A 72,089-nucleotide genomic window follows, 5' to 3' on the forward strand; every position below is an offset into this window, starting at 1 on the left:
ATATACCTAAACCTTTCTTTGCTTTTAAATCTATATCCCGCAACACTCACCTCTTGTTTCTAACAAATAAAATTACATAGCTGCCAATGGTTTTTGAATCCTAGGCCTGAACCATTGCCCGTGGTTAGAAAAATGTGCACTGTGTCTCCACCAAAGTTCCAATCTACCTGAAAGTGCCTTGAGACATGTTCAGCACCGTGCAATTTGGTGTCTGGGAGCTGTGTCACCTGCTAGATCTAGAAATGTTTAATGTCACGTGACTATAATATTGATATTAATTTTAGGCAATATTTCTGCTTCACATAGGTGAGCTATGTCTAAAACAAATATATTCTGATGAGTAGGTCACCATGATCAGCATTATGTGATTATATAATTGTTCAGGCTACTAGTTGGGAAGTAGAGTTAAAGTTACTGAAGGAGGTTTTTTTAATTGAGTAGATTTAAAAACAAAGTTTATATTTCCTTTAGTTAGATTTTTAAAATAATAAAGTACTTAAATTTTAACAAAGGTACACAATTATAAAATAATTAGAAAAAAAAGATGATAATGTGGAAAACAGAAATTTCTGTGGTTATAACGGGAAGGAGAAATAACAGTAATAAACAAAATCAAATACATATATATTTTAACCAGTAGTTTCATCTATCTTTCTTCTCAAGCCCTTTTGCTTAACTAGGTCTCAAAATTATTGTCTCTGTCATGTCTTGGTTCAGGATGAATCATTTTGTGCCTGGATTATTATAATTTCAACAGCTAACTTCTATTGAGCTCTTACTGCATGATAAGCAATGTTAGCCTAAAGCATGTATCATCTTCTTTTAATCCTTATATCAGTATTCTGAAGTTAATTGTATCACTTGGGGCAATTGAATACCTAATATTCATTCTCCCCTCTTCTTGTTTGCTAACAGAAGTAAATTTTGCTTGGGGTGTCAATGTGTCCAACTAAGTATTCACTTTCCTAGTCTCTTATCACTGCTAAGGAGGTTCTGTGATCCAGTTCTAGCCAATGAAATGTAAGTAAAAGTCTTCTGGGGCCTTCTAGAAAGCTTTTTTCTTTCCTGATAAAATGAGACACACATAGCTAGGTTTAAACTCCCAATCTGTCTCCTTTTTTTCTGTCTTAGATGTATGACCTTAAACAGAAATGTGATGGCTGGAGCTATAGCAGCTATCTTGGAAACACAAGGCAATAAGCCAACACGCTAAGAACAGCAGAACTGGAAGGTAGAAAGAACCTGAGATCCTGATGGCATTGCTGAACAGTGGAACCACCCCCAGCAACTATCTACCTCTGTACTTGCAGATATGTGAGAAAAATATACTATTTGTTTAAGCTACTGTTAGGTGGGCATTCAGTAATTTGCAGCTGAAAGCATTCCTGATCTTATTTTTCAAATAAGGGAACTGAAAGTCTAAATGATTTGCCAAATTTATATAATCTTTCAATTGTGATATGGGGATTTCAACTCATATGGTCTGATCTAGAACCTAGAGCCTGCTCTCTTAGGCATGATTCTGTATCACATCCCCATGTGGTTAGGTTGCAAGGTCTACTTATGAGCTTCTCAGGAAACTTAAGCTCGACCTTGAACATCCTTCTTACTTCTTCTCCTCACAAACGCCAGTGTGATATATCTAAAACCAGACCTGACTTTCTCACTTTTTTGCTTAAAACTCTAGATATTTCTTCCTCTAAAGCAGGAATGTAATCTCAGCTGTCTTGAGAGCCAAGTAGGTAAAATAATTGGTGGAGGCAAGTAGATTGTAAGAAAATCAATTGTGTTATATATTAGTTATCTACTATTGTGTAACAAATTGCCCCAAAATTTAGTAGCTTAAAATAACAGATACTTATTTCTTATATGGTTTCTGAGGGTCAGGAATCTGGGAGCAGATTATCTGAGTGGTTCTGGCTTAGGTCTTTCATGAGGTTGCCATCAAGATGTTGACAGGGCTTTCGTCATCTGAATACTTGGCTGAAGCTGGAAATTCCACATCAAAAAGGTTTACTCACATGGCTATTGGCTGAAAGCTTCAGTTTCTTACCATGTGGTTCTCTCGTCACACATGTCAGCTGGTTTCCTCCAGAGCAAGTGATCTAAGAGAGGCAGAGTCACAGTGTCTTTTAGGACCTTGTATTGAAGTGACATAACATCATCCTGTCATATTCTGTTGGCTATACACACCAAACCTGAAACAGTGTGGGAGGGGACCACACAGGGGTGTGGATACCAGGAAATGAGGCTCACTGGCAGCATCTTGGAGGCTGATCAGTACAGGTAGGCATGGAACAAAATGGTGGTGTCACTACTTAGCTTCAGGCAATTGTCACCATGGTAGAACCATAGGTCCTATGTTGCTGAATTTTTCCATTTCTCAAATAAATCCAGAAATAGAGATTTTTAAGTTATATCTTATGATAGTAAATGTTGGCTCAGAACTGCAAAAACTTCTGTGTGGGTCAAACAAAATAGAAGCGCAGTCCGCATTTAGCCTGTGAGCTGCCATTTTGCAACCTCTCTGGCATCTAGCGTGGAAGGTATATGTAGGTCCAATTCCAATCTGTGTTGCTGCTGGGTGTCATATTTCCAGCAGGATTCTGAAGACAAGTCGAAACTTAACAAGGAATGTATACCATGATAATTTAGTTATGTCTGCGATGGATAAAAGGGGAGAGTGATGACATATGTACCTCAGATTAATATGCACAGCTATATAACTTATTGCCCGAATGCAGGTATTTTTGAGAGTATAAGGGGATGCTGTAATAAGTACACTGATATAGTGACCATAAATTGGGACTGACTTGGGTAAACCAGGATGTATGGTCATTACCCACATAGCCCTTCACGGATATCTCCCCAGTGTCATCTCTTACCATCCCTCTCTATTCCTTAGGGTCACATCAGAGCACAAGCCATTCTCAGAGCGCATGCTCACTAGTAAACCCCCCTGCCTGCACTCCTGCTGTCACCCTATTCATCCCATCTCCTCTTCCCACTCCCGTTTCCTCCTGGTCTTCAACTTCTTCAGGTCCTGGTAGAAGTATCATTTTTCTTTTTGTTGCTTCTACTTCCTTCTCTCCTTTTCAGGCTAATTGCTCTTTCACCAGGGTTTTGTAGCACTTTATTTGTGTACTTATCTTTAATGCAGTATTTCTCACAGCAACCCCCATGCAGGGGCCATCTATTACTTATTTAGGACTCTTAGTACCTCGCTCAGTGTCTGGCACAAAATGCTTGACGATCATTTATTGAAATTTTATTTTGAATAACATCTCCCCTCGTTTTTTCTAATACCCACTGCAGGAGATAACAATGAATAGTGAAAATGCCAAGCAGGCAGTAAGAGGGAAGTAATGTAGGAACACAAAGTAGGAACAGAGAAAATCCACAAGTGGGATAATTGGTTCTTGAATAGCCAACCGCTCACCTAAACAACAGTTGCAGTAATTTCAAATTCTTCTTATCCTTCTGGCTTTGAGTGAACAGAAGCTGTTTTTCATTGAGAATAAGCTTCTATCTTGATAGTAAGAATGACTGCTATCACCCGCACAGTAGAGACTGAGCACTTGGTGTATGTATGTGTTTTATAAAAGCTGTCTTACTCAGAAGTTCAGAACTAAGCAGTGAAAATCAATGCCAAGCATACACAGGACATGTAGGAAGATTTATTCTCTTGTGTACACATCCAACACTTGCTAGTACTCAAGTGCATTGTCTGTAAACCTCAGGAGGAAAATAGGAACTGATGATAGCAATGCTCTCTCTAAACACTCGTGGGCGAAATTAAACTACAGGATGTTAAGGGAATAGTCCTGTGGGACTGAGGTGTGTTTTGTTGGAGGTGGGTAGCGTTAATGGTGGGACACCATTTGAATTTAACAAATTATTATTAATTTTAGTCCTAATGTCAGAGAGATGGAGTGAAGTCAAGAATAACTGTGGTACTTTTTTTTTGGTGGGCTTTCATTCAGTCTCCTTCCTAACTGCAAGACCCAGAAAACTTGAATTCAATTCTGGCTCCCATCTTTCTTGGCAGTGAGATTTGGAGTAAGTCATAACCTTTCTCTGAGCCATCTTCCTGTTTTAGAAGGGGCTACTAATAACACTTTTTCACAAGTTAAATGAAATAAGGTATGTGAAAGGACTTTGTAGACTGGGATGAAGTCTGCGAATGGAAGTTAGGACTATTCTTAGACTGATTTTTCAGGCAGGCTGATGGGTGGGGGGGGGAGTAACAGAGTGGAGAACCATAGTTAAGCTGTCCCAGGCCTCTCCTGACTGAAACCCTGGTTTATCCTATGAAAGCAAGGTTAATCATACTACCCAATAAAGCATGAGCACTTAGAAATTAGACCAGGACAAGGTTGGGTTTGCCAGAGAGGGTTGGTTCTGACATCACATGCTTTAAGCCTGTGGTTGACAGTCAGTTTGTTGCTCTGTTATTACCTGCTTTGGAAAGGATGAGTCAAAATTGGAATGCTCTTTCCTCTGTTTAAGCCATTTCTGCTGAGTCCCATAGTACTGATTATAGTTCTTACACTCTGCAAGTGGCTGTTTCATTCTTGACACACCTCCAGACTCATAAATATCTCAAAGAAAACATAGAGGTTTTAAAAGTTGCCCGTCTTTTAACCTCGTGCCTTAATGTGTCCTGTGAAACAGCTGGGACATACAGTAACTTTCCTACCTTATTGTCTCTAAACCGATCCAGGAGCAAAAATCTTAATAAACTCCCTTCAGATCTTTCATAAGAGAGGCAGGCAATTGTAGGGAGTTTCTCTGTGTGAACTTGGGTGGTTTCTTCAGCTACAGAAAGAGGGATAGTAACTAATCTGGAGGCAGTGAGCATGAGCAAAAATGTAAGGAAGAGCACCTGGTTCATGGCAAATGTCCAATACACATAATTGCTGTTATTGCTGTTAATAATAACATGAAAAACACTCAGAACAAAATGACTTTTGAAATGAGTTCTGGGAAGATTAATTTAAACTTAATAGTTGAAAGGCTATCCACCAATACTTTCCACATGCTGATTTAGCTTCCAGGATCAGACCAGATCAGGCACATTCAGGGTGGTATAGACATAGACTTCACTTGCTGATTTAGCAATCCCTGCCCTAGATGGAGAGACAAATGTCAGCACACACAAATGTAAATAACAATGTAATAGATGGAGGACATTTCAATAAATAGAAAAACTATTAAAGAAGATGATCCAAGATGGACTGAGTGTACCTACAGTTATTTTTTTAGCTGAGCAGATGCTCTAGGAATCACTCTGTAGCATATTGGAAACAGCATTACTTTACATCGTATCTGGCTATGGTGTAGGACAATGAGATCGCATCTGAAGCAACCAGCACCCTATGTGCCAGCTGGGTTTTAGACCAGGAGACTGCAAACCTACAGTCAGGATCTCTTTAGGACTGCCCAAATATATACTACTGCTGGTCACCCAGCAGGGTACTGGAGATGCAATTCTTGGAGTTTCATTTCCTAAGGACCTTTATCCTTATTAAAATGCTAATATCCTTGCGTCATCAATCATTGACATATTTGTGTGAGTGGGTTTGGGTCCTGCTTAAAGATTAAGTTTTACTGGAGGAGAAGTCATGTAGGGAAGCTGGGAGGAAAGCCACAGCTAGTCTGCAGGGAAGGAAAGAAGGAAGTATGGAGGCCCGGGGAGGGGAGACAGCCATTCTAAGACTCTCCTTTCTAGAGATGTCATTTGCGTCATCTTGCATTCTTAATGCAGCTTCTCCTGCATGTTGGCACTGGCTATACTTATAGAGCTGGAGTGGGGATTTTCTCTCTTATTCTTCCATTTGTTCTAGGAACCAGAGAGAACAGATGTTAATCTTATTAGCAAGGAAAGGAAGCCTCATGAGTGGTGAGAAACTGAACTTCTGGCTTATTTGTAAAGCCTTGCATTTCCGTGTTGTAAATTGTCTCCAGGGCTTTAAAAGTATTAAATATAACAAATAAAAAAGTCGTAAAAATTTTAATATCCTAAGGTGGATCATATAGTTCTTCTGGTGAGAAAATGATCATGTAGTGTTAAATCATTCTTCTTCATGAAGATATGTGAATTTTTCAAATGAAGTAGGAACTAACAAAGACTGAATTGAGGGAAAAAAAGCTATCGTTTGAATAACATGTAAAATTGAGGTTTTATAGGTGGTTGTGAATGATTCAAAGAGCTATTGAGTGATATGAAAACTGAAAGTAGATTTACTATTAATTTTTATTAATCACAATCTGAAATTATTTGGTATGCTTGTTTACTTGTTATTGTCAGTTTTTCTCACTAGAATGGAAACTCAATGAGAGCAAGGACCATTTCTCTGCTCTTCAGTACGTCTCATACCACCTAGCACAGCAACCGGCATACATTTGTGGAATGATAAATTTATAATCCAGTCTCATCCACTGGCTCAAAATTCCTTTTTTCCTGAATTCAGTCTATTATAAGTGCTAAAATGAGGTATCTGAAGATGGTATAACTAAGACTCAATCCTGACATGAAATCATGTATGATAATCTATATTCTCTGTAAGACACAGATTAGTATGGCTCTATATTTTCAACATCTGTCATTTTAAAATAAATTATTCAACATTATTAGATTACTTATAAATGACGCCAATCAATTAGCCCTGCAGAGCTGAGTCTTGAAGGTTTTTTTTCTTTTTTTTTTAAGAGGCTAGATTGGTAAAGTTCTTAACTCTTTATATTCCCCAGAAAAGATGAAAGCAATCTGGGCTCTCACCAGGCTCCCTTCCTTCCACCCCTATTGAATATTTAATTAATGTGTACATTATTTTGGACTGCCCATTCTGACACTGCTGGATACAGGCAGAGGTAAGAGTTTGAACAAACAGAAGGGGACTGAAGCACTCCTACTCTCCGCACTAGAAGAGTTAAATCTGGCACCTCCAGTCCTGTTGTTTAATGGCAGTGAATCAAAGATTCCTGTGCTGCCGGCTCAACACTTGCTTTTATACAGAAGTCCCTGCTGGGCCTTTACATATTGAAATGATTCATTGTCCCTGTGTCAGCTTTGCTCTGCATTTGCTTGATGCATTTCATCCGCATTTGAAGGTATTAAGAATCACTGTTCGATCTACTGTATTTATTGTCACACACCTATACTTTGGGTTTTCTGCAAACCTATAAAAATATGCTGTTTGAAGACATTAAATGGCAATTAGCATCCTGCATTGACAAGGCATTTGGTTCTATGACACCTCTTGAAATTTAACAAGACAAAAGATTTGCTTTTTCCTAAATCTCTAGATTCAGGTGGTCAGCTTCTCCTGGTTTGCCAGGGACTTTCTTGGTTTTAAAGCTGGAAGTCCTACAAATCTGGGACCTTTTCAGTCCTGGGTCAATGAAGAAGGTTGGTCACTCTACATGTGTTGTTGAGAGACATTATTAGGATTTCTTGAAACCAGAGCATGCAATTGATTTTGAGTCCAGCATTACAGTTTAAAGGTAATAAATCTCACCATGGCGAATAAACAAAAGTCAATAGGCAGTAAAATATAGACGTTTTAAGGAATTGACTGCAGAGTTCTTTGAAGTACTACTTTTCGGGGCCAGTCTGGGATTTAGACATTTTTACCTTGCTCCTTTTTGGTCCAAGGAAGGCAGAGTTGAGTTATTCAGAAGCATTTGAACTCATTTAGAGCACTGTGAAGAATTTCACCAGGTTAAACAAACTATACATTTCAAGATTGATTACAAAGGGCTGATGATGATAGTGTGTGTATCAAAGGTAGTGGGGATGTCTGATAGAATGAATCACTGCTACAAAACAATCTTAAATGAGAACTAGCTTTCCCCTCCAAACAAATCCAACTGATCTGTGCTTTGAAAATGCCCCTGTCATTCCTTTGGCTGGGCTGGAGACATTGAATACCGAGGGAGGAAAGTGCTAGAAGCCATGCTTGCCAGGGATTGAGGATATTGTGTCCACAGTTTGAGCTCCCATTCCTCTATTGCACATGGTAATTCCTTGAACATTACTAAAGGACCCTCTGAACTTGTCAGTTTGCTTTTCCAATCCCTTTTTGTGATTCTGTTCTGTATTCTTTTATGTGATGGTCAGTCAGGTGCGGTGACAACAGGCAACACAGTGGAGGTTCAGGAAAACAAAGTTCATTATCCTTAGAGGTCCTAGAAACAGGAGGTGTGTCCCGCCACGCAGGGCCACATGGGGGGGGGGGCACCAGCGTCGGTCAGGAGGCAGAAAGGGCGGGAGGGAAGGGAAAGCATAGGCCAGAGCCTTTGTTGGGGTTTCTACGGAGAAGGCAAGGCAGGCAGAGTAAACCATTTGGGAACGGCTAGTTTGAATATTTCTGGCCAGCACTGGGCAATAGCAGCGGTCCTTAGCTGCCCCGTAACTGGCCCTGGGATGATTAAAGCAGAGGAATATTGCCTCCTGGGGTGTACGGGCCACCTAGAAGTGGTCTGGCTCTGGACTGGTTAGTTTGTATATCAAAGACATGCTCCCTGAGCCCTTCGCTATCTCTAAGAATTTGCTACCCCCAGGAAGGCAGTCTCTCCCCAGCCAGAAAGGTTTTTTAAATGTCAAAACATTATAATGTATAGAAAAAGAAAAGATATAAACAATACAGATGGACGCAACTGATTCCTGGAGAGTGGAGGAGGCATAGCACAGCAGAAAGAGCAAGGGTTTGGAATCGGAGAGAATGGGTTTCAATCCTGGCCCTGCCCAGTACTAACTATAAAACGCAGGCAAGTCTCTTGACTTGCCAAGTCTCTTTGGGTCTCAGCTTACCATCTGCAAGTAGGTTTAACAAATCTCATGATTGCTGTGAGGATGAGAGAGGATGATATATGTGAAAGTTCTTAGGTATAGAAATTATACTAAAAAAGACAAACAAACCCACATACTGTGATGATGGATGGACTATCTTTGGGTACGCACATGTCAAAGGTGGTCTTAAAAATGCTGCTGGTTTGGTAAATGTTGGAGTAAATTAGAAGTCAGAGTATGGGATCTACCATGGGCTCTACCTTTACCTGCTCTTAAGCTTTGGTTTATACTGAGCTGATATACGGGAATTGTGTCAAATGACCCCTAGAATCTTTTACGCTTTAAAAATTCTATGTATCTGTGAAGTCTGCAATATGCAAATCTGAGGTGTGTCTGTGTTGTAGAGCAACTATTGGACCATTTATCACATTATATTCTACAGAAGCCACCATCCCACACCTTTGAGTTCTGACCCAGCAGGAATGGTCTCTTGCAGCCTTGCCTACCATTCAGTGTAACCTGGAGCATCCTTTCCCCACTCCCCAGCCGTAGCTGTTTGGACTAGGATGGAAACCTATCACACAGTAGGCCCATTAGACTGTCTTGCTGGACATTTGGGATTAGAATGTGGAAAGTCTAGTTACTAGACAGTAATGCTGAACCTGGAAGGACATCATGTAGGTGTTTAGAGGCTGAGGGTACTATTTTGTGGAAGCCATGATGGGTCATGTGAAAGCAGAGTAAAGGAAGGCAATCTGGGAATGGATTTGAGGGAAGGAGGGAGGAGGAAAGGGAGAGGGAGAGAGAAATGTAAATGAGAGAAGCAGAGGGAGAGACAATGTAGTGATGGAGAAATTTACTTCTTCGGCCATTCTCTGTTCCAATCCCTTACAGGCTTGGCTGTTCTTTCTACAGTTGAGTTCTGTGAAATTTCCCTGTATTGTCTTTTATCTAAGCAGACTGAGTGGCTTTTCTATTCTTTATCCCCCCAGCCACACCCTAAAACACATGATAATGTAGATTGGGAGTTCTCCCATGGCAGGGATTTTGTCTCATTCCTTTTTGGAACAAGCATCTGTCTCAGCATTCTGCACCAAGTAGGTGCTCGATGAAATCATAATGAAATGACACGAAAATCATATATTTGCATATGAATAGTGACATTGCCGGCATTTATATAAAAAGGTTAATTATAATAGATAATTATGTTTCAACAAGCATTCTCCTGTATATTCTCAGTTGGTCCACAAGTATTTTTGAGCGCTGTCTTCACTTTGTCTCCAAGACCACATGGAAGCTAGCTACCATAGGCTTTATTTTAAAATGTCTGTTGAACTGAGTGGCCCAGGATTACTTTACATACTGTGGGGATATAAAAAGAAATATAATTTATGGTTGCCCTACTTAAGCAGCTTGCAGTATAGTTGGGAAGATACATGAAAAAAAAAATCAAATATGGTGATTTGCAATGGATTTTGAATAGCTGGAAGTATGGAAGGTCAACAAGATCTCATTATTTAGAGAACTTTTGTGGAAGAACAGGAAGTTGAATTACACCTTGAGACCTGGGTAGGATTTAGCAAGACAGAAATAGGTGGGGAGGAAGAGGAAAAAAGCCTAAGCAAAGGTTTGGGGGCAGTAGTGAGAGTTTAGTAGTAAATACAACTTATGATTTAATGATTCACATTAAGAAACTTGAGACAGAATGTCCAAGTACGGGAGGCAATGGAGTGTTACAGCTAAGAGTGCTAACTGTAGAATTAGACTTTCTAGATTCAAATCCCAGCTCCACCCAGCCCCCTCACTGGCTTTGTGATATTGGGCAATTTATGTAACCTATCTGTGCCTCAGTTTCTTCATCTGTAAAGTGGGGGATTGTCTTGAATTGAATGACCCCTCAAAACTTAATCCCCACTGTAACTGTTGAGGGTGGGAAATCCTATTATGGTAATTGAAAGGTGAGGCCTTGAAGAGATGATTAGATTGTAAGGACCAAGTTCATGGTTCTGAGGACTTTAAAAAGCATGTCAGTCTCTCTCTCTCTGCTCTGCCATTTCTGCCATGTAAGACCCCTGGGTCACTGTCGCCATCACCAAGGCCTTCACTAGATGTGTTCCCTGGACTTTGGACTTCCCAGTCTCCAAAACTGTAAGCAATAAATTTTATTTTCTTTATAAGTCACCCAGTTTCAGGTATTTATGTTATAAGCAACAGAACTGGACTAATGCAGGGATAATAATAGAACCTGCCTCATAGGGGTGTTATAAGAATTAAAGAGGATACCATTTGTAAAGTTCTTAGTGTCCAGCATTTAGTAAGCATTTAATCAACGTTAACTGTTATTATCTGTTGTCGTAATGGAAATCTGGTGGTAAGACCAATGAAAAGAACTAGCCTAGTAATTTTGAATTGGCACATCGAATAGGAAATCTCTCATCGTTAAGGAAGCCAGTTACTGTTTGAATTGCTGCTGAGTTTGTGGAGCACTAGTAGGGACTGGTTTATGGCAGGAAGAACACTGAATTTGTAGAACTTGGTGGAAGGCCTTGAGAGCTAGGGAGGGGAGTTTGGACTTGGGGATGACTGCTGAGGCACAGTCATATTTTCCTGAGCCAATGAGTGAGGTCATGAAAGTGAGAGGAGGAGGGATGGGGCAGGCAGTCCAGTGAGGACCACGAAGGGCTGCTGTAATAATCCAGGGGCTAAGTGACGAAGGCCAGGACTGTGGCTGAGAGAGAGAAATGCGGTGGGAAATCTGAGAGACACTTCCAAGGAAAGGAGTCCACGTCTCACCACCTCGGCTGCTGCCACCCCGGTCCCAGGCACCACTGTCTCTTGCTCAGAAGAATGCAACCTCCTCCTCAGTGCTCTCTGCTTCTGGCTATGCCCCTGCTGTCTTATCTCAACACACGCTCCTTTGCTTGCATGGCCTGAAAGCTCCCATTTCACTCTGAGGACAAGCTGGGCTCCTCCCTGGGACCCACGAGGCCTGCACCACTGGTGGACCCCGTTACCTCTGCTTCCCCCCCGCCACACACACGCCCACTTGTTCCCTCCACAAAGCTGCCATCCTTGCTGTTCCTCAGACACATCAGACCTGCTGTGAGGAACTTGCCCACACCTGTTCTTCCTCTAAACATCTGCCTAGCCAATGCCTTCACTTCTTTTAGGTCTCTGCTCAAATGTTGCCTTAATAGTGACATCTTTCTCAACTACTGTAGTGGATTGGCCCCCCAAAATTCACTGAAGCTTGAATTGTGTACCCCAAGTTTCATGTATTAGAAACTTAGCTCCTACTGTGATTGTTAAGAGGGTGGGAAATCCTATATAGCAATTGAAAGGTGGGGCCTTGAAGAGGTGATTAGATTATAGGACCACACCATTGTGAATGGATTAAAAATGGTGGTCAGGTGTGTGGTTCTGAGGGCTTTGAAAGAAAAGAAAGTCTGTTTCTCTCTCTCTCTGCCCTCTCTTTGCTCTCTTTGTTTCTACCATCTTGCTTGCCATGTGAGACCCCTGGGTCACTGTTGCCACCACCAGATGGACTTTGGACTTCCCAGCCTCAGAAACTATAAGCAATAAATTTCCTTTTCTTTGTAAATTACCCGCTTTGTTATAAGCAAAAGAAATGGACTAATACAACCACCCTTTTAAAAATCACAACCCTTCTCCACCTCGGCATTCCCTGGTCCCTTACCTGCTTCGCCTTTTCTTCATAGCCCCCGTCACTCCCTGATCTCTTTATTCGTTGTCTAATTTCCCCAGTAGGATGTCAGCACTATGAGGGTGGTTATTTTTGACTGTCTTGCTTACGGATGTATCTCCGGGACCTGAAAGAGTGCCTGGCATGTAGTAAGTGCTCAAAAGTGTGCTGAATGGATGTGTAAATAAAAAGCAGTCAGATTTGTTGTGTATTCTCATTGTTTCACAAATGATGACGTGGAGGCACAGGGATGTAAGGTGAATGAGGGCACAGAGCTGGGAAGGGACACAGTCAGGGATCATGTCCAGTTCCCCTGACCTTGGCTCTTGCCGCCATTCTGTGTAGCTGGGACAGGGAGGGAGGGGTTAACAAGATGCCAGGGCTTCTAGCCTCTGAGGACTGGGACAGCCGCAGAACCACTATGGAAATGGGGAAGTGGGAAGAAGGCCCGTGTTTCAGAAAAAGAAGTAGAATGAGGAGATGTCAGATCAAGTAAACAAATACTCAGAGGGAAATCTTGCTCTTAAGTAGGGTAACTAAATAATACACTGCCTGAGACCCTTGTGGGAGTGGGAGTGGGAGTGGACACTGTTCATAATTAAGCTGGAACAACAGGAGTAATTGAGGCTGTCCCAGCAGAGGGGGACAAGTGGTCACCCTGGACTTTAGGGATTGTAAAGTCATTGAGAGGTCATGGCTAGAGATTTGGGTGTCTCCCTTCTAGAGATACACAGGAAAGCTATGAGGATGGGGTGTCTCATCAACAGGTGGATGGAAGAAGAGAAGGTCAAGGCCACCTTCATGACCCTCCCATAGATGGTTGGGAGAAGAAAGAGCAGCCTGTGAAAGACCGAGAAGAGGCACAGAGATCAGGAGCAGAAGGGGACAGGAAGGAGGGGAAGTGGGGGAGGCCACATTTTGTGGGACAACTTAAAAGTAGGTCACTGGGAAGCTGGCAACAAAAACGAGAGAAATTGTAGAATCATTTGCTTTTTGATTTTGTAACAAAATCTTCATCTATCTCAGCAAAGTGCTAAAAGGCATTTAATTAAAATAGACTAAAATTAATTTTGATTTGAGAATTTTTTCTGCTACTCCCTTTATTGTACAATGAGACACTTTGGGGTGCTTTCAAAGGCTGGATAGGAGCTTGAAGTTTTCTTGTGTCTCTGCATGGCCTAGGGCACTAAGAGGGCCTACATTCAGAGTGTCATTGACACAGATAAAATCTGGGCCCCAGTGGGAAGATATAAAAGTAAAGGGGATACTTTTGTGGTTTCTTCGGGGTCAGGAAGATTAAAAGGTAAAAATGCTGGTGAAGCATATCGAACAATCACATCTGTCATGTAATTGTTAAGAAGCTGGAGCTAGTTTGCTAATCACATCATTTTTCTCCAGCCAGACATGGTTAGTCCATTTGGCTCTAGCCAGAAGCGGCCTTTTCTGGTAGAGAGTATGTGTGCTTTGTGTGTGGTTTACTGTTCTCAGTTTATTAGACAGTAAAGTCTCAAGACTGGAGTCCTGGAAACTGCATCTGTCCCTTGCATTCTCTGAAAGCAAGTATTAATGATTGTGTCGGGGAGCAGCATCAGGCAGAAGATAAGCAGCAGGCCTTTCCTGTAGTTTCTTTTTTATCACAGCAAAAGTGTTACTGGGCTGAAATCACTGTGGTGCACAACCCCTGGAAACCAAAAGGAATAAAATCTCGCAGGAATTCGAAAGGAACCAAGTTATTAACGTTGATCCAGAGCCCGCTGGCATGCATCACGGAAATCAAACGGATATAGAGGACTCCGGAGAGCAGAAAATGCATGACTCTAGGCTACCCCTGCACCAGATGCTATTATCAATACTTAAATACTGGTTTTCTCAGAAGTAGTCCGTCTGTAGCTGGGTTCCATGCCCCATCTGATGAATGTGTGCAGCCAAGGCTGACCTTGAGCAGAATGAGGAGGCAGGAGCGATTTTGGCACACCACACCTCTCTGCCCTTCTCAGCTTCACCCTGAAGACTGAGTGTCCTTAAAGAGCTTCATGTAAGGTTACACATTCAAAATGATAATGTATTAGAGGCATAAGGTGCCACATCAGCTATGCTCAATTGTCCCTTTTCCCTTTTGTCATCTTCCTCCCTCCTTCTCTCCTCTTGTTCCCCTCTGTTCTATTTCCATGGCTTTTCTTTTTCCTTCTCCTTCCTTCTCTTTGACCATTCTTCCCTTCCTTTCCTGAGATATGAAATGGGGGGAGAGAGGGAGAGAGAACAGGGAAGGAGGGTTATCTGTAATCTCTATTTCCAGATTGGAAATCTGTAATGTTTGTTGATCCCAGGGGTTCCTTTGTACTGTTGGGGTTTATTTTCACCTCGTAGGGTTGTTGGGAGGATTAAATGCAGAGTGTTTAGCCCAGTGCCTGGCACGCAGTAAGGTGTTGATAAACACTAGTTGTTATTAGTACTGAAAAGTTTGCCCTTGGAATAAACATCTTCAGCTCTAGAGTATTCCATTTGGGTAGAGATTCCTTTCCTTCCCTTAAAAAGTTCCTTTATCTGAAATTCTTTCAGGCTCATTATGTGTATGTGTGAATGGGCACATGTGCATGTGAGCACACACACATGCACACATTTTCTTTCCCTGTTTGACAGAAGGGCACAATGCAGAGAAAAGCCAATGCCTCACCTTGGTCTGGTAAAGTAGCTTTCAAAAAATTTTGACCTCCACAACTGTGATCCTCACACACATTTATATAAAACAAAGAACACATTTTCAATAAACAATACTTACCTTTACTACTTGCACTACTATCATGTTCTGCTCTGTTCCATTCTCTTTCATTAAAAAAACACTGATTGTCACATATTAATTAATTCCATGACCCTGAATGGGTGTCACCTGCAATTAGAAAAATCCTGGTCTAGTAGGCACATGGGACTTTGCTGGTCCCGCCAGCAATGTCCCAGCCCTGGGCCTCCCACCCCCACTCTGCCGCTCCAGATTTGTTGTGTTCTCAACTCTTCCAGTTCTTCCTTTTTGTCTTCCAAGTTAAGGAACAGCAAGTTAGAAATGCCTTTTCTAACTTGATTCCCCTTCCATACTTCCCTTTCTTTCTCTCTTCCTCCTGCACCCCCTCCACTCCCTAGCGAGAAATGATCATTCTTAACTGCTGCTTCTTGAATAATAATAATATTAATGGTGGTGCTAACAACAGTCATAATAATGAGGACAGCTAACACTCATTTCACTCTTCCTTTATCCTAAGCACCTGTCTGAAGCGCTTTACAAATTTTAACTCATTTAATACTCATCACCACCCTAAATAGCAGAGTATACTATAGTTACTCTGCAGGAGGCATTACCTGCTCTTTTCTACCATCATCTACCCAGAATTGGGAAGACTCAGATATTATAGAATCTGGGCTAAATATTTAATTAAATGGAAATGATAACGATATTATGGAACAAACAATTTTCTTTCATGAATCCTGAAGTGGAAACAATACCTAAAGATAGTGACCACAAACCTACAATCAGTAAACCCGAGGCTTGGCATATTGCTGTATTTAGGCTGAAATTATTTGTGATATATTGCAAAATTTAGTTGGAAAACATACAAAAATTTAGTCATATGGGAACATCCACTCAGAGAAAATTCCTGTGGTATTTCTTGTTTTATCCTTATTTTAATGCCTGCTTAGTTAATTTATTTAAAAATATTTAACAAGTAGTATTAATTTTTATCTGATTATAAAAGCAGTATCATATTCACTGTTAAAGTTCTAGAACATGAAATCAAATATAAAAATGAAAATAAAATTATCCCAAATCCCACCACCCAAAGAGAGCAGCTATTCACATTTTGACATAGTGTATGTTTAGGCCTTCAGACATGTTTTGTTTGGCCTATGCAGTGTTTTAAAATGCTTTTCATATAAAAGCCCAGATTTCCAGCATCTCTTGAAGAAATCAAGATCTGACAGCACCGGGCCCACATTTTTGCTGGGCAACAGCTGCTGGGAGCGGAGTAGCGGCCGCCTCTCTTAAATAGGGCAGGGCATATGGATTTGATCTCTCCCAGTCCTCCTTACTCCCATTTTTCTTATACCTGGTCAGCTTCTTTTACTTATCATTCTCATGTCCTGGTGGGGATTTGAGTTTTCTCTGCATTATCACAGACAATTCTTTACCAACATTTCAGGGACAAAGCTGTTCTTTTTGTGGGTGGGGGTGGTGACAGTGACAAAGGGTGATGGGTAGGTGGGGGTCCCTCTGTCCCCTTGGTAAGGAGGGTGGGGAACAGAGGTCTTTCATTCCTGGCTTCTGCTCTTTCATTCCTAGTACATCTGAAACTTAAACAAGCCCTAAATCTAGAGGATTAATTTCTTCAAACACTTCCCAAATCTTTTTTGCATGTTATTTATTCAACTTTGGCCATATTACTACAAACTAATAATACTGACTTTATTGTTAAGAAAATACTTCCATCTTCTTCCACATGTTGCTTAACAATGAAGGGAGCTGTACTGGCCTAGATTAGTTCTTCTTAATCCCTTGGTTTCTCTTTAGGCCTAACTGTATTTGACTTAACCACAATTACATTATAAACATTTCCCCATTAAAATTATGAATGAAGATCAATTTTAGTGGCTGCACAATGTTCCTCTATGTGGATGTATCTCATTTGCCTGAACTTCTTTTCTAGTGGGTGAACTAGGGGTGAGCCCAGTGGGAGGACATGTCCAGTGATGGGGGAGAGGAGACAAGGAGGTGGTGGGGACAGGGTACCAATAAACAGATACTAGAATTAGTTGCTGTAAGAGGCAGAAGTCTAAAATGAGCAGATAATCCCAAATGTAGAGTTTTTGGGCCAAAACCAACAGGTTAGATGACAAGTAGGGACCAAGACGCCCTGTTGGACTCCTGCCAGTAGGTCGGGGAGCAGACGACCAGAGAGTAAGAAGGCTGGTGGATGGGAAAAGTGAGCCCATAGTTGCTGCTGAGCAGGGGTGCAGTCACAGTTTGCATTGTTTTTAAAAACGAGATTCCCGTTCCTGCTAGGTAAATTTAAAAGAGCTCATGCAGAGTAAACAATAATTTAATCCATTCCTCTAAAGCTGAACATTTAGGTGTTTTCAATTTTCTACTTTTATAAATAATGCTGGGATAAAAATCTCGATGCCTAAGGATTTGTAAAAATGGAACTACTTACTCTTTTAGACAATATATTGAAATATATTTGCAACGTGTTTCCATAAAGATTGTTCCCATTTATACTCTCTTCAACAGCGTTTGTGTGTCCTGCTCCGGCCCCTTTAAACTAACTTGGTCCATCCACATACATCATTAAATGAAAAGCTGCCCCTGGCATCTATACTCCATGCTTGGAATTTTTCTAGGCCACGGGCTTTCCAAAAATTTTTTTTGGACCATGACTCACAATGAGAAGTAGATTTTACAAAATGATTCAACACGTATATGTTTATAACTGAAACAAATGATTCCCAAAACAATCACTTGTCCTTTCTCTATGTGATATACTTTGATAAGTCTGTTCTCTTCTAATTTAATTTTTAAAATAAACTGATCATGATCCATTAAATTGATGTAATAACTCTCCTATGGGTCATAACTCTCCATTTAAAAAACATCATTCTAGGACAATTTCTCATTTACAACTTGACTTCTTAGGATGTCAGCTTCTCTCTTTTCCTCGTCCATTTAAATCCCAGAGTTCCATTCTTCAATGATCCCTTTGTCGATGACCTTTTTTGGATTTGCTCGCCTGGATTTGAACATCACCACCCTCTAAAGCATGTCTTCCAGATTTCACCCCCAGTCTCAGACACCCAATCCCTGTTGTGCCCTATCCAATTCTTAGGGCCTATCCTGGACTGGCATGTTCTCTTCATGGTTCTTACTTGACAAGGATAGGAAATTTGATAGGGAACGAAAGTTCTTGTCACACTGCACACAGCACTGAGTACCATCATTAAAAAGGAAAGATCTTGCCTAGACTACCCTCACCGCAGATATCCACATGTTGACTCCCTCATTTCCTCAGTCTCTGCTCTAATGTGCTCTCCCCAGTGAGGCCTTCCCTGACTACATTTCAAAGAGAACCCAGTTTCCCTCTGTTCCTTCACCTTGCTTTAGCTTTTCTTTTTAGCTCTTATTGAGGGTTTGGCTGTACCTTGTTTGGAGTCATAGAAAATAAAAGCAGGGAGAGATTTAGAGATCGGATACAGTTCAACCCTCTAATTTTATAGGGAGAAAACGCAAGCCCAGAGAGATAGGTAAGTGTACCACAGCCACCCAGGTTATTCATAGCAGAGCTGGACTAGAAATTGATCACTGGATACTTGTCAATTTCTCAATGGTTTATGGTACTGTCCTTGTTCATGCTGTGTCCTTTATGACGAGGTTTATTTTTGGGTAACTTTGTTTTATAATAAACTTTAGGATGCATTGTATTAGGCTGTATTAGACTCAGAAGTAAATAGTGGTATGAAAATGTTCTGATGTATTTCTCACTGGAAGCATACAATTACTTGGTCAATTGAAAGGGTTTTATCTTCCTCAAATTGAATTTCTAGCATAACCTTTCTCACTCTCCATTCTTCTGCTCCCCTGACCTCCTTGCAGGTTTCATTTTATGCAGAAGGAAACTGAGGCATAGCGAGGTAAGTGACATAGATACTACCCCAATTAAACTGAACTACAATATCAAAGGGAAAATAGTACATACAAAGATTCAGAAGATTAACTGAAGTTGCTAGCCAGAAATTTCATGCAGACGAAGACTTGAGTTTAAGGCTCCAGTGAGGCAGAGAGTTTGATGATGAATGGAATCAGAAGGAGATGGAGCCTTGTGTTACAGGGTTTGATAAGGGAGAGAGAGGGAAGCTACAGAACAGCACACCTAGGGTGCAGTTGTTGGTTCTGGGCAGAACCTTCCAGACTAGGGGGTAAGGTAGTTCAATATACTGCTGGTAACTTTTGCACCTGCAGCAGCTGGGCATTTTGGTGAGTTCTAGAAGCTCTTCCATGTAGTATTTTCCTGTCCCAAACACTCCTTAGATTCTCAAAATACAAATGTATTGGTGATTAGTGAAATTTTTATTTTTTAATTTTGATAGTTCTGTATCTATTCAGTATCTTTTGGCAATGACATTAATTTTTCCTTTTGGGAAATTGCTCCTCTCTCATTGGTTACATTTTTGTGGGACTGTTAACTAAGATGCCCTGACCACCTTTCAAGGGGAAGGTATAAGACCCAAGCTAATCTGAATGTAAACTGAATTTCAATCAGTGTGACAAAGAGACTGAAAACATTTAGAGCTCACTTATTCTAGTAGCAACACTCTGTCTAGACAATTGTCATATTCCTGCTACATCGATCCTGAAGTGGCCTTACTCTTTGCCCTCTTCTGGGCCTGGTTCTCCAGCCTTCTCTTTGATTTTGTGAACTCTTCCATATCCTTCTAGTAAGTTTCTTTTTGCTTAAGTAAGACACAGTAGATTTCTGATGCTGACAACCAAGAACCTTAATTAGCACAATGGACAATCTGACCTGGGATTTCCAATCACCTCTTTCCACCAAAACTATACTAAGGGGCATGTCAATAAACACTTGTTCATCATCTACAATGTGCCAGGTGGTATGCCAGTGGCTATCATCTAGGTTATCTAATTTAATCCTCATAACAACATCACAAGAGAGGAATTGTTATTTAATTTTAGATGGAAAAACCAAGCGTCTTAGTCCATTCAGGCTGCTATAACAGAATACCATAGACTAGGTGGGTTGTAAACAAGAGAAATTTATTTATCACAGTTCTGGAAGTGGGAAGTCCAAGATGAAGGTGCTCACAGATTTGGTGTCTGGTGAGGGCTCGTCTCCTTGTTCGTAGATAGTTACATTTTCTCTGTGTCCTCACACGGCAGAAGAGGTGAGGGAGCTCTCTGGAGTCTCTTTTATCAGGGCACTGATCCCAATCATGAGGATTATGCTTTGCTCTCATGATCTAATCACCTTCCAAAGCCCCCCCCTGAATACCATCACATTGGATATTAGGTTTTGATATATGAATTTTGGGGGATGCCAACATGCAGTCCATTGCACAAAAGGTAAGTAAATTGCCCAAGGTCATAGCTTGTAAGTAGCATAGTTGAGATTCGAGCCCATTGTCTAATGGTCTTTTAATATATCTGCCTGTACCTTTTCCCCACCTATAATACTTCTGTTAGGAATATAAAGGTATTCAATAATGCTAAATTTGTTCTTTAGAAAATGTATCAGTTATCAGGAAGATTTAGGAGCCAAAAATTATTCTAATCAATATCATAGAAAATCTGTACCTGAGCAATAAGGCTCCCCCAAAATTTAAGGCATTATAGTGCTTCATAACCATACAGATTAATCAGTTCACTTTCTCATCTTATAGGTAAGAAAATGGAGACTAACAGATTTCTGTACTGTCAAGCATTACTGAAATTACTATTTACCAATAATGACGTTTAGATCCAAACCAATTTAGTTTAGTCATGAGACAGGTGGGACTGTGTAAATTTATACAGCTCAATTAAAATCATGGAGCTGAAAGAGACCTCCAGGTCTCTTATAATAATGTACCCATCTGCCTCTATCATGGTGAGTTTAAACAATATCAGCAGGTTTTCTTTTTCTTTGCAGCCTATAAAGAAGGCAATTCAATCATCTCTTTTGTAAAGCATTAGAGCATTGTTTACACCTGTCAATCTAATGATTCTTGCATGTAAATGTGGAGCACTTCATATATCTGTTTAAAACTAATGTATTCTATTTAAAGGTATTTAAAATTGTTATTTGAAAATTAGGAGCAGTCAAAAGTAAATTGAAGTGTCACTAGGCAAGTGAAAGTGTTGGAATAAGTAACCTTAAGCATACTTTCACAATTAGAAATAGCCCTATGTTTCAAAAGTAAATAACTAGGATGAAAGATGTCAGGTGAAGGGAATGTTTTCTCCAACCTGGGAGAAGAACAGTTATAGGGGTCTGCAGAATACAGTGCAAACTTTTTAGACTCATTTTGGGGCCCCCCACAATCAAATTCAATGTAGCAAATGTTTACTGAAAGCCTCATATGTGAGCTACTGAGCTAAGAGCTTTGAGAATACAAAGACAACCAGATACAATTCCTGACTGTAACTAGCTGGAAACTAGTTAGGGAGATAACGTAGGCACACTAATACATCTAAAAGGTATCAAGAGAAAAGTGGTATCAGATTCATGGAAACACCCTGTAGGAAGGGCAGGCTATAACTGGCTGGGGGAATCAGGGAAAGCTTTTGAGATGCATTTTGAAGGTTGAATATGATTTTGACAGTTAGGGATAGGGGAAAGATTAAGAACCCGGGAATTACCATGTGAAGAGAGGACTAAAGATGAGAAATGTGCCTATGTAAGCTTTCTATTTCAGGTCCTAAATGTACTTTAGGACCTGCACTCCCCTCTTTAGAATCCCCCCTCTTCATCTTTCTACCTGTTAAAATCCTAACCACCAGGGGCTTACATAAAACAATTTAGAATGGTTGTGTTAAAAAAGTGAGATTATTGGTAAATTTATTATCTTTCTTTTCTTATTTTTTAGTTTTGCTTTTCTTTGTAAATGTGATTATACTACAGAAAAAAAATTTTATAAGAAAGATATTGTACATACCTCCCCAAACCAACTCAAATCCTTCCTCCTCAACACTAATTCCTGACTACGTGATAATGTTAAATTTGAATTGGAAATATTAACATGAACTCCTGATTTAAAGGCGTGTATGTGTACATATATGCATAGGCTGTGCCTACTGTAAGAGCCCAGAAGCAATAACAGCTCAGTAGCAATGAGAACACCTACTGCACGGATGTTGGTTTCTAAAGATCATTTTCTACTAAAATGAGCCAAGACTCTTTGGAGAAGGTCTGGGGCAATGAAGAATAATAGCCTAGGTGAGCCCAGAACATCCCATAGTTCCAGAAATAAAGGAAGTTTTCCAAGATTAACAGGTACCTATCAAGCAGTTAGCCTAAAGGAGCTCCCACTGAGGAAATGTGGGACAATTTGGACATTAAAAAGAAAAATCCAAGAGAGACAGAAAAAGGAAGAGGAGGGGGAAGAGGAGAAGAGAAGAGGAGAAACAGCAGTAGCAGCAGCTCAGTACCCATTTGGCGGTGACCCTTACTTTGACGATTGGTATATAAAGGAAAAGAAGTAAACATTAACCGCATCTTTTTAGGAGGAACTGTAGTTTTTCCCTGGTTGAGGAAAGACTTCCTCCCTAAAGAGTGCTAGGTAATAAATGTTTTAATTTGAGCCCTATGAAATTGTTGATATTCAACTATTTTTAATATACCAAGTTTCACATGATAAAACCAAATAGGTAATGAAAAAATTAGAAAAATCAACATTTTGCAATCCGCAATGAAATAATTGATTCAGGTAAGAATCACTAATGGATATTGAAACTATGTGAAAAGTTATTGGGGCAAAAGAACATCCCTGTGGTGCCAAAGTGTCTCCCCTTGGATCACTTACTGACTGCAAAAGTGAAAATATACTTTCATCGCTCTGTGGTGAGATCTGGCTCATTTAAGCAAGTGGTCAAATTTAGCTTTGTTTATGGTGAGACAACTTGACATTTTGTTTTTCCTGATGTGATACAATCTGAAATTCACAGCATGACCTATGAAGCATTCTAGCAAAAAATGTGCAAGCTGCAAGTTTGCTATTCCCCATTTGCCCTTATAAGTCCACGTGGTGCGTTTGCTGTCCTACCCTGTACCTCTGGACACTTCCCACTGCAGGCTATATCACCCAGGCTCCCTTCTGTTTTGACTTCTCAGTAGATTTGTCCAATGTGGAGTGCTGTGGCAGAAATTTTGAGGGTGGAGGAGAGATGGTGTGGTCTTTATTCTCCACCACCTCACTCCCTGCCTGGGTGTACTTTTGGCGGTAGCTATGTTCCTTCTGCATCTATGGCTTCTGTTGGGGGCCCCTCTCCCAAAGCTCTAGCTCCTGAAGTGCTTCAGTAATACAGCTCAGCCTCAGGCTGCTTCAGGCCTGGGGGTAGTAGTCCCAGTGCTTTGCTGTCCCTTGTTGTTTCCCATGCCTGCCCACACATCTGTACATAGTTCCTTCATTTAACTTCCTTCAGTTGAACCCTTTGAGTGTGCCATCTGCTTCCAGTCAGAACTCTGATGGATTCAACCTGAATCTGCTCAGGTTTTTATTTTAACAAGACATCAAGGCTAGAAAAACAAGTTAAATGATACCTTGAGATAACAATCAGACAAATCCAGAATTTGGGACCATTTACAGTCTGCTATCTTCAAAGGTCAATATCATTAAAGAAAAAAGTAGGAAAACTCTTCCAGATTAAAACAAGCTGAATAGATATAACTACCAAATGCAATGTATGAGCCTAGTTTACAAAAACAGCTATAATTTTTTTGGAATAACTGGGAAAATTTTAATATGGACTAGATTTTAGATGGTACTAGAGAATTACTGTCAGTATTTTTGGATATGATAAAGGTATTGTGGCTTATAGGGAAATGTTCTTTTTAAAGAGGTGCATACTGAAGTATTAGGGGTGAAGTGCTCCGACTGAAAATTCCTTTAAAATGTCTAGCAAAATAGATAATATGACAAAATATTAACAGGTGTTAAATTTAACTAATGGGGATATGGTGTTTATTGTACTATCCTTTCAACTTCTTGAAAAAATTCATAATTTTTTATGAAAAAATTTTATGTTCAAAAATTTTCATAATAAAATAAAATAGTGGAAAACATTAATAAAGAAAACAAAATTTCTAACCTACCCAGGAATGATTTCTCCTACTCCCAAATGGTTATAGTTTTTTACTTATTATACTGTTCATTTGCTTCTAATATGTGCCTCTCAAAATGGATTGTCAACTCCTGGTAGCTAAGAACTGGCCTCTGTACTCCTTTTTATACCCTACAGAGGCTTGTATGAAAGTTTATATATTTAAGGCTGTTTGTGGCAAACATAGGCATATGTGTTCAGAAGGTTTCTATGTCTATTTTTATTAAAGGAAGGGAAAAGGTGCAGGAAGCTAGATGGGATGCAGAGAAGTGCAATTTAGATACTTTATTGAAATTATCAGAGAGCAGTCTTGAGGTCCCTTCCTGGGAGTGGGGAAAGCCAGTGAAGACAGATGGCACTGAGTCTGACACTTCACAATACCCTTGAAAGTTTTGCAACCTCAGACAAGTCGTCGGAGGAGCTGTCTCCAAAAAAAGATTCATGTGCCTTCCAATTTATAGTCAACTCAAGCTGGGAGAAAACCAGGATTAGATTAAGCCTGCATGGAGAAAAATTAATTTTGAGTAAACTCCTTAATGAGCTCTTGTCATATATGTATTTATTTAACTCAATTTAAACAGCATGCCAACACATAAAAATTAATGTAATTCTCTTCCTAGCTAACATTTAATCCTTTTTGAATATGAATTTCTTTATAGAAAAATTATTATTCAGTGGAAACACAGGACAATTTTTATTCATTTGATAGTGCTTAAAAGAAGCCAGGTGTTTTGAAATACTTGGGAAAATGCAAGCCTAGAACCTGAGAAAAACGGCTTCTCAGTACTTTCTGTGTTGTCTCTTACTCTTCTGGTGAGGTAGTCTTGCAGATATCTCTGCTATTAAAATTCACATGCCATGTAAACCTGCTGGAACCTCCACAGTGGGCAGGGCAGAGACAGAAACCTGCTGAATGCCCATGCAAAGGCCATCTCCCACCTTATTTCTAGCTAAGAACTCTGATTTTCAGGTACCAGGTGCCCATATACTTCAGGGGAGTCTTCATCATCCTATTCATTTGCCAATCTTTGGTTAAACACAGGCACATGACACAACAAGGCCAAGGAGGTGGGGGTGGAGGAGGGGGCAGTGAATCTTCTTCTGTGAGGTTTCCAGAAAAAGTTTCTCTGCCTTTCGAAAAAGACGTATTTGAGAAATAGACCGTTTCTGTCTCTAGTCGTTATTGTGTGAGGATGTGATGCAGTGTTAACCTGCTCTCCCTAAACAGAAAGCCCTATTTGTAGCGTTTGCCTATTTCCATTCCTGTGGTGTAAATTCTCCTGCTATGGTGGATTTCAAGCCTCCTTGGAGCTTGACAACTGGCTGTCAAAATTCCTGAATATTTAGCAATTGGCTCTCAGGAATCCGTGGGAGCCGACTCCAGCTCACTCCTGATTGCTCAGAGCTGCTGTGTCCATCTTGTGAAAAGAGGGGGCAACTCGGTGGGGACGACAGAGCAGAAAGACAAAAGACTGGGTCCTCAGTGACGCCTGTGAGCCTCGGAATTAACCGGCCCTGCAGTCTTCTATCTCTGGCCTTCTCCTTATATAAGTTCATAAACGAACTTATTGTTTAAAGTAGGTTGAGTTGGTGTTTGCGTGTGGTGAATCTGGCCTGGATTTAGCTGGTGCAGATACCCACGGGTTCCAGCAGGGACAAAACTGAACCCTGGATAATGGGAATACTCAGTTGGTGGTCAGGGGGTCGGGAGGACCGTCCGGGTTGCAACAGGACGCTGGCCGGGTGCTGAGAGGAAAAGGATGGTGGCCGAGGGCCAGCCGGGCTGTCAGTGCCCTTGCCAAGGAGGCTGAAGTTCAGGGCCACGCTCCAGCGAGAGCCGGCGCCGCCCGAGCGCGAGGCAGGAAGCCTGCACGCCCCGCCGGCCGGAGGGGCTGCCCTGCCCTGCCGGTGCTGCCCGGCACCGTGCCCTGGGGTGCAGAGCAAGGGCGGCGCAGGGGGAGGCGGCCGTGCAATGCCAGGGGCGGGGAAAGGGCTCCCAGCATCCTGCAAGGCAAGAGTCAGAATTCGCTCAGATGCTGCCGGGCTGAGACTGCAGGGGGTGGGGGTGGGGGTCTTCTGTGACTGCCATGGATCAGGCTGAGAAATGCAGAAGGAACCCGAATCTTCTCCAAAGCAGCGCGAGCACCTCTTCTCCGTGACGTGATAGAATTGCTGCCTACCTTTCTTCCTGGACTTTCAAAAGGGGCATCACTCTTCCCCCACCCCACACTCCTATTGTCACATCCCTGGGGTCTTGGAATTCACCCCCAGACGGGCCTTCTGAAAAGCGCTCCCTCCCCCGTGGTGTGAGGACATCTGTTAGCCGGCCTGTGGCAGAAGCAATTTCGTTTCTGTCGTGAAACGCCCCTCGCTTACAGTGCGATTACTCCTGTTTTTCGTTTACACCTTTTCTTTCCTTTCCTGTCCGTCTAATAACCCATCCAGAGGCCTATTCTTCTTCAGCTCAGTCCCATTCATAGAATAACTACCTAGGAAGGACTTTTATAATTGAACTGTGTAGAGGAAGTAGGTTCAGGAAGAATGAAAGCTGATGTGTCAACAACATTATCTGGGTATTTTCCGAGCATTATTGTTTTCTCTGTTTTATCTGGGAAGCCAAAGGGCAGGAAACTTGGCTTCCTTTGCACTCTGTTACTGCTGGAAGTCTTGGTTAGTTATCTTAATGCATTCAGTGGGCTAAGTTCTGTGACGATATCATTACTAGGGAGTAATTCAGGGTGGGATCAAACAGGAGAGGAAACCTTCAAAAGCGAAGTTTTTCCAAGTTCATGCTGGTTTCCTACCCATCTTAGCAAAGTTTTGCTTGTTTCGCAAGCGCCTCCCGATTTAGTGAGACAGTTTGGAGAGTGAATAAAAGGAATGTTTTTCTGCCTTCCAAAACCCATTGTAAGCAAGGGCAAAAGACTATTATAAAAAGGGCAAATATTTGCAGCTCATTTAATAGACAAGAGCTAATCTTTATTTATAAAAAGCTCTTACAAATCAATAAGAAAAAGACCAACAGCCCAATGAAAAACGTGCAAAAAATAAAGAAAAAAAAAAAAGTCCATAGAAAAGGGACTACAAATGTTTCTTAGACATATTAAAAGATAGTTAGCTTCATAATAAGATAAATAGAAATTAAATTTATACAGACATCCATTTTTCATGTACTAGATCGGCAATGATAAAAAATCAACACACAGTTGGCAAGATTGTGGGGAGACAGGTGCTGTCATATATGACTGATGGAGAAATAAATTTGTACAGCCTTATGAAGAGCTATTTGGAATTATCCTTCAAAATTATAAATATCATATGCTTGGACTTTTTAAAGCCAATGTTAGGAATTTATCCTATAGGTTTATTTGCATACACAGAGAATGACATATTTGCAAAGTTACACATTGCAGCCTTGTTTGCCAAAACAGAAGATTGGAAACAATCTAAATATCAGTGAAGGATTAGTTAAATTATGGCATATCCATATTATAGAATATGATGCACCCGTTAAAAAAAAAGGATACTCTTTATATACACACATTGAAAGATCTCCAAGATATTTTGTTGAGTGAAAAAATTTAATGTGCAGAAGATTGGGTAACAAAAGTGGAGACAAAGAATACTTATATGCATTATTTGATTCCATATGCGTAAAATACATCCAAGAGGATATCCAAGAAATTAATAATATTCAATACCTTGGTGGAAAGGAATCAGGTGCCTGGGGCATAAGGTAGGAGAGATAATTTTTTTTTCTTTTAACTTTGTATCCCCCCCCCCTTTTTTTGGAAATACACTGCCAATTTAGTTTAGTAAACAATTTCTTTTTAAGTGAGAGCAATGCTCTGGTACATCTGAAGTGACCTAATCCACCCAATCTGTACTACATCTTAAATTTTTCCTTTTAGCCTCTTTTATTATTGACTTTAGTGGCTGTCTGTCCTCCATGTATGCATTTTCCTGTTCCTCCAGGTGCCACACCTTTTCTCTCTGTTTCTAACTTCAGTTTGCCTCTTGATTTCTCCTGTAGTTCTTAATCACAACCCTTTCAGCTGGATATTACTACACAGACCTCTTCTTCTATGTGTTAGACCTAGGGAAATCACTTCAGTCCTTGTTTCAACACTTCCTCCCCTAGAGAGGAGCAAATAAACTCACAGTTGGGAGTTAAGCAGGAAGCTATCTATCTTTGCAGGGAACCAGGCAAGAGCTAGGGCAGGGGTTAGCAACGTATGGCACAGATGTTGCTAATGGTGGGTGAGGTTGTTTTAAGAGCTGGCATTGTGGAGAGAGATAACTTCATACATGGAAGAGCAAGAAGAATCTACCCTAGGGAGAGTGTGATAGTGAGAATTGGAGGTTTGAGTTCTAATCCTTGCTCTGCCACTTATTGGTTCTGTGACTTCAGGCAAGTTTTCTTAGCATATCTTCTCTCCTCTGTAAAATGGGTTCTATAATGGTTGGTGTGGTTCAGACTTCTGGCATTCCACCAAAATTCATTCTTGTTTTCTTTTGTGGGTATAGGTATATAGCCAGGCACATACCTACTAACATATTTACAAGTCTCCCTTGTTGTTAAATGTGGCCAAGGGACTAATTCCCTGCTAGTGGAATGTGAGCAGAAGTGAGTGTTACCTTCAGCTCTGGGACATAAGACTCCTCCATGCTCTTTCCTCTTCCTACAATGTGGAACCTGGAGCAACCCAACCTTTACCATGGAGATGAGGGCAAGATCATAGGGGTGGCAGAGCAATGACTTGGGAGGAACCTGGGTCTCCAGACGAACACATGGAGCACAGCTGCCTGCTCATCTGGAACACTCACCCACTGTTAAGAGAGAGAGAACTGAATTCTGCTCTTTAATCCATTCTAGTATTGTTAGGTCTCCTTGCTGTGACAGACTAGCCTTAGACTAACCAATGGAGTGAAGCCTCTGAACTTTTGACCTTGGGGTTTCCAACACCATGCTCCAACCAACTGAGCTAACTGGCCAGTCCCCAGAGTTAAGCCTTTTTATGTTTTAAATACTAGAATACCCAACCCAAACTAGATTAATAAATGGCATTTACTTGGCTCCCATATAAGAGAAAATTTAAGAAGCAGGGAAAACTAGCATTGTTTGATCGGGTATCAAGCAACATCATCAAAGAATTGATTTCTTCTTATGCTTTTGCTTTGCCTTTTGTGGGGTCAGCTTCACCCTATGGTTGCTTGCACCAATGGTGGCGAAATGGCTGTGGCAATTCCAGGCTTCACATCAGCTCACCACACCTTCCAGAAGAGTGGAGAGAAAGAGAGCAAGAGAATGAGAAGACTTCCTAGAACTATGACTGGAGAGTGGGCTTATTCTGACCAGCTTAAGCTCTAGTCACTTGTCCTCCGCCAAACAGCAGGCACAGGCCAGCTTTTCTAGAACATATGGGCTATGTGGAGGAGGAGGGGGCACCCTAATAAAAATTGGAGTGGATGTTGCTGAAGTACCTCTGTATCCACTACAGGAATGTAGTGATTATTTTAAGGGTTAAATAGAATGAGATAACCTATATAAAGGGCCTAGCCCAGTGCGTGGCACATAGTAGGTGGTCAGTAGCTATTAATTTGCTCTTCTATCTAGATCTAGTTAGCAGTGCTGCCAAGTGCTATGGGGTTAGAGAAGATTCCCTCTTTAGGAGTCTCAAGGCTGTGTAGTTGCAGGCCAGTAAAACAGGATTGTGATGTGCACAAAGCAGCCACCTCTCAGTTTCAAGATCTCTGTCATCCACAGCAATTATTGGTGGGAGTGGCCCATGGAGAGCACCACCTCACACTCAGTTCCCAAGCGTATGAATAATAGAATGCTTGTCTCCACTCTTTCAAAGTCTCCCTTCCTCTGTTGATCATAGATGATCATTGGTCTGTCATTTTTAAAGACTCAGGTTTGAGATTACAGAAGGGGCTGCCTGCCCAGTATCTTATGTTACCCATGCTATTTCAGGCAGGATGTTGGTTAAGAGACATGTTTGGGCCAGGTTACGGCTTTTCTGCCTTTACCCACTTGCTAGAGGCTGTATAATATAATGAAAAGATTCTGGGCTTGAGTCTGAGACCTCATTTTCCCATCACTAACTGTGTGATCGTGTGTAAGTAATTTAATTCTTTATGCTTCAGTTTCCTCATCTGTAAACAGGGTTTTGACTCTTGCTCTACCAACCAATTATGGTTGTTGCAAAGCTCAAAGACAGCACTTTGTAAATAGGAAATAAATTTTAAATGAAAGGTGTCAGTCAACATAATAGTGGAAATACTTTGCTGCTATTTAATTTTCTCCATATTAAGTGTCAACCTACCTGGGGCTTGTGAAACAAAACAGGTTGAGAGAGGACAGGCCAAGTGGGACATTTCTGTTCATAATGACAGGATGGGTCCAGGTTTCATTAATAATTGCGTATTGATTGTCTTGGTGTGTTTGTTACTGGTATTTTACATATTAGCTAATGTAACCCTTTTAATAACCCTATGAGGTAAATATTATTATATCAGATGAGGAAACTGAGACTGAGAGTGGTTAAGTGACTGTACGAATATCACACATTTAGCAAGGGGCAGACCAGGATTTGAAAGTCAAGTCTCTTTAACCACCAAGGTAAACACGGTCAGCTGATTCAGGCAGGAAAGAAGTGACCAGCTTATAGGACAAAGGAAGATTCATCCAGGGGCATATAATAACTCTTTCCTTTGCCTATTTATTCATGCAATCCACAAATATTTACTGATCGCCTCTTATGTAGCAGGAACTGTGCTGGATTTGAAACAAAACAATGAATAAAATAAGAGCTCCAGAAGGGTTCACGAAACATTGGTTTAGCAGAATAGCTTGTCAGACATCCCATTTATCCTTAGTTCAATCCTGTTAGAAAAATTGCTCCTATTGCTTGGCCAGTATTAAAGTTTTAGACATTATTGTTCTGTAGAAATGATCTGCTTACGTTGCTTCCTGCTGGAGAATGGCATAAGTTCATAATGACTGAAGATCACATACCCAATGATTTCGTTTCAGAGGGAACTGCACAATGGTTTTGAAATAGCAATAATTGCCTATTGCTCTCAGGATTATCTTATTGTCTGGCAAAGGTTACGAAGACAGTGGGGTTTTAAGAGACCATTCAGCAAGAGTGACAAAAGGAATTACTTTTTATTTTCCTCTGAACAGCTCTCAAAGTGAGCATCTAATTCAGAGCCCATAACAGTCTGAAAGAACTTCTGTGATAAACTCTAAGTCCTTAAAGCTGAAGGCAGACTGAGTTATAGAACAATACAGAAAACTGAAGGTATGGCGCATATGTAGTAGAGAGTTGTTTGTTTTCAGGGATCCCAAATGAAATGGCGATGGGCTGGGTGAGACCCATGGTTAAAACAGCCACTACGATGATGTTTTGCATCTTAATTTAAAGGAGCTATACCCCTCTTCTTTGACAAGTATCATGCAAATAAGCATCCTAATCTGAAAATATTCTACAGTTTATCTGTCCACACCAATGCCATTTGATGAAAGTTTCTTTTGAGGGGAAAGCATCCTTTGTTAAGTACTGCTAAGGGCCAGACACATTACTTGTTTCTCTCATTTAGTACTCACCACAACCTGATGAATTAAGTTGTATTTTCACCATTGCACAAAGCTCTGTCCCCTACTCAGGTTCATTGATTCATTCAACAAATATTTCTTAAGAGCCTGCTATGTGCCAAGCATGCTTTAGGGGCTAGGATACGGCAGTGAACAAACCTACGAATGTCCCTGGCCCCATGGAGCTTGTGTTTTAGTGGTGGAGACAGAACTAAACAAACAGACAAACAAATATAATATTTGAGGCTTTGGAGATTAGTGCTATGGAGAAAGTAATGGGGGGCAGGAAGATAGGAATATTAGGGTGGCAGGGGAGGCAGGATTTTGTAAATTTGCATAGGATGTGGAATTAATTATCTGCTACTGAGTAACAAATTACTCCAAAACTTAGTGGCTTAAAACAGCAAACATTTATTATCTCACGATTTCTGTGGGTCAGAAATCCAGGTGTAGCTTAGCTAGTGTCTCTGCTTCAGGATCTCTCAGGAGGTTGCGTTTATTGTGTCGGCTGGAACAGCTGGCAGGATTTGGCTCATTGCACATTGCTGGATGGAGGTAATTCAGTTTCTTGTTGGCTATTGGCTGGAGGTCTCCCTCAGTCCTTGCCATATAGGCTTCTCTATATGGCAGCTTACAATATGGCAACTGGCCTCCCTCAGAGTGAGCAAGTGAGAGAATGAAAGAGTGTGCCCAAGCTAGAAGCCACAGTCTTTTTGTAGTCTAATCTCCAAATTGACACCCCATCATGGCTGCCTAACACTATTCACTGGAAGCAAGTCACTAAATCTAGTTTATACTCAAGAGTTCGGGATTACATAAGGGTGTGAGTACCAGGAGGCAGGGTCATTGGGGGTCATATTGGATGCTGCGTGACCAGTCAGTAAGCCCTCTCTAATGAGATGGCATTGGAGCAGAATCCTAAAGGAAAGTGAGGGAGCACGCATGTGGCTGCCTGGGAGAAGAGCAAAGGCTGAGGGAAAGCTAGTTCAATATGAAGTCAGAGAGGTGGCACTGGTTTACGTAGGGTAGAGTTTTATGTGGGTCATTGTGGGGAACTTGAATTTCACTTTCAGTGAGATGGGAGGGTTTTGGAAGGTTTTTAGCAGAGGAGTAACGTGAATTGACTTGTGTTTAAGAAAATCACTTTGGTTGCTGTGTGGAGAATAGATTGGGGGAATGGTCATTAGCAGAAGCAATGGGACCACTTAGGAGGCAATTGCAGTAATCCAGTTGGCTTAGATCATGTCTTAGACCAGAGTAATAGAGGAAATGCAGAGAAGTAGCTGGATTTTGGATATATTTCCTAACAAAGCTTACAGGATTTGTTGATGGTTTGGATGTGGATTGTTAAGAAAGTGAGGAGTCAATGATGACTGTAAGATTTGTGGACTTAGAAACTGGAGGAATAGAGTTGCCCTTTATTAAGCTGGGAAATACTGATGGAGGAGCAGGTTTTGAGAGGAGACGTCTCTTAAATCAGGGGGTTTGTACATGTTAATGTATGCCTGTTAGACATCACGGTGGAGGTGTAGAGTTGGCAATTGGCTATATTAATCTAGAGGTTGGGAGGGTGGGGTGAACTATCAATATAAATTTGGGAATTTTTAGCATTAATAGGGTATTTAAAACCAATGGAATGGATGAAAATACTGAAGAAGTGAATGTAGATTGAGAAGTGTATAGGCCCATGGACTGAAACTCTGGGGCATGCCAACGTTTAGAAATTAGGAAAATAAGGTCAGCAAAAGAGACTGAGAAGAAGTAACCAGAAAGGGAGGAGGAGAACCAAGAGAGATTAGTGCCTTGGAAGCCAAAGTGAAGAAAGTACTTAAAGAGGGAGAGAGCGGTCAACAGTATCAAATACTGCCAATAGGTCAAGCAAGATGAGGATTGAGAACTGATTGTGGGCTTGGGGACGTGGAGGTCACTGGTGGCTTTGATGAGAGCTGTTTCAGTGCAGTGCAGTGCAGTGCAGTGGGAGAATGAAAGCAGAGCAAGAGGGGATGGTGAGAACTGAGGCTCTTGCGAGAAATGGATGTCTTTCAACAACTGGCTTACAGCACCACCTGCAACAGGCTTATTGGAGATACAGATTTGAAAACGTAGAATCTCTGGGGATGACACCCTATAATCTTCATTTTTAGCAAGTCCCACACATGATTTTGAGGCACATTAAAATTTGGGAAACAATATCCTGCCCCATATGCTTTATCTTGCATCTATTAAAGCCACTATTTGCCTTAAGGTATTATAAGTATGCTCCATCTGTATAACCCAAATAAGAATTTCATGGATGAGAGTTTGTCCTGGAGGCATTCCTATATTTCCCTTTTAGTTTTTTCATTACCTGAAGTTTTTAAGAAACCCAGACAAAGAAATTCTGGAACCCCAAAGAATAGCAGTAGGGAAACACATCTAGAAACCTCAAGAATTTTGAAATTCTCAGAATCAACATGTTAGCTTCCTGAGGACACTGGAAATAGAAAGACAAAATTCATGCAGATTCAGGAGGAATTCAATATTTTCTTCGTCTCTGAAGTGCATAATTTCCTAAGCCTGTCCAGCTGGAAAGATGGATGAGCTGTTCTAGTCAGGTCTATTTGGAGGGTAGAGAGCACCTGGATAGGAGACAAGGGCTACCCTGTTCAGCTGTATCAAAGGAAATTGTTCTTTTCTGGCTTGCAACTTTGGCATTAGGAACAGATGTGTTTCAAAAAGAACGATGCAGTGTGGGAAGAATAGAAGTGGTGGAAATTTGAACTCAAGTTTTTCCCTGTGTGTTACACAGAAGAAGGGCCTCACAGCATTTAGGAGGAGGGTGTTCCCTCTCTCCTCAGTCCCCTTTTCCTTTATTACAGTCCCCTTCCAAGGCCTACAGACTTGTTCCGTGTCTCTTCCCACTGGAATCTCCACCCTTTCTCACAAGATAAGATTTTATTCTGTTGGTCCTTTCTTGTACCTTGCAAACTCCAGGACCTTGATGCCCACGGAGGTTCTCTCTGCTTAGGTATTTTGATTTTAGAAGGGAGTGAGATGAGATGGGATCTAATCATATTAATGTAGACTCCAATTCCAATCTTCCCTTCAGTGAGAGTTGTTTCTGATTTCCTCCCTAGTTTACTTAAGAAGCAAGAGATCATTGACAACATTTTTCTTAGAGGTAGACCAACATGGCTAACAAAGGTGTATAGAAATTATATCCCAGTTACTTCCATGTGTATTTATGTTATCAATTGTGGCCAAGGCAATTTTAACTAAGAAAGAGACTAACAAAAAACATTCTGAATGGTGACTGTAATATAAGGGTACTTCAAAAAGTTCATGGAAAAATAGAATTATAAGATAATATGAATCTTTCCATGAGCTTTTTGAAGTGACTGAAATGGGTCAAAACAATGGTATAACCAAACAAAAACTAAACACATAAGTATAATACAGAAAATCCCAGCAAAGCTCTGCAAACCCAGCAGCTCCTAGAAAAATATTAATAGTTGCCCACCAACCTAACATCGTATTTGTGAAAAAAGTTGAGGAAGGTGAAGGATAGAGAGGGTTCTTGGTGAGCTTGTACATGGTCAGTGAAGACAAATGGATGAGCACCATCAAAATTATAAGACTAGAAGAAACAAGAAGATAAATGAAAACTGGACTTCTCCAGGGCTGTCTCCATGAGAAAAGAGTTGACAGCTGAGCAGAATCCTTACCTCTATCAGTTTTCAGTATGAGACCCTAAGGCCCTAGCATGCAGGCAATAAATGCTAACATCTGGAGTGAGTGAGAGTCACATGTGAACATCTGTGTATCATTCATTAGAATGAGTACATATTTAGATCAGAATGATGCATCATCTGTAATTTGTGTCAACTTTCTCTCCTCAATTTCAGGGCAATTATTTTTCCCATAACACTTATGGTTATCCCTTTGGGAAAATCTCCATGATGACCCATGATCTCTGAGACTGATCTTTTTAGTGTATGATGTCACAGCTGATGGTATTAGTGAACAGTTTGTAATATTAACTGCATTTATCTTTATATATTTGAATCAAGTGCCTCTTTAACTCAAGATGTAAATCTATGCAAAACAATATGCAAGTTTACATCACTTGTGTACTTAAAAATAACAGGCAAGCAGGACTAGAATGCTGGTTCTAGCCAACGGAAAAGCTTTGAAATCTGGAGTGATTTCTTTGCCAGGTAATTACCCAGTATGTTTATATCAAATGGGGTGAAGTTAGTTTCTTTTAATAATATATGTGGTTGAAAAAAATACAAAATTCTAACTTTTTCTTTCTTTTAGAAAGTAGATTTGTCAAATATTTCCCAAATGTACTTCTTTCTCTTAAAAGATGCAGCAGTGATACTAAACAGACAGAAATTGGTGCATAATTAATCATAGCAGGTGGACCCAGCAATTTCAGTTTGGAATCCCTGCTCCTTAATCCTTAACTGCTTTGCCCTGTCCTACTCCCCCGACATGTCCCATCATGCTTGAGAACCTCCCCTGACCCTTGTAATAGCACAGTGGACACAATTTAATTTGCATTTTAGGGCAGCTCTTAAATTAACAGCAAAGGCAAAAGACAAGCATTCTCAGCTAAATATATGTGTGTGTATATGTGAAAACACACACACTTGTTTCCTCAAACCTCATTCTCAAAGCTCTATATTACCTCTTTAGTTCAATACACCTTCCCTAACATTCTGCATCCCCATCTAACACCTGCTTGTTAATTTCATTCAGTTTTCAGCTAGTCTTTTAGCATGTGAAGGCAACCCACTCAAAGGATATAAAAGAACTTTTTTTTTTTCTTTCTCTGATTCTTTTACTAACACTAATCATGTACCTACCATATGCTTTCCAAGATACTGGTTGCGATCCTTTTGTTAACTTCTCTTGTCTATCACCCAAGGTTGAGTTTCCTTTGTTTGGTCCAGACAATACCACAGAGTAGGGAAGGGATGATATGGAACCAATATCTGAAAGCAACGCTTCCTTTTTCCCGGGAAGGCTCCCTTCACTGGTGGTGGGAGGAAGCTTCTGCCAGAGTGTCAGTGGTCATCTTGCTCTTCCCAGGTGTGGCATGACTGCCATTCCCACTAAGTTACACCCCTGATTGAAGAGCTATCTGAGGTTGTCTCAATTTTACTTCTTCTTAAGCATTTTTCTATCTCATCCCAACAGCTTTTTAATTTTTAAGTCACAAAAACAGATCTGGTTTTGCTGTGCTGGTAACTAGCTGTAAAACCTTAGGTGACTCATGTAACTGCTGTAACCCTCGATTTTCTCATCTGTCAAAAAAGAGAATTAGAATTAATAAATTCTAATGTTCTTTTCAGCCCTGATGTTCTCTGGGTCAAGAAATAAAATGGTTCAGGAGAAAGCTCTGGACTTCCTCCCAGCTTGTGTTTACCCAGCAGTACAAGAAGAGGAATGCCTACTCAAAACAGCTACCACTTATGGAGCACCTACTGTATATTGGGCATTCTATCAGATCTTCACACATCTGCGTTTCATTGAATTCCCACAGCAACCCCAGGGGTTAGACATTTTTATTATTACTATACCTGTTTTATACATAGATGAAGGTGCTAAGACTCAGAAAGGTTATATATCTCTTTCAAGATCATAGGGTAATTGGCATAACTGGACTTCAGCCACCAAGCACACGTTCTTCACCACTCTGCTACCCTACTTCCCAAACTCACTTGCTGTTTGACGTTGCCTGCTGATCTCCAACAGCCAGTCCACAGGGGCCATCTTGGAATCAGAAGGTCTGGAATCCAGTCTTGGCTCCGTTGTTTGCTGGGTTTTCAGCCAAATTGTGTGACCTCTTTCAGCCTCAAGTTTTCATCTGTAAAAGAAGATAATACCTACCTGCTGCAGTCTGAAAGTTTATGTCCTCCCAAAATTCATATGTTGAAAACCTCACCCCAAGGTGATGGTATTTGGAGGTGGGGTCTCTGGGTGGTGATTGGGTCATGAGGGTGGAGCTCTCATGAATGAGATTAGTGCTCTTATAGAAGAGGCCTGAGAGACACCCTCCGCCCATTCCACCATGTGGGATTAGAGTGAGAAGACATCTGTCCATGCGGAAGCTGGCCCTTGCCTGACACCACATCTGGTGGCACCTTCATCCTGAACTTCCAGCCTCCAGAACTATGAGAAATAAGTTTCTGTTGTTTATAAGTGACACAGTCTATGGTATTCTGTTATAGCAGCCTGAACAGACTAAGACGCTGCTGTGGTGAAAATGAAAAGACTTAAGATTTGTGTCAGCGGTACCTGGTTCCCTAACCTGCTTCTCTCTGTGTGGTCATCATTTAACCCCTACCGGCAGGATCAGCTCCAGCCCAGGTACCAGGACCAATCCTTCCTCCATGGGAAGAGCTTTGTGTTAGTCCGTTTTCTGTTGCTTATAACAAAATACATGAAACTGGATACTTTAAAAAGAAATAGAATTTATTTCTTACAGTTTGGGAGACTGGGAAGTCCATGGTACAGGGAACACATCTGGTAGGGTCTTGTGCTGGGGGGTGGCTCTACAGTGATGCAGGGTGTCACATGGTGAATGGCTGAACAAGAGAGAGAGCTAACCTCCTATCTTGCTCTTCTTTAAAGCCATCAGAATCACACCCATTACTACCCATTAAACTGTCAATGGGTTAATCCATTCACAAGGGCACAGTCCTTACAATCTAATCACCTTTTAAAGGCCCCATTTTTCAATTACCGTAATAGGATTTCCCATCCTCTTAACACTGATACAGTGGGGATTAAGTTTCCAATACATGAACTTTTGGGGGACACATTTAACCCATACCAAGTTTAAAGATCTTTAGTTCAATGCTAAAGGGGATCCAACATCAACCATGGTTCCTGCCAGTCCTGATGGCTCAGGTGTAGTAAGTGGGCTTCTACCCTAAATGCAACATGGTAGAGTTGGTAAGATGGACCGTACTCCCTGTGTTTTAATCTCAGCTCTGCCCTTACTAATGATTTAGGCAAGTTGCTTCACCTTTCTGTGATTGAATTTTCTTATCGATAAAATGGGGAGAATAGCTATTTCAGAGGGTGGTTATGTAGACACAATAAATTAAAAAATATAAACTACATATAATAGTGCCTGGTGAATAGTATTTGTTATTATTATATAATTTACCTGATTTGTACACTACATTTTTATATGTAAAAGACATGAATTATATACTTACATTATTATTGACACTAATCAGGTCCCTGCGTGGTTGCCTCCAGGGCTTCATGGCTCACTTGCCCAGTCTCTCCATGGCTGCAGCCCTCACTGTAATCATGCACTTGGGCAAGGCTCCTGCCACTGAGTAAGCCCCTTCCCTGAGGCGGGGCCCTTGGGCTGCTGAGGACCTCCCTGATGTTGGCTGCCTTCCCACATCTCTGAGTGCTGCTTGCTCTGGTGTTCCCCAAGATGGTGCTCTGGCAGTGTGTGTGGTTCCTTGGTGGTGCAGACCCCTTGCCTAGACCACTGGTTATTTACCCCCCCATGTTCCCTGGAGCCTGTGTCTGCCTTCTCCTCACCTTTCCTTGTTGCTTGTGCCTTGGACTTGCTTACTAGGTCCTAGGTCCTGAATCAGCACAGTATGTGTGTTTAGAACTTACCACCTCAGCTTGACACAACCTTATAAAATAATTTTGTAGAGCATTGTACACACAAAATGGGTATGAATCTCAGTATGCCTCAGGTGGGTAAGAGATATAACATTTCTCTACTTTTTTTGGTAATAGCTTTATTGAGATATAATTCACATATTACACAATTCACCTGTTTAAAGTACAAAATTCAATTTTGTGTAACCATCACCACAATCAATTTTAGAACATTTTCACCCCCTCAAAACCCCTCATTTCCCCAGCCCTAGGCAACCACTGATCTATTTTTTGTAGATTTATCTATTGTAGACATTTCCTATAAATGGAATCATATACTGTGTGACCTTTTTGATGGACGTTTTTCATTTAGCATAATGTATTTAAGGTTCATCCATGTTGTAGTGTGTATCAATACTTCATCCCTTTTTATTGCCAAATAATATTGACACTTGTCTAATTTAAATCAACAATTAATCTTGACTCTTTGTCCCCATTCCATAGGTCTGTGAGAAATTCAACTTTAGTCATTCTTATGCTTCCCATCTGGGTCTGTGTCAAGGTTCCAGGCTTCCAAGCAAAGCTGAGAAATCTGAGAGCCAGGAAGGCATCAGTCATATGGCCACACAGGTTATCATTGAGATGCCACCATCTCCCCCTATGCGGTCCTTTAATGGGCTCCCCTCTGCCACCTTTATGCCAGCCTTGGAGTATGGGAACTGTTGTTGGGAAAGCCGGGCTAATCTTCTGTCTCTTGGTGCACCAATAGCCAGTCTCTCTGAGGTCCTGTTTTGTCCTTGGGGCACTGCTAGGGAGTAAGGCAGGATATTGGGGACCTTAGACTCTGATTCCTCCCCCAAGCCCGAAAGACTTTCATTTGAGACAAGGGGATATTCCTCTTCCAGATTTAACTAGATTTTCTTCAGCACCCTCAGGCTTTTGAAAACACAAGTCAGGAATTCCAACCTCAAGCTTTCCTTGAGGCAAAAGAGCACAGACCTCAAAGGGGAAAAACAGAAGGGGAAAACAAGGTAATCTAAAAAATTCTCTTGCATCAGAGTTCGTTTTTCATTGTTCTTATCTTTGCACCAGCACAGGTGTACCTGCTACCACTCCCTGATAGCTTTTTAACTCCTGCAAACCACTAGTTCTTGTGATGACAAGACAGTGAGCAACCTGGACACTGCTGCTTGAATTTTTACTTTAACTGCATAATGGAACTCTCTCTCTTGTGGTAGAATAAAAATGATCTCATCTATGCTATTAGAAATGTAGGATTGGCATTTGTTATATATTTCTATTACAGAGTTTTCAATTTCTATCTCACAGTTCTACTATAACCATCTTTTTTACTAGATTTTGGTCTTATTATTCCTTTACACTCTTAAAAATTATTGAGGATTCCATAAAGCTTTTGTTTATTTGCATTATATCTACGATTATTAACCATACTAGAAACATTTTATAAATAATTATTTATTAGTTTATTTGAAAAAAAAATAAATTCATTACATGTAACATAAATAACATTTTTATTAAAAATACATTCATTTTCCAAAACGAAAGAATTAGTGAGTAGCATGGCTTATTTCATGTTTGTTTGTTTGTTTGTTTTTTTCAAATCTTCTTAATGCCTGACAATAGAAGACAGCAGGATTCCTATATAGACTTCTGTATCCAGTCAGGTACATTTTATATTGTCTTCTGCATTCAATTTGGTATGATATATTATTTTCATTGAAGTAGTTGAATAAAATCTGGCATCATAGAGATATGCACTGTAGTTAGAAAAAGGAGGAGTATTTTAACAGCTTTTTTTGGTAACTGTAGCTACTACCCCAAACTTCAGCTAGAGGTAGTTTCTTAAAGGTTATTTGGCAACAAATATTGGCACACATTTTCTTTGAAGTTGATGCTGGAGGAAAGGGCCTGGGAAGTCCCAATAGCTGGCCTCGACCCATCCTGTCCTCTTACCAGGTTCTCGACTCTGCTGCAGGAAAGAATTCAAGAGCAGAGTCACAATAGAAAGTGAGAACAGGTTTAGTGTAATGAATAAAAGATACAGACTTCACAGTGAAAGTGTGGCCTAGCCCCAGAGACTGAGCAGGGCCTGCACCAAATTTAGTACAAAAGTAAGAAATACACAATTAAAGTTTAGTACAGAGTGCAAGCTGGCTCAAGAGGGTGAGCAGCCATTTGATGAAGGTAAGTTTGATACAAAAAGAAAGAAATACACACTACACAGGCAGAGTGCAGGCTGGCCCCAGAGAGAGTGAGCAATAGCCCACCTTCTGCTGGGATTCAGCTTTTATAGTTTTGCTGTCTAATATGTATTCATGATACCTAATGAATATTCAACAAAGGAGGTGGTTCCCAGTTATGTAACATGCCCAGTTAGTCTATTTTTTTTTTTTGTCGTTTTTTCGTGACCGGCACTCAGCCAGTGAGTGCACCGGTCATTCCTATATAGGATCCGAACCCGCGGCGGGAGTGTCGCCGCGCTCCCAGCGCAGCACTCTACCGAGTGCGCCACGGGCTCGGCCCCAGTTAGTCTATTTTTAGGGCATGTTCATTGATCCAATTCTATCACATACACTGAATATATTCAAGAATATTCTGTGCTCTTTGGCACCCCTAGAGGAACATCATTTAAAGGATAAACTCCCTTCTACTGAGCATGCTTGGTCACTGGGGTCATAAAAGCCAGTATAAATTCTTCTTACTAAGCATGCTCAGCTACTGGATTTGCATAGATTGGCCCCTTGTGGTCTCAATCTCCCCTTGTTGGTGCCAAAAATAGGTCCAACAAACAACAGTAACTCTCCTCTAGGGGAGGGCTTAGAGGAGGTGCTTGAGGCCTTGGGAAGTGGCTTGAAACCCAGAGGTGTGTCCTGAAACCCAAACCCAGGGAAACTGAGCAGCTCCTACTGCAAAGTGACAGTTTCACTTTATTTCCAAGAAAATGTGTGCCAAATACCTAAATCTGAATAAATTACTCTTTCAAGTAAAAATAATGTTTCATTAAAAAAGTGGTTAGTTCACCTTGCTATTCAAAGTGATTGTGGAGTCAACCACGCTACTTCGGTATGCAGCAGAAGGGCTTTATGTGTACTTCCTAGTTTGTCACACAGTGTTTGAGCTGTAATGAAATTAACAATTTTTAATGCTTCATCAAGGACATTCTTAAGTAACAATTGGCTTTCTTTTATTTGTTTGCTTTCTTTCTCTTTCTCTCTTTTTGCTGTGATAGTGTGGTGGTGAAGAATATGATGACTTTTAGGTCTATTTGGTGCCACTGCTTTGACTTGTACTAAGGTACTGGCAGTTTGACCCCGTGTTACTTTTGTACCACGAGGTAGATGTCCACATGGTGAAAAAGGCAAGTCATATTTTTAGTATTTTTACTAAAATAGTTTTGATCTCACTGACACCCTGAAAGTGTACCCAGGACTTTACAGACCACATTTTGTGAAGATGAAAAGCAGAGGTAACAAAAAGCTCCAAGAGAAGATAGTGTTCCTTGCTCTCTAACGTGTGCTGTCTAGGACCTTGTGTTCTGTACATGCCCAGACCTACCCCAGCTCCTGGGCTCTCCCCCTCTTCTGTCCTGGGCTGTCTATGACACAGCATGACACTGTCTTTGGGAGCCCTAGGCACTGAGCCTTTTAAGTTGTTCAGCCACTACCTTCTGCAGCAGCACTAGGGAGGGTGGTAGCCTAAGGTTAATTATTTTTCCTGTTCCTTCCAACTGTAAGAATTTAGTAATGAAAATACTGGTACAACTCTATAAAACCTTCAAATTGCTGAATAAACCATCTAGAAATAGAACTTACCAGAAACTTGTACCCTTCTCCTCGTGGTTTGGAAGCATTTGTCCCTTAAAGGGGCTATATTGATTGCCTTGAGTATTCTTCCTATGCACTTTATTTTCACTGGGTTGTAATCGAAGAGCTTAGGAAAAGTTCCTGGCTTTCTATGTTGTCCATAGGAATAGCCTGGAGGATAGCCTTCCCTTAGCATGGCCACGTACAAATGGATCTGAAAGCTTTGAACTATGAGTATCAGGCTCCCTTCCAAATTCCTGGGGGCTTGTTTTATATAAAAATATGACACTTGGCAACTTGTATTAAGGCTCTAATTCCTATTATGTTATTATATCTAGGTTAAAGAGCCTATGTGGTAAGCAAAACTGCTTACCTGTAATAGAACATAACTCATAGAATTAAGTACATTTGGTGATTTCTGCATTAAATATGCTAGAATAAGCTTTTATTTAAATCTAAAATTCTGTTTTGCTTGCTTTTTGGGATTCTAGACAAGAAAATTATAAACTTTGGCAGACTTCTAAGAGTCAAGACTGTTTTTTAAAAAAAAAAATTCATCCATTTATTAAAAACAGTATTTATCAAGGGCCTACTCTGTGCCAACATTGTTGTAGACATGGGGATGGAGCAGTGAATAAGACAGACACAGTCCCTGAACTCAGGAAGGTTGTAATCTAGAAAGGGGAGACAAAAAAATAACAAGTAAGTAAATAAGCAAGATAATTTAATTTTTTTAATTTTTATTTTTTTTTATTTCTAATTTATGGCAAGTTTTATTTTCAGAAATAAAACCACAGAACAACACAATCTAACTCAATCTTAAAGGCTAGCATGCCGAGCAAGGAACATTCTTATTCTTTGTAGAGCTCTTTCTTTACACTGTCAGGTACCAGGGCTTTGCCTTTTGGAGTGATTTCAGCCACCACGTCATCAACTGTAACGTGTTCTAGTCCTTTTTCTTTAATTACCTCTTTATAGTGTGCCTTCAACTGATCCTTCCAGCCACATTCAATTAATTTAGCTCTCAGCAACTCTTTGAGATGTTCTCTTTCTCCAGTTTCTTTCAACTTTTGGTTAATCACCGCTCTCATCTGCGCATCTTTGTTCATCTTGCTAACCACCATCACTGCAGGTGAGGGCTGTCTTACCTGGACTTTGCAAGATAGTTTTAGACAGATGAACATATGGAGAAAATAACACAGGGTATTGAGATCATGAACCACAGGTGAGATGGGATGGTCAGGGAAGGCCTCTTTAGGGAGGTGACATTGGAGCTGAGACTGAAATGATGAGAAGGAGCCAGCCATAGGAAAAGCTGGGTGGAAGGGCATTTGAAGCAGAGGGAACAGCAAGTGCAGAGGCCCTGAGGTAGGAATACAGTTGGTGGTTTTAGTAATAAAATGAAGGTGATATGGCTTGTGTGCAGTGAGCAAGTGAGAAAAGGGTACAAGATGAGATCAGACCAAATGGAACTTTCTAAGCCATAGTCAGTGTCTTAGTTTGTTTGGGATGCAATAACAAAAATATGAGAGTCCTTCAAAAAGTTCATGGAAAGGTTTGTATTGTCTTTCCATTACATTTTTCCACAACTTTCTGAAGTACCCTTGTACCATACTGGGGTGGCTTAAACAACAGAAATTTATTTTTCACAGTTCTAGAGGCTGGGAAGTCCAAGATCAAGTCCAAGATCAATTCAGTTCCTGGTGAGGACTTTCTTCCTGGTTTGCAGGTAGACACCTTCTTGCTGTGTCCTCACATAGCAAGGCAGAGAGAGTGAGAGAGAGCAAGAGAGAGTGAGAGAGAGCTCATTTCTTCTTATAAAGGCACTAATCCCTTTATGAGGGCTCCATCCTCATGACCTAATTGCCACTCAAAGATCCTACCTCCTAATACCATCTCGTTATAGTTTCAACATATGAATTTGGGGGGGACACAAACTTTCAGTTCATAACAGTCAGGCATTGGATTTAATTATAGGTAAGATAAGAAGCAACTGTAAGGTTTTAAAATAGGGAGAGATATGACCTGATATGTGTTTTCGATTGACCACTCTGGATGCTGTGTGGAGGGTGGATTGTACGGGGCAAGATTGCAGAGGGGAGAGCAATGGAGAATCTATGATGATGGGTTGGCTGTATGGCTGTATGGTAGAAACAGAGAAGAGATGGGTTTGAAGATATAGTTTAGAGCCAAAAGGGAGGCATCAAGGATGTGCCCAGATTTTTTTTTTCTTAAGCTACTGGATGGATGGTGAAGGCAGAAATTGAGATGTTTATGACTGAGAAAGAAATAGGTCTGTTAAATGGTTGGGGGGCAGTGATCAGGTGCTCTTTGAAGATAGAAATCAAAATTTTTGTTTTGTAGCTTATGTTATGTATGATTGTATTCAGCTGCAAGGAAAGGAACCAAAAACCTGACAAACCATATCTTAAACAAGCAAGATATTTGGTTAATCAGTTCATTTATTTTCCACACAAAAAGCTTTCCAAAGATAGACAGAGCCAGCTAGTATGTTAGCTCATGAATGCCACTGAGATCCCAGGCACATTCTCTCTTCTCCTTGGTTTCCTCACTATGTCTTTCATTCCCACTGATGTGATAGGAGGGCTGAAGCTCCAGGTATAGCACCAGCATTTAAGGTAGGAGAAGGGGAAAGCTGAAAGAAGGAAGGGTAAGTGCCTATGTCAGGAAAGCAAAAGCTTTTTCAGAACCCCCCAGCAGATCTCCACTCTGTGGACTAAAATTATGTCATATGTCCACCTCTAGCTGCAAGGGATGCTGAGATTTTTAGTGAGACACATTGTCTTGTTGAACAAAATTGGGGCACTTTTATGAGGAGTAAGGAGTGAAGGAATATTGTAGAGGCAGGCAACCAGCAATGTCACCAGGAACACATTAAGTTTAAGGCCCCTGGTGAACATTCAGATGGAAAAGTCAAGTAAGGTTGGAAATATAGACCTCAAGTTCAGAGGAAGAGCAGAGCTGATAATAACAGTTTGGAAGTCACTAGCATGTAGATCACATTTAAAGCCAAGAGGGCAGATGAGATCAATGAGGGAGAGAGTATAGCTAGAAACTTGTTGATCTTGTATTTATTACCATGACTTGCTTTAATTAGTTTTAGTAATTCACAATTTTAATGTACACTTTCCATGTGTCAGAAACATTTTTTAGACTCTCAGGGCACAAAGATGAAGATGTGTCTCTTGCTTTCAAGAAGCTTAGAGGTAGAACAAAAAGAAAACAAATTGGTTTTGTTAAATGATTCACATATTAAACATATATTTAAAATTAATTCATTTAAATAGATTTGTAACAGTACATATGAATTATGGCAGTAGCTCTACTGCAGATTCACTTTTTAAGTGAGAATTTACGTAATTTACCTTGAGTAATGCGAGGTTCACCTGTCTACCTATGTACTTGTGCATATTTTAATTTGGAAATGCATTAAGGAAAGCCCATGTTTTTAAACATGATTAAATGATAATCTTATTTCTAGTAAATTTGCTTTAAAATTAATAATGCATTGTGAAATCTTAAAGTAACTTTGAAACTTTGGCTAGAAGAGCAGGAAATTACTTGTCAGATAACCTTGGTTTAGATTAGGGCTGAACACTGGTTTATTGACTTAATTGACCTATAATTTCACTTGGAAGTCTCAGGGGTGCCTCAGGCTTATCATGTTCCCAACTAAGTTTTTATCTTACCTGCTTCTCGTTCTCTTCCCCACATTATGTTTTTCTGTATTTCTTTTGAAGTGAGTGGCACTACTATTCTGACTCAAGCCAGAACTTGAATCATTCTAGATAGTTCTGTCTCCTTCACTCTGCTCTTACCAGTAAAACTTACAGACTTTAGCTTCTGAATATTTCTTGAATCTGTTCCATCTCCTCTATCTTGGATCATCCTCATGTCACCCCTGCTCTCTGTCATGCTGTGTTAAAACCCATCTCTGTAGCTAAAGTGATTTTACTAAGCAAAACTATCCAATTCGTTACTTTGATTAAAATCTAGCAAAATCTCTCCCAAAATTCTTTTAAAATGATGTCCTGCAATGCAATCTATTTAAAAAATATTGGGCTAAACTGAGATAAAGTCCTCTATTGCAGGACTTCTCAGAGCCTTCAGTATGCTAATGTATGCATTGTGAATCACTAAGAAGGGGTAAAATTTAGGATGTTTCCAAACAGAGGTCACAGTGAAGCTATTATTTTGAAGAACACCAAGGAACATCTGATGAAGTATCTCTATGAACACTGGTATATAACCTGGGTTAGGAAATTTGGTCTGTAGAAAGAAATTCATTTACCTCAACATGACCTATTAGATCTCCTGTGACCTGGTTTTCACCTTCCTCGTGAGACTCATCTTCGACCTCTCCCCATCTTGAACTTCCTGTCTCAGGATGCCGAACCACATGTAGTTTCTGTACACAACACGTCCCCCATGACTTTGCTGAAACTCTTTGCTCTGAACACTTCTCTTCATCTGGCTCACTCTACTCATCCTTCCACCCTCAGCTCAAGGATCTTCTTTGAGTTCCAGGTTCAGCCAAGTGTCTCTCTTTGGAATCCCACTTACCAAGCATGAAAAATGGGCATACTCTGTGTACGTGTCTTTTCATGCCAATTTACCCTGGGGATAAAGACTGAGAGACCATGTGGTGATGATGACATGACGGTGGTAGTGATGATAGCTCAGTTTATTGTACTCACTATGTGCTAGGCACTGTACACGAATTATCTTACTTCATAGTCACAAACTCCCATGTGGTAGGTATTATTAGTATTCTCACTTTGCAGATGAAGAAACTAGGGCTTAGGCTGAGAAACTTGCCTAAGGCTATACAGCTAGTGAGTGATGAGCTGGTGGGAGAATTAACAGTGTGTGTCCCGAGGCTGTACCTATATCTGTAACACCAGCTTGGAACCTGTTAACGCACACTCAACCAATGCATGTTGATCTAAACTCTGTGTGTGTGTGTGTGTGTGCGTGTGTGTGTCCCACACATCTGAAAACTACTAGCACTGAGGAAGTTGGACATGACGTAGGAAAGAGAAGCATTTGCTGTCAAATCTCATTTCTGGCAAGACTGGCTATGGAAAAGGACAACCAATTCATGTACCAAATTACTATCAGCTTGCTTGTTGTCTTAGACATGTGTTCTGGGGTGGCCAACCCCTGTTTTACATCTGTGTTAGTCTTTGCAGAACAAAAAGCAAATGAGTGTTTAATGGGGACTATTAATCTTGTCACCTAATAGACTAGTATCTAACAAATCTTTTCATTCAAAACCCAATGGAAGTTTCTAGTTGGAAGTGAGGAATATTATATCTCAAAAATATTTCCATACCTGAAGAATATATATGAGTTTGTGAACAACACTGAATATTTAATGAAATTTAATGAGTATCAGTTGAGCACTTATCCTAGGCCTAGAACTGTTGACAGTTACTTTTGAGAGTTACAGAATAAATTTATGATAGATTCTGGACTTTAGTATTTTGCTTTGTGGTTTGTGATTATCAGAAGTATCTTATAGTGGGTTTCTAAATTGGTAATTTTTTGACAAGAAAAAGTTCCAATATATTATTTTGTTATATTCCGTGAGGATCAAAGGTCATCATGACATGATTATAATTTGAAATATGAGTAAGAAATATGAGGGGCCATGATTTCTGTAAGGCTATTCTTTGTTTCTTAGTTAAATTTTGCAGATGATAGAAACATTGAAAAGAGTATTAGCTTATAAAGGATTAGAAAAAAAAAGGATTGGTGCTCCCATAATACATGTTTTATAGTTTTTGTTTAAGAAGATTCTATTTTGCATTAGATCAAATTAGCCATTTCTTAGAATGAAGATCTGCATTATTTTCTATTCCAAAGTAAACTATAAGTGAAAATGCTTGCAAATGCCTTGGTGCTTTTTGTCTGTTTAATATGAGCTACATCATTTTGGATCAATTATTTAGTTTCCTGGTGTCAGAATTCTTTCATTTTAAGGGAAAAAGTTTCCTATTTCTCTAAGAATTAACCGGACATTTATTCCCTTATATTTATGGTGAATTATATCCAGGGCTTGCCCTGTGGTCACATTCTTTCTTCACATTCAGTGCTCTCCCTTAAGCATGTGTGTTTTCATGAACATCTGTTAATTTACCTGGGAAAGTTGTAGACACTATCAGGGTCAGTAAATCTGGTAGTCTCATTTTCAGTATTAGCTATTGTTGGGGTAATATACTAATGCTTGTATGAATAAAGGCCTAGAAAAATACCTGCGGCAGTGATTTTTTTATTCTTGTGTGAGACCATACATCGCATGAGACAGTAGACCTGGGGGGGCTCTGTGCTTCCAAGGAAGAAAGAAAGGAGTTTTGATTTTTCTTTAGGTAAATGTTATAAAACGTTAAAACTTAAATGTGAATGATGGTTGCAGATGGGTCAAATAAAATCTATCAACTCACAATGTTTTTCCTGTTTCCGTTCATTAGTGAACAACAGGAGCCTAAAATAATGAATGTCCTGTAAATTATGATATAAAATTTGGGTTAGGTTTACAAATTAATAGTTCCTTTTTGCCCTGTCCCCAAATTATTTTTAGGCCCCGGGCTTCTGAACCCAAGGTAATCTGCAAGGCAGCTTTAAAGTTTTATCAGAAGTCCGTGATCTCCCTCTTCTTCGTCCTCCCTATCTTCTTGGCAAATGTCCCTGTGTTGAACCACTTCTGCTTCCTATTTAAACTGTATGAACGATCTACTTAGTTATCTAGCTTTTGATCCTATTTGCAAATATACAGTTGTAAATGTTTCCATTCATTAGCTGATACATTTTTTCATCTGCTAAGCATCTTTGGGTCATTTATTGCTAACCTTGGCTGAGGGAGAGAAGAAGCTCTTTGAATCTCCCGTTACTTGTGATTTTATGTGGCTGATGTGGAGGCTTAGCATGGCAGATCAGGGCTTGGCTTGCCCAATGCTCATTTCTGGCTCTCTTCACCCTTGCCTACCTCTACAAGAGAGAATGAGGAAGCTTAATATTCACTGTTCTAACCTCCCTTGGAGCCAGGGGTGGCCTTGTGATGGAGTTCTGCCCAGTGAAGCATAAGCAGAATTGTGCTGAAGAGTGTTTTGGGAAGAGCTTTTTATTTCCTGATGAAAGGGGCTAGAGGCTGCTGGCACTATTCCTTCCCCTCCTTTGGCCTTGAACATGGTTATAACATCTGGATCTATATAGCAGTCATCTTGTAACTTTGAAACAATAAACCAATCTAAAAATGGTAGAGCAGAATTATTGAAGAAACTTTGGATTTCATAATATCATGGAGCCCCATATTATACAGGACTGCTTCCCACTAGATATCCTTCAGGAAAAATATATCCCTGTGTGGTGATTTTAATACATGGCCACAAATTCTTTGACGCTCCTCCCATCAAGGAATATAATCTAATTCTCCCCCTTCCTCTTGAATATTGGCCAGTCTTAGTGACTTGCTTCCAAGAAATAGAATGTAGTAGAAGTGACGCTGCATGACTTTCCATGCCAGGTCACAGAAGGTGATACAGCTTCTGCTTTTTTCTTCTTCTCTCTGATACATGCATGGGAGCCTTGAGGTGACATGTTAGAAGTCAGTCTATGCTGAAGCTACCATGCTGGAAAAACCATGTGGGAGAACACATAGAGACAGAGAGGCCAGAGGTGCCCCAGCTGTAACAGCTCCAGCTTTCTGAGTCTTCCCAGAAAGAACTGTCACACTTGCAAGTGAACTAGCCTTCAGATGACTCCAGCCCTCAGTCTTCAAGCTGCCATAGCTGATGCCAAGTGGAGCAGACAAGCTGCAGCCCCACCAAGCCCTTCCCAAATTACAGATTCATTAGCAAAATAAATGTTATTTTAAGCCACTAAATTTTGGGGTGGTTTGTTATACAGCAATAGAAAACTGGAACACCCTATTTTTTTATACTACTGTTGGATGTTTTGTTACTTGTAGCCAAAAGCATTTCTACCTGAAACATTTAGCAGTAGAAAAGATGAAAAGAAATTGCTAAAATGATCCTTTTGAATTACTGTATGTGCTGATTATCCACCCTATTCCTCTCTTAGCCTGGTCATGGTAATCAAGTTCACGGTAGTATTAGTGACATCTTAATTTCTCACTGAAGTCAATGCTGATTTAGTTATATAAATGTTTTATTTACAATAGGACTCGGCTAGCAGAAATGTAGAAAAGGAGGAATTTCAATTCAGGATGACATACTGCTGCTCTCTTGCTTGTTTGGCATTTTGGTAACAGCAAGGACAATATCAATAGCTATTTCACCAGCAGGTAAATCTTGTGCGTACTTAACTTCATCAAACTGTCATCAGTATTTGAGGTTGTTTTCTTCATAAAATGCTCCTAGCATTGGACAGCTTTGTTCTTTCATTGACATTTGGGGCTTTTTAAATAGATGAATATGTAATGCCATGTTTAATAGGCCAGATAGTTTGCAGCAAATTTCTTTTAGTTAATTTCTGTTTTTTACAGAGTTGATGGTCGCCCATTGTTGTGCTTTATTTAAAGGTTTTAATATGTAGTTTGAATCATAAATTCATTTATAAATCTAGCATATAGAAAGAAGCAAGTTGTTCTAGATTAATATTCATATCTTTATATGGGAACTACAGTATAAATTAAAAATCTTTTATCCCCAAGTAACATGTTATTTCTAGTGATGGAAATTTCTGAGCAGATTTGCAACATTGTTTGGGAAATTTTCTCATTTCACTGCACTGAAATTTTAAACCTGAAGGAACAGAACTGTGACTCCTGAAAGCTGGCTGCTCAAAAGTCAATTTCAGTTTTGTGTGTTTGTTTACTCAATGTTCACATCCTTAAACTGTTGGCAGATTCATAGCTGGGTGGAGCAGCACTAATGTCATTGTGTTGATGACATGCGGAGGGATGGGTGTGGAGGCTGGGTTGGGGAAGCAGAGGGGTCCTTGCAAAGAGAAGTTACATAAGTGATATCATATGCAGAAGCAACCTCTGGGGGTTAAAAATAACTTGGCAGGGAGTGTCAGCCTAGTTTTGATCTGACTCCCTGATTTACTATCCTTAAGGGTCAGACCTATATTTCTGGGTGGGCTGGGAGTGTACTGAGTACACTAAATTCCTAATAGCAACCTTGCACAATAGCTGGGAGTGTGTGTGTGTGTGTGTGTGTGTGTGTGTGTGTGTGTGTGTGTATCTCAAGGCAGCAAGGTGCTGCATGCAAAAGCTGAACTAACATCTCAATGAGAAGCCAAAACAGGGCAGATGTTTCATGCTGCGCCTCAAATCTGGTTGCTTCCAGCATGATTTCTTTAAATGAACAGGAAACAGGGAAGACAACTGCTTTTCCATGGCAGTCCCAAAGCAGATTAAAACAAGCGCTGATTTCCCATCCTGTCTTTCTCCCTATCCATATTTTTTAGGAACTAATTACTGTGCATGAGACAATGCCTTGTATTCATGCTACCTGATATTTTTATTTTTGTAACTTGTGAAAAATAGGCTATCACTGCATATCTACCCTGTGGTCAGAGATTCCTTGGGGCCAATATGATAATTTACTTGGCACTGAGTCTCCATCTAGCCCTGAGAAAATGTATATATAGTGGATAGTCATACAAGACTATGGTAGTGGTGGGAGAAGAGGGTGAAATTGAACAAATTTCAGAAAACAACTTAAGAGACCTGTCACCTGAGTTGGGTGACCTTGAGCCCTGAGCCCATTAATCTGTCAGGTATAACCTGAAATCCTCACATCACTAGGGAGAGGCAGATATTTCTGTTCTTTAGCTGTCATGTACTCTGGATCTTACTCAAAGGCATCTTTTGAATTAGAACCCAAAGCCTCAGCCCTGAGCTCCTCTGACATTGCCCCATAGCTAATGCCTTTCCTTGAGTTTCTCACATGCCTGCAGCATTTCTACTCCCTAACTCCTTGGTATAAGCAGATAGAGCTCATCAGTTCCTCTCTAATCCACTGCTTCTTCCTGAAGTCCTACACAACACCAGAAATCAGAAACCTCTACCCATGTAAACGACTGCTTTTAGAAGTACAACTCGAGCTGCAGCTAACTCCTTCCAGAGGCCTGAGTTCTTTCATTCACAGAGGCAGTATTTCTCAAAGCATTGGAATCATCTGGGATGCTTGTTAAAATACAGATTCCCACTGAATCAGACTCTGTTAGGGTGGGATTGGGTGTCTGCATATGTGACAAGCTCCTTACAGAGGCAGCTACAGCTTCCATCTCAAGATAAAGGTCCAGAGAACTAGTTAATTTCATCCCAATATCCATCAAGTTTAGGATTTCTTCTTAAGGATGAGAACCTTTTCTCCCCATCACAGTTTGGAAACTTTAGGAAAAGCCTGCCAATTCCACTTGGACTCCTCCCGATCCTTCAACTTGCTGTAGTCTCAAAATAAATGCAGATGTGCTCCATGGAAGAAAATTGAGGCAGAACACTCCACCTGACCTTTCATCCTTTGCCTTGACCAGCCTTCCCCTCATGCCTTTGAGGAGGTCCCTCCCCAAGTCATTCTCCGCTACTCTCATCTTTTCATTGCTCTGTGCTTCCTCTCCCTAACCGCTCCTGCCTTACCGTACCTCAGGCCCACCCCCATTTCTTCCACCTTCTGGACTTCTGCTCCACAGTAAATTCCCTCAGCCCCCTGGCCTCAGCTGAACTCTGGCTCTCCCTGGGGGTGCTCTTTTCCCTCAGGCCTCCCAAATGATGTCTGCCTTTCCCCCTCACTTCTGTTATGAATCACAGAGCTGGGAGTGGCAGGTGAGGGACAGAGTTAGGAAGGAATTAAAAAACTTTTTCTGTAAAGGACCAGAGAGTAAATATCTTTGCAAGCCATACAGTCTGTCATTAACTACTCAAGTCTACCATTGTAGTGCAAAAGCAACCACAGATAGTAAGTAAACAAAAGTGGTTCAATAATACTTTATTTATGAACATTGAAATATGAACTTCATTTAATTTTCACATGTCGCAAAATAGTAGTCCTTTTTCGAAAGAATTCCAACCATTTAAAAATGTAAAAACCATCCTTACCTCTCAGGTCATATAAAAACAGGGTGGGCTGGTTTTTGCCTGTGGGCAAACCAGTGCTTCTTACACTTGAATGTACAGACACATCACTAAGGATCTTGTTAAAAGGCAGACTCTGACTCAGTACTTCTGGTGTGGAACCTGGGTCGTGCATTTCTAACAAGCTCCCAGGTGATGTGAGTGCTCCTGGTCAGCACCCTGCACTCTGAGATCAAGATACTACAGTCCTTTGTAGAAACTTCTTCTTTATGTAATGAAGACATTAAGACAGTTTATAGATATAGGAACATGCTCTTACTGTAATTGTGCTAGGTAGGAAGGCTGTGTGGGAAGCAAGGCAGTTGAGAGAACAGGCTTTCAAACCAGACTCCCACTTACCAGCTTTATGAATCTGGACATATTTCTTAACCTTTCTCAGTTTCTGTTTATTCAACTGTAAAATGAGATAATAATAATCTCGGCCTCAGATGGTTGTTTCGGATTTTAACAAGATAATGCAGGTGAAACACTCAGCACCTAGCGCGTGCTCAATCTTAGCTCTTATTGTCTTTAAATTCAAAAAGCAAGATATGGACCTGTATAGAACAAATTGATAAGAACTTTAATTTTGAATACCTCGGGATTTCCTTGCTTTCTTTCTTAGAAAACATTTGCCTACTCATTCATTCAAGAAGTATTTGCTGAGCTCCTACTTCTGCTGGGCAATGTGCTTTACTAGATCTGCCAAGATGAGTGAAACATAAGTTGAGAGGATGGAAACAAAAACCGATTTCAACACAAAATAAGTGCTGTAGGAGAGTATTTGCAGAGTGCTGTGGAGACAGAGGAAAGGGCGTTCACTCTGCCATGAGGAGAGGCCAGAGGGTTTCTGCACAGAAGGGAGCTGTTAAGCTGGGCTTCAAAGGCTGAACGTGGGTCTGCCTGAAGGAGGAAGAGGGAACAGGGTATGCAAAGGCAGTGGAAAATTCAGGGGAGTCCAGAGAACCTAGACCCTACGGATATGTGGGCGTGATCAGGGACGTGGGCGTGATCAGGGACGTGGCCCTGACCAATCAGAACAGACATAGGCCTTTATGTCAGTGAGGTTTGGACTGGTTGGGTATCAGCCCTGGGCGGGCCATTAACCCCTTGTGGGAAGCATCCTGACAATTATCATAATGCCTGCCAGCAGGGACTCTGAGAAAAGACAGTGCCAGAAAATCCTCAACCACTTTTGTTGGAATCACCTTTATAGGTAATTTTCCAGGAACCTACGTGGCTCAGGAATTGCCTACTAAGTGTCTGCTACAGGAGAGAGACTTCACATGGTGCTGCTGGGGCTATTGCCATGAAGCCTGGCATCTGCCATCAGAGAGTTTAACATCTAGTACAGGAAATGGGTGTATGAATCACTACACCACAGGGGGAAGGGAGGCAAAAACAAAGTCTTGTATAACTTTATAGGAAGGAGAAAAAAATGATAAGGAGTCTGGCTCTGGGTCTGGGAGCTCCAAAAGGGCTTCATGGAGGAAGCAGCATTTGGCCTTGGAGATGGATGTTTCTGTCTCTTGATGCTTCCTTTAGGATCTCCAATTTGTTAAGGGTGGGGAGGATTGGGGTCTAGTTGTATAAATAACTAACATCAGTCAATGGCATGGGAATTGACAGTAGGTTCCTATAAAAACATTCTAGTGCTGAGAAGGGGCCAAAAGGTACTATCTGAAGGGTTTCTGGCAATATCTTTCTTCTGTCTTCCCTCCTTGATTCCTTGAGGCCTTCCATCCTCCATAGCAGGGCTTCTAAAATAGAGGGCTATGTGTGAGATGTAGTAGGGGTTGGGGAGGCGGGTAGGGACCTCATTTGACTGGTACTTTGCATGCTGACTGCTAATTGGCACAACACCGATTCTAGCCTGCTCTCCTCTCTGTCAATCCCTCTCTTTTCAATGGTGTAGGATGGATTTTTCTGCCCTTATTAGGGCACAAAATCTCCTAATCCATGCCTGATCTTTTTGAACTGATTTTTCTCCATCCCACCTGTCCTAATTTGAGATTTAGCCATGTCTGGGCCTGTCTGGTGACTGCAGAGGGCCCCAGACAAGTTGCATGGCCCCAGAAGAGATTTGTGCTTGGGGCCTGGAGCTGATAAGAGGCCATGATGGGGATGCTCTCCAGAGCAGCCTGTGGACTAGATTTAGGCTCAGCAGAGAGAGGTATGCAGGCAGAAGCTGAAGGGGCTGTTCTGCTATTAGTATTATTAATGAATTAATTTATTTTTTATGAGGAATGCTTTGAGCCAAAGATCCACAAGCAATGTTGCTTTAGTGCCCAGGTGAGAAAATGCTACTCAGAGTGGATCTAGCCATCGTCAATCACTTCTAGAGATAGTGCTTACCAAGTCCTGAACACTTTACCTGAATTGGCTCAGTTTGGGTCTTTTCATAGTGTTAGTGGAAAGGGACATTTTCTCCATGGAAGAGAGTTTGCTACCATAACTGTTGCAGTTTGGGGATATCTGTAAATTGCTCCATGGGCAGAGAAGCAGAGTCCTTTTGTGGGCTGAGGTGAGAATCTGCTCCAAATGGTTGCTTGTGTAACAAACATCACTGATGAGGCTGGGATGCAAGAAGAAGAGAAGCCCACTTGTGGGCACACATGAGATACCCTTGGAAGCTCCCAAATGTAAATGTGGGAAGAAAGATTGCTGAGAACCCTCCTTATATGGTTGGGCGAACACATTAATAAAACGTGAGTTGCTATTATTCATGTAACCTCATCTGTACCCACTGGCTGGGGAGGCCTGGAGAAAACTGAGTTACACTCATAAACGTACATACATACACATGAAATTGATATTGAAAGCCCTGTTTAGGAAACAGTGTTACTCAACCCAGTCACAAACACTGTGGCATACATAGGTCTCTGTGAACAGGTGCCACACTTAATACGGGTATGAATCATCAAACCTGCAATTACTTCTAAGTTTCCTAAGCCACTCTCGTCAACAAATAGTGGGATGGCATGCGGCTGTCCCTCATCAGATGAGAAGCAGGCTTAGCTGGATTTTTATTTGTCGATGGCCTGTCTTGTCCCTGAGAATATGTAATTGGGACTTTGTCATTTTGGTCACTTCGGTATCCTCAGTGCCTGGAACGGTGCCTGGCACACAGTAGGTACTCCATATCTGTGAATAAATGAAGGAATGAACACTTGGGTTTTAGGTATGAAATGGAAGCCATCACTCTCCTCTCTCAGTTGCTGTTACTTCTGCCAAATCTTCCTTGAGTCTCTGGGCTATGGAAAATCACATCCTCTCAGTGTAGAGACTGTGGGTGGTAACTGGGGCATTATGGGTCAACATGTGGGTGTGGATTCTTGTACAGACACAGAGGCCCCTGGCCAGCAGATAGTCCCAAAGGCTCTGAGGGACTTTCAGGCAGAGCACTATAAAGTTCATCTTCCTTAAAATGTTATTTTTTCCCATTATGAAAATAACACATGTTCCTTAAATAAAGACTAGAAACACTAGAAAACTATGAAGGTGGAGAAATGACCTATAATCCCTTCACCCAAATACAAATCCATCCTTCCTTTCTCCTGGATTGTCAAACAGCTTTTAAACCTGCCTCCTGGCCACCAGCCTTGCCACCCTCCAATCTAGCCACAGGGCCAGGGAGAGATCTTTCGAAAACACAGATCTTAAAACATTTCAAAGGCTTCTGTTGCCTTTAGTGTCCTAACTACACACCAGGGTTGGCTTTGCTTGTCTCTTCAGCTTCCCATTCCTCTGAGCTCCTATCATATTACACTTGTGCCAAATGGAATTTCCTTTAATTCTTCAAACAAACAGCACCTTCTCAAGCAAGTTAACTCCACTTGGAACCATTTCCGCTTTCCTTGGTCCTGTTCTTTCTCTCTTTTACTCTGTTTCCTTGTCTGTGTTTTCTTTTCATCTTTTCTCTCTTTAATTCAGCATTTAGATACTGCTTGCCCTAAAAAACCTTCCCTTACTGTCTTTCCTCGTTTCCCTACCAAATCTGAGCTTGGTGGTCCTCCTGTGCACTTTGAAAGCCTGGAGATTTCCCTCATTGTGCAGCTCATCATACATATTTTAATGCTTCTCTGTGACAGCATCTCTCCATTCTTGCTGTTCAACCCAGTGCCTGGTTCACGTCACCCAGCTCAATAAATATTTGTCAAAGTGCATTTAAGTGAAATCATTGTTTACATTTTAGAAATATTTCCTCTTAATGTTTGCTTTAATCATGTGTTTTCCATTTTACATAGATATAATTAATCATGTATATGCTATAGTCATATAATATAAAAAATTTAACCTTACTTTTTTTTTTTTTTGCATAACATTGTATGAAGTACTTTCAACTTTATCTAGTCTTCCTAGACTTCATTTTTAATGACTGCACACTATTCCATCAAGTGGATGTTCTCTGATTTACTTATCTTCTATTATTGGATATTTAGACATTTTAGTTGGTTTTGCTTCTTCCAATTTATTAATTTTACTGTAAATGTCTCTGAATATCTTTGAGCATAAAGCTTCTCCATCTTTTGAATTATTTTCTTAAAATACCCAAAGTAAAATGGCAAGGCCACTGGGCATTTGAAGTTCATCATACATGCTACCTAATTGCCTTCCTAAGGTGTTACTTACCAGTTTCTATCGCCACCAGCAATTTATGTGAGTGCTGCTTTCACTCATCCTCACCAGTCACTTCCTTAATCACTAAAAACTTTCATAGAACATGGACCTCCTGGAGGCAGCAGCACCGAGCATCCGGAGCTGGCATTTGCCCCTCACCTCACTGCCTTCAGTTTGATATTTGCCCCATCCTTACTCCCTTCCAAGGACAGTGTCTCAGCTCCAGCTGCAGGGACAAACTTTCTCAGTTCTCACTTATAAGCTGTACAACCTTGAGGAGGGTATTTAATCACTCTGTGTGTCTGTTTCTTTCTTTGAGGGGACTGAGATAGCTCTAAGGCTGCTGAGTTTATTCTATTTTAAACCCTTTAAATAGACCCAAGGCAACCTCCACTCGCATTTCTGACCCTTCCATCAACACACGCACACATACATACACATCCCCGAGGGCAGTATCCACTGAGACCATCTTGCCACTTCCCTTGTCTTTTTCCTGGCGCTCTGATTCTTTTGCTGTTCCCTATAGTTCCTAGCCTTTACCTTCTGCCTTCTTTTCCCACCCTCCCTCCCTGCTTCCTGCTTCCCTTCCTTCCTTCTTTATTTCCCCCTTCCTTTCTTCCTTCCTTCCTTTTTCATTTCTTCCCTCCCTCCCTCCCCCTTGTTCCTCCCTCTCCTCCTCCCCACTTTTCCTCTTTCCTTCTGCATTCATCGATTCATTCATTTATTCAACAAATTTATCAAGCACCTACTAGTCCAGGCATAAATGCTGGGAGACATGGAAAATAAGGCAGCAGTAGCTCCTACCTTTGTAGACTTTACATTTGAGTAAGGAAGATAGATTAAAAACAACAGCAAACAAACCCATACACTAAAAAGTTGCACACTGTGATGGGCATTAGGAAGGAAAGAGATGAAGGCTAAGAGAGAGAACATTGCTAAGGATCTTTCGATAAAGTAATGCCCCTCCTTTCTCCCTTCCCCCTTAGCTCCTTCCTATTCTTTTTTCTGTCCACAGTTCTTACCACCGTCTGACAGTATGTGTACTAATTCCTGGTTTGTCTGTTTACTGTCTGTCTCTCCCAACTTTAGTGTAAGTGCCACAGGGTGGGGGGCTTGCTGTTTGCCTGGCCCACTGTGGGTCTCAGTGAGCATTGCTGGGTGACTGACTGAGTGGACGGCTTGAGAGGGGCATGTGAATCTGGGGCCTGAGGATGAGGAGAGCTGCTTGTGAGGGGGATTGGTGTCCGAGGTCCAGATGGAGGCAACAGCGCGTGCAGAGGCTCTGAGGCAGGGAAAGGGAGCAAGTGGCTAGCAGCACCAGGTGAGGTGCGCCAGGACTCGAAGGCCCTGGTCAGGGGTTTTGATTTCATCCAAAGTGGGAAGCATTCAGTGGGAAGCCACTGAAAGCTTTGCTTTATCTGGGCACCGGGTCATGCCTCCCTGCACGAGCAGAATATAACTAAAATATCTGTGTGCGTGTGGTGGGGAGGGACAGGCGGGGACAATCCACATGGCAAGTTCTCATGCATGCTTTTGTCTTCACCCCATGACCCGTATTCTCCATGTTGGGTGGGGAGGACCAGATTCCTTCCACCATTCCTTTAGGACCCTATAATCTTCAGGCAGCAGACATGTACCTCCACCCCCCTAGTTATCCTATTTCCTTATGTTTTGACATCCAGCCTCTAGTGGCTGACCCAGATGGAAAACTTCACTCCTGAAGTGGAGTCTGGAGCTGTCATTTTTAGGACAATAGTAGATCCGACTCAGATTTGGTGATTTGGGGGAATACCTTGTAGTCTTTTGTGATCTTGACATGAAAAGTGGAGTCATGGCTTTCCCTTAAACTCTTCCCTTTGGCCTGATGATATGAGATTTTGTTCATCCTGGTTTATTTTCTCAGACCTATTAATGGTCTGGCTCGGAGTTTTGCTGTGAGGATTCAGCCCATGTAAGAGTAGTAGAGGCCCCTCATGAGGGACATCTCCAGAGAGCTGGACCAATGGAAAGGCCCACTGATTCCTGGCCCTTGTCACTCAATGGCCTTCCTTCTGGGGACATCATCTTCATGGCCTTTGACCTCTGTGGCTTAGATACCCATCTATCAGCAATGCCCACAGCTGATGACAGTTTATTCTCCTCCCACAGGTACCTCTTCCTTGTTACTGACCATTTTAGGTAGTAGGTACCTTCTCACCCACCTACTTGCCTCCTGGATCCTTCTTGTCTGTCTTGCTCTTACTGCTAGCGAATGCCAGCTATTGCCATCAGCATTTGTCAGTTCCCCTTAGTTAAGCCACCCCTTTATTCATCCCTGTAAGATCCATTTCCTTTGCCCAGTCCTAGGCTTTGAGCAAACCTGGAAATTCATGGGATCTAAGGAGCTGAAAGGTGTATGAGTAGCACGGACTAAAGCAGGAAGTGGGATTGGGGAGTTGGCTGACTCTCCTGACTGCAGTATGAAAGTACATTACAGATGCCATTTCCTCTCTCCCTGGGGGGATGAGGGTCCTTTTTTGTTTTGATTGCGAGCAAACAGTCCTTTATAGATCCGGTTGTTGTAACTGAATTACATTTACATCAGGCTTCGTGTGGCACATATTTAATAGAACACCTAGTTGTTACTGGATTGTGTGGCAATTATGCACACCCTATAAGCAATTCACTGATGTATTATTCCTTTTAATTAGCTAACCCACACATTGCTTTTCTCATCTAAGTTTACTTCTCTGGCATCTGTCTATAATCAGTGTCGATGGTATTCCCTGATAGTGCTATATTAACATCATATGAGGACATAGCACTTTGTAGCAATTATTATCCTGAGGAGGAAATTAGACAGAGACCATACACATAATTAACAAGTGGAAGGGCCATTACTGTGCTTTGACTGCAGCCCATCATTCTTTCAACAATAACATGCGCTATTGCATAACCACTCTCACCCAGCATGCCTGCAGGCCTTCGGATCTCACTTGCCAACAGCAGTGGGACAGGGTAAGGACGTTCCTGCAGCAAAGTGAAGCAGAGCTCTGGATTCTGGGAGCTGGTAGTCTTAAGGCAGAGATGCGTGGAATAATGCTAAAGGAGGTGGGGCTGACAGCACAGTCCAGGTGCTCTATATTTCTTTTGCCCCGACTCCACCCCTGCACCTAAAATGTGCAGAACAAGTTTGTATCAGGGTCAGTCTTATTGTAATATCAGAAGAAACTCCCTGGTCAAAGAATGGCCCCTCTCACTTGCATATCACCTAAAAAGATACAGCATTTTATTCCAAAATTGGAGTAAAAAGGCATAAAAGTGGGAAGAGATTATAAAGGATCTCACCTTCGGGTATCTGATGGGGCAGGGGGAGGAGAATGCCTTAGAGGGGTGGGGAGCAGGTGGAGCAATTAGTGGGAGGGTGGGGTGTGTGTTTTGGGGTGGGGTGGGGAAGCCAAAGAAGAGATGGAAGAGAAGACAAACTTCCCCACTGGCTGGTATTGTCCCGTGGTCCTGTGTGCTACAAAAAGTAATTTTCTTGGGACCCTTCTATTTTAGAGTGCCATGTCTATTCCTTTAAGAATATAGGCTTTCTTCACTTATTTCCTGTCCTGAAACTTCCATGAATTGGCTTGCCAAGGATGTGGGTCACACTATCTCCAACCGCAATCAGAATTGCTTAGTGGCCTGTGGAGTAAGCGGCTTACTTCAGACACAAGGGACAGCGGTGGGGATTTGTACTCTGCTTCATGGCAGTCACATGGACGTTTTGTTTTTCTTGGGCACTGAACCTGTGTACGACCGCAGAGAAGGCAATAGCAAAGTGTGAAAAGATGCTAAAGCCAGTTGAGCAATCGGTTTTTTGCAGGCTAGGAAGTAATGAATAAATAGCTTCTTCAGAATAGGTCAAATGGACAGATGGCGGTTCATGGTTGCTATGGTAACTAACAAACATGTTTGGCTTCCAGAGGCCCTGCCCCTAAAGAGGATGATGGCTTTTGTTGTGAAATTTATGAACTTCCCATGTCTGTTTCTCCACCATTTATTGTCAAGGCTGTTCACAGTAACAAATTACTCATTACCTGCAGCCTACCTCTGTTCAGGTTCAGTGCTAATTCTGGCCCCCACCTCTGTCTCTGCTGTGGTGTTGGGTTCTGACCTCCCTCAGAGCCTGCAGAGGTTTATGCAGACCACGGAAAACCACACAAGAGTGTGGCAAGGAGGAGAAAAGGCTCTGCTGTGTGACTTTATTCTTAGTTCCATTAAAAGGAGGATACCAATATGTGCCCTACCTACCTCATGGGGTTTTGTGAAGATATATGAGACTTAGATGTAAAAGTGATTTGAAAATGTTTAGTGCATTATGTTTATTTAGGAGAAGGCATAATAACTTAATTTGTAATACTTGGATAGATTGCTTATTACAGATGACTAATATGTTTCTTCTTAAGTGTCAGCCCTAACTGAGTGATAGTGGCTGCCTCCGTGTTGAAAAGGATTCTAAAGCTGCATCCAAGCTCAGCTGGCAATGGTGGCAATCATTTAGTGATGTCTGTTATGTGTACGAGGGCAGAAGTGGTATCACGAGTGCTGTGTATTTACCATTTGGGGTTTGCAAACACAGTCTTCCATTGCTACTTGCTGCTGCCTCTGGAAGTTGAGAACTGATTACTGTTCAGTAGCTTGTTTGGTGCTGGTTTGCCAGAGCTGATTCATGGGAGATAAACTCCTAACATTCCAGGCTGAAACATGTAATTTTTTTTTTTTTCAAAGCAGCATTTTGATTTCTTACTGGTAAAAGTGAAATGTGTTTATTGTTAGAAATTTGACAAATAATAGAGAAGCAGACAGAATAAAATCTCATCATTCCTGGATAACTTTTAACATTTTTGTTATAGGTTTTATGCCTTTTGAACTGATTTATTTTTTGAAATGATCATTAGTTGCTGTGTGGGGAATGAATTGTAGGCAGACAGTGTGGATTCAGGGAGACTGACTGGGAAACTCTTATAGAAGTCTAGGGAAGAGATACTGGGGTCAGGAAAGAGGGGTGGGCATTGGGGATGGGGAGAGGTGTTGGATTTTGAACATATAGACAATGGGACTTGCTAATGACCTTGAAGTAAGATATGAGAATAGAAAGACATCAGAAGGATGACATTCTGTTTTCTAGTTCCATTTCTGGTAAAATGATGATCCATTGACCAAGATAGGGAACAATGAGAGAGCAGCAGGTGTGTGTGTGTGTGTGTGTGTGTGTGTGTGTGTGTGTGAGAGAGAGAGAGAGAGAGAGAGAGAGAGATGGTGGTGGTGGAAATCAAGAATTCACTTTTAGATAGGAGAAGGCTGGGTGAGAATTTTGCACTTGAGTGAAGATGTCAAGTAGGCAGTTGGATATATATTAGGAGCTCGGGGGAAGAGGATGGGATGGGAGATTATAATCTGAGGACCATCAGCATAGAGAGGATAAAAGAAATGGGACTGGACTAGAGAGTTAAATAGAGGTGAAGAGGAAGTCTGAGGACTGAGACCGAGGCCCTCCAAAACGTATTGGTTGTGAAGAGGAAGATGCAGCCTGGGAGACCAAAGGAGCAGCCAGTGGAGTAGCAGGAAAACCAGGAGAGAGTGCAGTGATGGGAAGCCAAGGGAAGAGGGTAGTTCAAGAGACAGGAAGTGCTCCTCTCTTTGTACACAGAGAAACAGCCCCTATCAGGGCAACATGAATTCTGCTAAAATTGAAGCAAGAACAAACATCAAATTTATCGCAAAAGAACAATGATGAAATCATTGATGCTATGCAAAAAGTTTATAGGGACAATGCCCCCAGTAAATCAGCAGTTTATAAATGGATAACTTGTTTTAAGAATGGACTAGACAATGCTGAAGATGAAGCCTGCAGCAGCAGACCATCCACATCAATTTGCGAGGAAAAAATTAATCTTGTTTGTGCCCTAATTGAAGAGGACCAACAATTAACAGCAGAAACAATAGCCAACACCATAGGCATCTCAACTGGTTCAGCTTACACAATTCTGACAGAAAAATTACAATTGAGCAAACTTTCCACTCAATGGGTGAAAAACTGTTGTGCCTAGATCAGCTGCAGACAAGAGCAGAGTTTTCAATGGAAATTCTAAAGTGGGATCAAGATTCTGAAGCATTTCTTCAAAGAATTGTAACAGGAGATGAAACATGGCCTTACCAGTACCATCCTAAAGACAAGACACAATGAAAGCCATGGCTACCAAGAGGTGGAAGTGGTCCAGTCAACGCAAAAACAGATTCATCAAGAGCAAAGGTCGTGGCAACATTTTTTTTTAGGATGTTCAGGGCATTTTGCTTGTTGACTTTCTGGAGGGCAAAAGGATGATGACATCTGCTTATTAGGAGAGTGTTTTGAGAAAGTAAGCCAAAGCTTTAGCAGAAAAACTTCCAAGAAAGCTTCACTAGTAAATTTTTCTCCACCACAATGCTTCTGCTTATTCCTCTCATCAAATGAGGGCAATTTTGTGAGAGTTTTGAGGGGAAATAATTAGGCATCCACCTTGCAATCCTGATTTGGCTCCTTCTGAATTCTTTTTGTTTCCTAATTTAAAAAAATCTTTAAAGGTCTCTCATTTTTCTTCAGTTAAATTCCCAGAACCCTCAGTTCTTTAGGGATGGACTAAATGGCTGGTATGATCCCTTACAGAAGTGTCTTGAACTTGATGGAACTTATGTTGAAAAACAGTTTATATTTTTTATTTTTATCTTTTAATTTCACTTTTCCACAAACTTTTTGAAGTCCCCTTGTATATTTTTACACGAGAATATTTATATTTTTACATAAATATAGGGCTTTTCATTTATCATGAACACTTTTCATGCCCCTAAAAACCTTCTAAAATATTATTTTGAACGGCTCTAAAGTATTCTATCCTATGGATGTAACCTTGGAAGGAACAGCCTGTATGTACATCTTGTGTTCCCTTAGATTAAATTCTTGAAGTGGAATTACTGGTACATATGAAAACCGTTAAGGATTTTGATACGTGTTGTCAAGTTGCCTTTCAGAGAGATTAAACAAGGTTTTACACCCCACCAGCAGTCAACTGAAACCAAGCATTTGGCAACCACTGTTACCATTAAAAATATGTGTGTGTACATGCGTGTGTATGTGTGTGTGTGTGATGCTATCTAGTTTTTTCCATTTGCCTGACTTGATTAATGGAGGTTGAACATATTTTAGCATAAGGCTTCTTGTGTACAGTCTGGGTGGTTAGCAAGTTGATCCCCGAACCCAAACTTCCTTAAGTATGAAAAAAAAAGGAGTATAAATATCACCCAAGTCAGTCCCTCAAGGAAGGAGGTCCGGGGAGGAGGAAGAAAGCTGGTTCTGAGCTAGTTTCTCTGGTGAGGGTGGAGTAGATCTTTGTCAGCAGTAGAGGAGGTGGTGTGGTTCCCACAACTCCTGCCTCCTCCCCTCACGGCCTGACTTCCTCTGGGCCCAGTCTGGGGAAGGGTGTGGTCACTGAGAGGCAGAAGTAGCTCACTTCAGCACTGCAGTCAGAGCCCAGATGTGGTAGGTGGTGGCATCTCTGTTGCCCTGTGAACAACAGCCCACATTGCCCAACTTAACAACAAATATGAGCCAGAGGGACCCAGGCAGACTGCCCCCCACACACTGTCCTTTCCTGACTGGGTGGAGCCATCTCAGTTCGGACAGGGCTGGCTTCTGTTTAGAGACGTTAAGAATCCTCCACGTGGCTTCTCTGGGCATCTGTTCAGCTGAAGTGGAAAGACCCCATGTGTTATGTAACTACAGTGGAACATGGCATCTTTCTGTGGGTCTGCGGCATTGCAGAGGACACTTGCACCAGGCTGTTAGACTATAGATGTGGAAATCCCAGATACTGAGGCGATAGGAATCTTAAGAATGTGTGTGACATAAAGATAGGCCAGAAACGGGGATTGTGGCAATCTTAGGTGTAATATTTCTCATAACTGTGCCAATTGGAACAAGAAATCTTAAAAAATGCAACCCAAAGGAAAAAAAGAAAGCACCATAATCCTTTGCTTCTGGACAGCATAGACACGTGTAATAGTTTCTGTAGTAGCCATGAAAGAATTCATGAGAGAGCACAATTAGCACAGGCCTAGAGGCCCCAAATCCAAAGGAAATCATTCTGAGAAGTTAAAAATGAAAATGGAAAATCTTCAATAGAAGTAACACTGATATTTAGTTTCTTCAGATGTTTTTCTCTTTATAATTATAAAATAATACATTTCCATTGTAAATCATTCAGATAATGGAGAACTGTACAAAGTAAAAGCCAGTCTTCTCTTACTCCCTCAAACTTCACTCCCACTCTTTAATAGTTTGGTATGTATTTTCCTGAGCTTTATTAAGCAGTTACAAACATATAAGAGTATAATACATGGCCCATGCATAGTATGTTTATCAAGTTGCTAGTGTATAGTTAGTGTTCAATGATACATACACAAACATAATTTTTTGAAAAAGTGAGATTATGCTATGCTAATTCTGCAACTTGAATGCAATTTTTCTCTGTCTCTCGGCAGGTGATATGGTTTCATCCATGCTTTATGAAAACAAAAAAACCCAAAAACCTTTCTGAGCCAAGGAATACCAGATAGATTTATTCATTCAACTATTATTTGTTGCATGACAACTATGCATCAGGCACTGTTTGAGGTGCCGGCAGTGAATGGAATGAAAACAATCCTTGCCCTCATGGAACTGACATTTTAGTGGAGGGAAGTAGGTAATAAACAAGTATAATTCATGGTATGTCAGATGTTAACAGCAGGATGTGTTGGGGGTGGTTGGGAAAGCTCTCCTTGAAAAAGTGACATTTGAGCCAAGATCTGGAAGGGGAGGGTAATGCTAGGTGGGTATGTGAGGAAGGTCATCCCTGGGAGAAGGAACAGAAAGTACAAGAGCCCTGGGGAAGGAGGTGCCTTGTTCAGAAACAGTAAAGAGGCAAGTGTGGCTGGGGAATGGTGAGAGCAGGGAGAACAGAGGAGATGGTTGGGAAAGGTCACTAGGCCATTGGGAAGCCTGGGGCTCTTACTCTGAGTGGGATAGGATGTCACTGGGAGTTTAGGGCAGAGCAGTCTCATGATCTGATGTGTGTTGCAACATGAGCACTCTGGCTGCTGTGGAGAGTAGACTCCAGGAGGCAAGGGCAGAAGTGGGGAGATCAGCTGGGAGGCTTTGGCAGCAAGGCAGGAGGTGGTGATGAACTTTGGGCAGGGTGCTGGCACAGGAGGTGGGGATGGTGCTGGATTCTGGGTACATAGGCAACGCAGAGGCAACAGGCTTTGCTGATGGATCAGATGTGGGGTGTGAAGCAGAGAGCAAGTCGAGGATGACTTACCAGGACCAAGCAACACATGGAGGGTTCCTAATGAGAGCTTTACTAATTAGCACAAGAAACAAAAACATTAGAATGTGGATGACAAGAGACACCGGAATGTGGAGACCTAGAGCCCCGTTATGGACCTCCTTTTCCTCTACTTTTTGTCTCCCCAGCATCATGTGCTATGCCACATGTGCATCTCTCCTTACCAGCACTGCTTCAACTTTACCCTAAGAACCGCCCAGTGGCGCAGGAGAGCAACCCGTGATTCCCAGCCATCTGGGCCAGCGTTTGTAGTGTCTCTCTTTGCAAGTGAGGCTTTACATTCATGCCTTGTACTTAAAAATTAATGTTAAAGTTGGATTCTACTCCAGAATATCTGTGTTTGTTTTAATATATTCATGACTCATAATCAAGTAAAATCGCTGCTCTGATATGATGGATCCCTAAGGAGACATGTAAGGTTTTGAGATGTCCAGGCCTGTGCCACTCCCAGCGTATGCCCTGGGAGGGTGCCTCCCAAGGAGAGCTCACTTCTCCATGAGCTGGCTTGTCCCTGGAGCACCTCCCTCCTGTCAGGACCATGTTGTCTACCTATGCAGAGAACTGTGGGTAACAGGGTCAGGCACACACTGAACGCTCTTCTCGCCAGCCTGGGCTCTTCCATCTTTGCGCCATAGGACAGGCCCTTTCTTACAAATGGAAATATTCTTTCCTTCCTTCCTTTTACCTTACAACGTTCTACCTGTCTTTGGCTTTATAACCCCTTTGAAGCTTTCCTCAAATGTCACGTCTTGTTCGTTATGTCTTATGTTACCACTCAAAGTGATAACTCGTTCCAATTAATTCTTAGAGCATTTGTTTTCAGTGGGGAGCATAGTACACGGAAAAGGGCAAAGCTTCAGAGTCAGAAGAGCAGAGCCCTGGAATCAGATTTTCTGAAGTTTTAATGCCTATTTGTGTGATTTTAGACAACTTTCTTTATCTGTAAGTCTGTTAAATTGAGTTAAAAGCAGGGCTGGTTGGATGATTAAGTAAAAAGCATATGTGAAGCTCCTAGCACAGAGCACAGGCATTTGATAAATGCTAGTTCCTCTTCCCCCTTAATCTCTTAATTTGTCACTTTTAATATTCTGCTTGTGTGATCTACCTTTTGAATTTTTATGTGTTCTTTCTCTCTAACTAGGCAATAAACTATTACAGGTTAGAAATCATATCTTAAATTTCTTGACATTCCCCCAAAGCATCCATCATAGTATCTGAGCGTGGGAGATGATTAGTAAATGTTTGCTGATAGGTTGATTGACAGATATCTTGACAAGGTTAAAGCTGAAGGACTCAATGCTTTCTGGAGTCGAGCATGTAGCAGTGAGCTTCAAAGAGGAAAATGAGCCTCAGTGTTCATGGAGGAAGGCCATTGCTTAGTGCCCCCGAGAGACATGCTGCTGATGGATAAGGCTGCTGGACAGCTCTGCTGTGTGGGCTGCAGACGCTACTCTCCAGCTTTGGAAATGGTTACCCAGCCAGATGGCAAGATCCTGATAACCCCTCCATGATCAAATTCATTTAGCAAAGCATTTCAACAGGCCATCACCGTGGCACATGGACTGATTGATTGCACAGCTGTTGTTCTGTGCTTATGAGGGAAATTAGGAGTAATTAATGGGCTGGGGATCAATAACAGCACTATAGTGAAGTGAAAGATTTAATTTTCTTTCTAAGTGAAGAGGGAAGTGACAAGATCTCACATAGTTAAAATAGGTGGGTCAGCATCTTAGATAGGAACATATTACTAAATTTTTCGCTTTATGTAAAAGTTTTAATTTTTAGCTTCCATTCTTTTTGAAAAGGTAATGCATGCACATGGTAACTTAAACAGTCCAAAACAGCATAAAATGGTGGCTCTCCAGAGGCAGCCACTATTGCCAATGTCTTGAGTGTTCTTCCAGAGATGCCCTGTGTATTTCTGTGTGTGTGTGTGTGCGTGCGTGTGTGTGTGTGTCCCTTAGCTGGAATTAGTTTTAAAGATCCAAGAACTTCCTGTTGGTCTGCTATGTCTATTTGGTTCATCTCTGTATCTCTGGTGGCTAGCCCAGTGGCCAGCCCATACAGATCAAAATTCATGGTCAGTAATTTTTTGTTGATTGGTTGAGTAGATCTATTTTAATGAGGAAACGACTAGATCTATTTTAGCAGTTTTTAAAATGATTTGCATTAGCTTGATACATCTTTATTGTGAATTAACAAAAGACATACAATTTGACATGTTTAGAGAGTAGAGCATCTTAATTAATTCGAAAGTATTGGTACAATAATTTAAAACCACTGAGGCAGAAACTGGCTCTTTGAATATTTTCCACTAACTAGAGGAGCTGTTTGGAAAATATGTGCCATCTGAGTTTAAGTAAGTATTAGTTAACAAGCAAAAAAGAAGATTTAAAAATTATGTTAGAACATGTATGCAAATTAGTGTGGTTATTGAAAGTTGCTACTTTGGGAGGCTGTATACTTTTAAAATTGCCTCTTTGAGTTCATAAGCCACATATTAATGTGGCTACTGCTATGTCTACTACTATTGCTACTGTTACTACTACCGCCATTGTTACTTATTTAGCAGATAGCATGTACCAGTACCATGTAAGTATTTTACATTTATTATCTCACTTAATCTTCTAGCAACATTATCAGGTAGGTACTGTTATCATCTACATTTGATAGAGGAGAAAACTGAGGCACAGAATGATTTTGTAATTTGCTTTTATGTTCAGCAAGCTAATAAAATAGTGGAGTGGGGTTTGTGGGCCAGCTTGATATCAGCACAGACTCCTAATCAATACTTTGAAGTCACACCTCATTTTTGACCAGAAATGGAACATTCTTATTGGTCATCCTTCCTATCTATTTGCCAAATTTAACTCCAAATGACTTTTGGTTTTATCAACTAATGAAATTCACATTAAAAAAAAAATTTGTTAGAACTGTGGCTTTTCAAAAGATATGTGTCAGTTCCCAAAACTAGTTCAAAAAGAGGAGTTTCCACAATGGTTTGCATTATTAAAATGAGTGATCAGCTTCTAAGGTGACTGCTTTGAAAAGGACAATAACAAATTTGTGTGTATATACATGTATGTTTATTTAAAAAAATCTGTCCGTGTATTTATTGTCATCCCTCAAATATTCACTTTATTTAAATAAAGGGGAATTTGGGGAATTTCCTGTTGGGTTACATAGTCAGAAAATACCAAGTTTCTTCATGTTTCATCACTAGGGGTTTATAATCCAGATGATCCGAGGCAAATCTGTGAATTATGCAAAATGTGTCTTGCCACATCCCTTTCTTTCAGCACTTCCCTTAATTATTTCTCCATCTACTCTCTCCTCTCCTCATTCAAAAGTGCCGAGAGTTGGTAACCCTCAGCAGCCATATGCAGAATCCTCAAGTTCAAGGCCTCACCCTACTCAATCCTTTCTGGGTGCTTCTTTCATGTGCTCCAAAATTACTCCTGTCTTTAGCCATCTAACCAAAATCCTATTCTTGTAGAATAGCTAGTAGCACGTAACTTGTAGGAAAAAAGGCAGCAGAGAAACTTAATCCACATTTGGTTGTAATGACGGATAGC

General features: G+C 41.1%; 1 protein-coding gene across 1 annotated transcript; it reads right to left on the reverse strand.

Moving 5' to 3' along the window:
• Positions 1–44,252: 44,252 nt before the first annotated feature.
• On the reverse strand, positions 44,253–44,525 carry LOC134391561 (transcription and mRNA export factor ENY2-like). The gene has a single exon (XM_063115547.1). It carries the CDS (start codon positions 44,523–44,525, stop codon positions 44,253–44,255), a length of 273 nt encoding a protein of 90 aa, XP_062971617.1.
• Positions 44,526–72,089: the final 27,564 nt, after the last annotated feature.

Source organism: Cynocephalus volans, chromosome 12 (assembly GCF_027409185.1).
Source record: "Cynocephalus volans isolate mCynVol1 chromosome 12, mCynVol1.pri, whole genome shotgun sequence".
Taxonomy (NCBI): Eukaryota; Metazoa; Chordata; class Mammalia; order Dermoptera; family Cynocephalidae; genus Cynocephalus; species Cynocephalus volans.

Coding starts and splice junctions, on each gene's coding strand:
- LOC134391561 (XM_063115547.1), bottom strand. CDS start 44,525: ATGGTGGTTAGCAAGATGAACAAAGATGCGCAGATGAGAGCGGTGATT.